The sequence below is a fragment of the Misgurnus anguillicaudatus genome, chromosome 9 (genome assembly GCF_027580225.2).
Source record: "Misgurnus anguillicaudatus chromosome 9, ASM2758022v2, whole genome shotgun sequence".
Taxonomy (NCBI): domain Eukaryota; kingdom Metazoa; phylum Chordata; class Actinopteri; order Cypriniformes; family Cobitidae; genus Misgurnus; species Misgurnus anguillicaudatus.
Genome location: NC_073345.2, coordinates 11,201,811 through 11,253,826, shown reverse-complemented (window position 1 = coordinate 11,253,826; position 52,016 = coordinate 11,201,811). Strand labels below are relative to the sequence as shown.

Below are 52,016 nucleotides of genomic sequence, written 5' to 3'. Positions count from 1 at the left end.
TTGTAGTTTAGAATAACTATCATTTTGTATACAAGGGTCATTTTAAGCATTTAAACATAAACTTTAAGATTAAAATAATTTTTAATCAAGTTTTCTTTGTTCCTAACCTACATAACCAACATCGAACACTGAATAGAACAAGCAATGCTTTTTCTTGTCGACAGCCACAGCAGTATTATTTCCAGTGGTGTTTCCCTCATGTACTGTAAAATGAATTAGCCCAGTTTTTTCCAGGTACTGTTTCCATTCATAAAAACCAGAGAGAAGGAGGAGGGTTCACTCTTTTCATTGATAAGATCTATTTACTCGAAGGGGGAGGTGTCTGGTGCCTTTCCATTCACAGAGAGAGAGAGAGAGAGAGAGAGAGAGAGAGAGAGATTCTGCCCCTCCAATGAGGCACCATGATGTATAAACAATCCACTTCCACATACTACCAGCATGAAAAACACAGACTCAAACATCACCCGCTGTCATGTCACAAGCTTTTCCTTATGCATTCATATCTGTATGTATACACATAACAATTGGTTTAGCTATCCAGTGAATTGCTCATATTCATGGCAGAGATAATCGATTAAAGTTGTCTTTGACTTTGGCAGTTGTAGTTTCATACTTTGCACCCTCCAATATTAGGACAGAGAGCTCTGGGTCTGATGGATGAGTGCTGGTCTTTGGCAGACCCATCCAAGTTTTTTTTTTATTTCTAAACATGCCCTTGTGTATTGAATGACCACATGGACGCTTGTTTGAACTGAGTGATGTTTGCTGAACCTCTTTCAGGGATGTGTATTCGTTTATTTGTTGGTTGAAGCTTCGTAACCTGCACGTAACACCCGTCAAGCAAACTGTCCATCAGTTCAAATGCTCAGATGTGCAACAATCTCCTTTCTATTTATTTTATTCAGATGGCAAATAATGTTTGGTTTCTTCAACGCATGATTATCAGGGTATTTTTACTGCTTTATATACATTGCAATCCGATACATTATTTGACTTTTAAACACATACGTCATAATATTTCCTGTAGGCTCAGTGGTGGAGCATTGTGTTCAATGTAATTTACTACATTACAAAATAATAGCATTAAAATAGATTAGGGTTAAGTTTACCTTTATAGATGTGTTTATGGGGACCAGAGCAGTGTGTTATTAATGATAATGATGTTTATAATGAATTAATAATTGATGTTATGGCTGTTTGTGTCGCCTATAGGCTTTTGCTTGTAAAGAGCCAGGAAACGGGGGTTAGTGATTGTTCAATGCACCATCTTTTGACTACACATTAGTGAAGAGAGAAAGTTTTGTGTGTGGCAGGAGGCTGCCCTCTCGTTTGTCCCCGTGACATTTTCTGAGGGTTATTGTCTAGGATAGAGACATCCGGAGGTCAATGTCTGTGTGAGGCCGAGAACAAAACAGCCCTGTATAAGAACAGAGCAAATGGGAATCACAGGTGGCAGGAATGAGCTGCATCTATATGGAAATGAGCTCAGCTAATTCGGTTGATGCACTGATGGGCTCTTGTTCTCAGATGGGAGGTGAATTTTACAGAAACATCTCCAAGATCAAATCTGAAGAAAAACATATGAGGAGCTCAGATGCAAAAGCCACTAAACGTCACCTCTGTGAAGTAAGGGCTATTGTGTAGTTAGCTGGTTGTTATTGCAGAAATAAACATTGACAGTGTGATCAGGACCGGACGTGTATCATACTAAATTGGTCTTATTTTACGATAACAATCGGCTGCCTATACATTATAATGTATACTTATAAGTAAGCTAAGGAACATTAAATATTAATTTGAAATATTTGCTCATTTTTAAGACCTCCTGTGAAGAAACACGTTTACTTTTGGTTTTAAGATAAGACGAGACATTCAAATGTCACAAACATATGCATAAAACAAAATAACATGATAACATAATAATAAACATGTTTTGACAAAAGTGTTAAAAATGGAGTTAACTCGTTTTGCAACGAAACTCTTCATATTATTTGGTTTAATCATTTATAAATATAAATGTTATTAAAAGACATTTATATTAAATTTTTCTGTTATAGACGGTTTCAGCAGTAACAACATAAACAAGCGGCTTTCGTGGTCAACACATAACTTCTGGTAAACTCCGCTAAGAATAAATAACTACAAGGTCCTTTTAAAGTAGTTTATTTATATAACAAGCAAAATAAACAACACGTAGATTACATGGGACACAAAAACATTAGTTATTTTCGACGAGGTATTTGTTCAAGAGTTCAGTTTAGCAACTAGTCAAACCATTAAAAAAACTAAAACCGGAAGTAAAGTTCCGACCAGACACTTAACCATGACAATGCACCTGTGTCCGATGAAACCATCTATATTTAAACTATACCTGTCAAAATGATTTGCAGCATCCTATACCGTGTGTTATTTGTTTTGAGCGGTTGTTATCTGTCCATAACAAACCTACAAATGTCGCAACTGGCCAATCAGACTCAAGCAATCCAACGCAGTGTAATGAAAATAAGATAATGATATTAACCGAATGCTCTCTGCACCTGTATTATAGGTCTACGTTCATCAAATACTTTCACTTCAAATCCGCTTAATCCCGGCTATAGGCCATTTAAGAAATACCAGTTAGTTGGCAAAATCCATTAAGTTTGATTAAAAATGCTCATTTACAAGAAAACATGTCAGTTGGAGGGTTTTGCATATTTTGTCCATTTAAAGGGACAATAAGTAGGATTTACCCCCATCTAGTGGTGAAATTGTATTTTGCATTCAAACGAATAGGGCTCTCTAGTGCCTCGCTTTTCCAAATGCGTGTTGCAGCTATGGTAGCCGTTATGTAATCACTGATCTCCTTGTCCGTTTCAGCTGGTTCACGTGTTCTAAATGAAAACGCATTGTGGAAATGCGTTGGTAGGCTAGTGCTTTTTGTCCCTCTCTGCTATTATAGTTTATCAGTATGGCGGAACGACATAGAAGCCTCCTTGGACTTACCCGTTCAATGTAAGCTTACAAAGAAAAGTCAGATCACTGGCAGAGGCCATTTGACACCAACGAGGACATATTTATGAATAAAAACATTGATTTTGATTAATAAAACACTTAAAATCCTACTTACAGTCCCTTTAAAGATACAATTTGTAGAATCCGCTGCTAGGGGGCGCAATATCAAAACAATAACAATGATGTAGATTACTGACGCTCTATAGCAGCGTAGAATTATGGGATTTATTGTCTTTAACTCAATCGCTGATGGCCATCAATCAGATGGGAACGAGAAATCATGTTGACAGAGGAGGTAATCCAGTTTTATACATTTTGCGTTTGATGACATCATTTTATTTCATTTTGTAAGGTTTTATGTAATGTTCAAAACGAAATTGTTAGTCATAGATGTTACCGTATTAGTTCAATACGATGGTGTGTTAACAAAGCACAGAATTAAGTTTTCAGATCAACAAACTTATAAACGTTAAACAAGCGAGTAGCCCGACAGACGCTAATACTAACGCATTTGTACACGACAATGTGGTTTCAGTGAATGCGGTAACAAAGGGTAAAGTGGATATTATCGTTATTGACAGGCGACCGCACTACCCCGTGTCACTGTTTAGAATGGCAATTTTCTCATAATTTGCAAGTAGTTAAAAAAACATTAGAGATATTGTATGTAATCAGCTGGACAAAATATATAACACTGGCCTGGTGGTTTTTGGATATTTTACTGCAAATATCTTACAAATTGTACCTTTAAACCATGGTGGATGTAATTAGATTCACCACCTTTTCCAAATTCTCATTATCATAAGGCGTCCAATCCATATCATAATGAGTTATACAATATAGTACAATGATAATTTACATAAGAATAAATCATAAAGGGTGGTGCGATAAATACATGCAACTAAAAATGCTGGGTTATTTTAACCCAGAAATGGTTATATCCAGACCAAAAATGGGTAAAAACAATCCAGTATTCTGGGTGAAAATACAACCAAACGTTCTGGGCTAGTCCCTTTTTTGTTGAAAATAACCCAGCATTTTTTATTGTGTACATGATATCAAAAATCTTGTTTTCTTTATATTAAAACAAGAATGAGGGTTTCATTTTGCTAAAACATTTAATAGTTCTAGAAAATAATAATTCTCCTATTGCAAAATATGTTGGACAGTTTTCATTTTCCTATTGCAAAATATTATTTTTTTATATTTTTTTCTCTTTTTTGGGGAGGCTGCATGACTTCAGCATGTTGGACAGATTCATGTTTTTAGTTGTCTGAGTTATACGTTTTCTATATGTGAACCGGGACCACAAAGCAGTTATAAGTGTAAAGTTTTTGAAATTGAGATTTATACATTGTCTGAAAGCTGAAGAAATACACGTTACATTGACATATGGTTTGTTAGGATATGACAATATTTGGCTGAGATACAACTTTTTGAAATGATAGAATCTGAGGGCACAAAATATAAATATTGAGAAAGTTTAAAAGTTGTCCAAATGAAGTCCTCCTTAGCAACACAAATTCTAATGATAAATACATTTTGATATAATTATGGTAGGAAATTTGCTAAATATCTTCATTGAACATGATCTTTAGTTATAGGAATAGTCTACTCATTTTCAATATTAAAATATGTTATTACCTTAACTAAGAATTGTTGATACATCCCTCTATCATCTGTGTGCGTGCACGTAAGCGCTGGAGCGCGCTGCGACACTTCGATAGCATTTAGCTTAGCCCCATTCATTCAATGGTACCATTTAGAGATAAAGTTAGAAGTGACCAAACACATCCACGTTTTTCCTATTTAAGACGAGTAGTTATACGAGCAAGTTTGGTGGTACAAAATAAAACGTAGCGCTTTTCTAAGCGGATTTAAAAGAGGAACTATTTATGGCGTAATAGCACTTTTGGGAGTACTTTGACTCGCCTGAAAAGTCCGCTCCCCTTCTCATGCTGGATCCCAAACCGCCTACTTCCATACTATATAGTACGTAAAAAGCGCTACTTTACGTACTATATAGTATGGAAGTAGGCGGTTTGGGATCCAGCATCACTCTCATAATGGGAGAGGGAGGGTGTTACTGCGCTGAGTCGAAGTACTCCCAAAAGTGCTATTACGCCATACAATATAGTTCCTCTTTTAAATCCGCTTAGAAAAGCGCTACGTTTTATTTTGTACCACCAAACTTGCTCGCATAACTACTCATCTTAAATAGGAAAAACGTTGATGTGTTTGGTTACTTCTAACTTTATCTCTAAATGGTACCATTGAATGAATGGGGCTAAGCTAAATGCTATTGAAGCGTCGCAGCACGGTCCAGCGCTTACGTGCACGCACACAGATGATAGAGGGATGTATCAACAATTCTTAGTTAAGGTAATAACATATTTTAATATTGAAAATGAGTAGACTATTCCTTTAATATCCAAATGTTTTTGGAATAAAAAAAATATTATTTTGACCCATACAGTGTATTGTTGACTATTGCTACAAATATTTATGTATTACTTAAGACTGGTCATGTGGTTCAGGGTCACAAATGATCTTTAATTATAGGCAAGGGGAATTTTTATTTTCACAAGCATGTAATAAAACTATTTTAAAAACATAGATACATTAACATATACTGGAGAAATGTATATTATTCATGCAACCATTAATAACATCTACTGTAGCCTAAGTTTGAATAGACTTTACATTTTTTGTCTTTTTATCAGAAAAAAAGTCCTAGCTTTCTAAAATGACCCTCTTTCAAAGCCACATTAGAAACACAACCAGCACAGCTGTTGGCCCACATTTCTCACTCTGGACAAGCAAAAACCTGGTTTCAAGGGGTGACCTTTTCTCCTGAGGTTTTGTAACAATGTCCAAGTGTTTATCCTCCAGAAACAAACACCGCACATGTTATACGTGTTTAATTTCAGCTTTATATGTTGACAAAAACTCATAGTTTCCCTAGAGACGTTTCCAGGAATTACCACCACCAGACGTTCATGGGCAGTTACATAAAAGCCGTTTCGTAACGTCAGATCGGATGTTTGGCTGACGTGATCCAAAAAACATGAGAGAATGTTGTACTATTGATAAGAGGGGGGTCAAATGTTTGTTTACCTGATGACTGATTTAGTAACGGGGACAAACTTAGGAGTGTTTCCTTTACATTTAAATTAATGCATTTCTTTTCACATCAACATACTGTGGATTCGAACCAGTGACCTAAAGGCCTGGTGAGGGTTAATGGGGATGGTATGGTAGTAGTCATATATCATTTTGCCTGAGATCGATAGCCCTTTAACCTCTTAAGACCTGGATGTTCACATATGTATGTGGACATGACATTTTTTTGATGTTTGCACCATAATACTTAATTTTGTGTAACTAGAAACTGTTGTACACAAACATGGACAAAGTGTGAGTGTATCAGATATGAAAAGCACACACAATTTTAAAATTCAGAAGTTAAGGACCAATATATTATAACATAGTTATTATTGTGCATGTTCGTGCTGTTACGGTTGTATATCAGAACATTTTGTGCTGTTGACAGAAAAAAATGGACAAGAAATGGTCCCAAGCTATCACACCTCATTTGCAACCAAATGTATATATTTGGTAAATATTGTGACCTTTTTAATTCCCAAGTCACAGTTAGGGAGCGCATTTGTTGATAATAGAAGTAGAAGTATACAGTGGCAAGAAAACAGTATGTGAACCCGTAGAAATAAACTGGTTTTCTACTGTTATGTGCTATAAAATGTGATCTGATCCTCATCTAGGTCACAACAATAGACAAACACAATGTGCATAAGCAGATGTGTCTTTTTTTTGAAAACACACATTAAACATGATTCCTAGGGGTTCACATACTTTTTCTTGCTAGTGTATATCAGCGTTTACTTTCGCAAGTAGGATTAGTTGTTCTTGAGAGCAGTAAGAAAGGCCCATTTACTCCATTTCCTGGGCTCTGAGACAAGTGCAGGTGGCTGAGGGGTTCGGATTACACCCCAATGAAAGTTTACCCTACCCCTCTGGTTCCTCCTTCTCCCACAGCCCGGGCGAAATCTTTCGGTGATCTGAGAATTCCTGCGGACTGCTTCTAATTCTTCTGACAGATGGACACACTTAATCTGCACTGGTCAGGCTGGATGTAAGTGCTACAACCTGTGAACAGGCAGCCAGGACAGCCACCTGTCAGGACCCCGTCACATGATAGGCACCGCATGGCACAACTAATCCACTGTAGCCTGTTGTTTGTGAATTAACTTTTGCGTTTTTACATACTTTTCATTAGAGTTCAAAGTCATGCAGGTTGAGTGTGTTTATACAATATTGGCCAAAAGTGATATCTCTTTATTTAAATATTTATAAAAGATGCACTAATAAATTTGAATGCATGTTGCATTGGTGTGTTTGCAGTTTAAAATGGACATATCATGTGCTATAATTGGGTCCCCAGTGCTTCTATCAACCTAGAAAATGTAAAAAAAAAGATGAACCCAGTAACTTAGTTTTGGTAAACCATTCTATGCAAGCATGTAAAAAATAGGTCATTGAAATCTGGCTCCCCTTGTGATGTCAGAAGGGGATAATACCGCCCCTTAATCTGAACTCTCCAACCACGGCACTGCCGCTTAGTGCAGAGATCAGCTAATTTGTATTTTAATGCCTGCGTTTACACCAGTGGTTCTCAACTCCAGACTGCTCACGGACAATATCAAGCTTTCCTTCATGTTGAATGAGTGACTCCGGGCGGGGCTGCCCGTCAAACACAAAATGCACAAAAAGCACCAATTGCACGTATCGCGCGAGGCGGTCAATTTGTGCGAACTAGACTTGTGAATAGGGCGGAAACGGGTCTTCGGCGCCGCGCCAAACGCCTCATCCGCGCCGCGAGACCTCCAGACGCGCGTCAACGCAACTTCACATTGACTTAACATTGAAATCACTCGCGCTTCACACCTCTACTGCGGTTGGTGTAAACGCAGCATTAAGGACAAAACAGCTAATTTTTGCTCACACCTACAATTTGTGTGGCACTTTTAACATGCTATAATAAATTATCTGTCGGGTATTTTGAGTTAAATCTTCACATACATACTCTGGGGACACTAAAGATTTATTTGACATCTTAATAAAGTCTTGTGAAATGTCCCCTTTAAACTGAAGCTCAGCTTTGAGAAGAATTTAAGGAGGCGTGGCAAAAAATGGCACACAATAAAGTTTATAAAGACAGCCCAGCACAATGACTCCAAAATATTACCACAAAAGAGAATCAACAACTATTAGTAACAGATAAAATAATAGTCAACATATGGCTTATTACCTATGACCTATTCGTTTTTTAATGGATTTTTTTGTACATTTGAATAAAACCTAGGTTTGCTTTGGTCAAATTATTTAGTTCAATAAATACATAAAAGTTATTTGTTTGTCTATTTCGTACTATACACTTCATATTGATGGTTTAATTTAACCTGAAGGGGCAATTAAAGCAAATATTGTACCAGTTTTCACACCTGGATGTTACTTTTGGCCATTTCTGTTTGTATAAAACCCTCTATATTCGATATTGTTCATCTTTCCCCAGCTACAACAACAAAAAAGTACAAAAGTTGTAACTGGGTTGGTACCATTTAATAAGGTGTTAATATGTACCATTTAGGTACAGATATGTAGCAGTAGAGGAACAGTATGTACCTTTAAGGTACCAATGAGGTACCAATATGCACCTTTTAGGTACAAAGTGTACTTTTTAAAAAGTAACCTCCCCAGTGACAACTTTTGTACCTATGTACTTATTACTCTGAGAGTGTAACTTTGGAAAATAGACTTATTTTTGCCTTTTTAAACAAAATGTTACATGCTGTCTCATTTGTAAGTCTCTTTGGATAACGCATCTGCTCAACCTGATCTCACAAAATACGTGAAATAGTCACGCATTATTTTGCTCAGTTTTGCGTGACATTGTCACGTATTTCCACCATTTTACGTGCCGCTGCCACAACTTTCTTTTACGTGACAGTTTCACGTATTGGTTACTCAACTGTTTTTCCTATTTTTAAACAATTGTAGCTTCGGTTTGGGGATTTAATGTTTGCGTTATGATGTCCCTTAACGTATTGGTTTATACTATTTTTTCGTATGCTTTTTAAACCATTGTCTCCTGACGTTAGGATTAGAGTTGGATTTGGGTAAGGATGTCATTTTATGTAACAGAAAGTTGTTCTAACCCCAAATCGAAGCAACAATTGTAAGAAAATAGGAAAAACACCTGAGCAACCAATACGCGAAACTGTCACGGAAAAGAAAGTCGTGTCAGGGGCATGTAAAATGGTGGAAATATGTTACAATGTCACGCAAAACTGAGCAAAATAATGCGTGACTATTTCACATATTTTGTGAGATCAGGCTGCATCTGCTAAATGAATAAATGTAAAGGAAACTTTGTAATGCAAACTTATTAGGCTTTAGCAGTATGAAGACATTCTCAGGTCCAGTTCAAGTGTACTCAAACCAACAAATGTGTCGAAACCGATAGGTTTTCCAATATGGAATTTACCACATCATCTATCAAGGAAAGCCAGTACATCTTTGATGTGGATATCTGGATTCATTTACAGCTCATGCAAGATGATGTATCTCCAACTCAAGGTGGTGTTTCCAACAGCATGCCAACAGATGAATATCGTTTTGATAGTTTAAGTGTCCGAAAAAGGGAGTGCTGCCTAAGAATCCATCCAGACCAGACAACAGGTGAGCGGTTACGGTCGGCCAGCAAATCCCACTGATATTCTAACCTATTGAACTTTCCCAGAGAAAGTTCCCCTGTAAAGGGACGTTACTGCATCGCAGGAGCCACTTCTGACGCTTTGATCCGGTCAATGCGAAGCAGATCTGTGGCTACGGCCTTAGCGGTGAGATAATGAAAGCAGGCTGGCTGAAAGTGCCGCCGGGAAAGATGTGGCCAAGCACAATGCATCTCTTTCAGGCCGCTGGCACAACCCGGCGGATGCTTGTAATACAGCTTGAACATGACTTTCTAGCTTCGGCACCTTTACCTGGCAAAGAGGATCCGGAAATGTACTTTGTGGAAATTATCCCTCCCTTTCCCATATGAGTCGAATCATTTGAGGCAGTGGTTCTTAAATTTATCAAAAAATAAATAAATAAATAAGGCTACTATCCAACAGAACTGCATTGTATAATTTAATATGTTTTGTTTGATTCAAGTTAATTTTAAGTTTTGGGATGTTTTATACATTTTCTTTAGGGGGGCCATGGATGCACCGTACCGTACACGGGAGGGCACACGCCGATAAAGTTTGAGAACCACTGATATTGTTCTTTAATAAGATTAAACTTGAAACAATTCATTTTATAATTTTTAAAAGTTTCGTAACTAGCAATTATACGATTACCCACTTGTTACTCATGAGCCCAAGCTGAGCTTTTGTTTTGGGAGATGAGGTGAAACAATAATCTCTGTTTTGGCTTTTGGGGATTTATCCTTCCGCTGGATTTATGAAGGAAGGATCTTTCACCCGTTATAAGTGACTTCTCCTGTTGCACACACACAATGGCCGCTCTGTTGGGCCTTTTTGAAGGCGTCGAGCCTGCACGGTTCATGCGGCCCTCCCCACCGTTTGCTTAGCCACCCAAATGCCAGGCGCAAGGCAAACAGAGCCGCCCTCAACCTGCCTCTAAGAAGCTTATGTCCTCACCCAGGGGTGATAGGAAGCACGGGATGAATGGTCGAAAGAGGGAGGGGCAGGAAGGATGAAGGTATCGGCCAATCAACGGTCACCGCTGAGATCAGAGGATCTGAAGAGTCGAAAGTCGAACGGTACGACTCCAAATCTTGGGTTGATATTATACATTTTTTCCCCAAGATGAATCTGAAGACAAGAAAATGGTCAAGTGTGGTTTGGCACAGCCGAACCGTCCACAATTATTCGCTAATCTTGGAGGAAGTGCTGTTTGCATGAGATGATTAAGACAGAGGCAAAGGATCTATTAAATAAGACCCCATACAGTGAATGAATGCGAATGGAGGAATGAATGGTTCCTTACACAGATGAATACAAGGGTATTGCTTTTCACAATGGCCAACCGCAGGGACCTTTCTTTGAAATGGCGAGTTAATCTGGAAAATGCCTGGTAGCAAACCTCCAATGTGCAAATGCCTGGACAAAACTGCATGGCAGACTGGCACAATACCAGCTAATGCCCATTAACAAACCTTTTATAATCCGCGTGCAAGTTCAATGCCGTAGTGCACAATAGAAATGCCAAGGGTGTGGGTAAAGAAGGCATGTACTGGTTAAATATATATAGATATGCAATGTAAGATGCATTATGCCAATGTAAATGCCAATTCTGATTAAGAGCTATAATGACATGTTCTAGCTCAACTGGTAGAGCATTGCATTAATAGTGGAAAGTCCCAAAGAACACACATGCTGATATGCACTTTGGATAAAAGTGTGAGCTGTAAACCCGTACGTTGACCACATCTATGGCACAACTATGATTTGCACTATGTTGTGCAATGACGAATAACTCTTTTTTTATGCTGTAAGCCAGGAAATCATAGGTTGGTGTGCCGGTTTGGTTACAAAGCCATTGTCTAACTCCAGCTTTAGAGAGTCCATTAAAGTTCTCCATCCAGCTGTAAAATTGGGTAGAGAAGGGACCCCTTCTAAAAACAAGATATCGCCCCACTCGACCGGGTTAGAGCGAGCTGAATGTGTAAGCTTAGGGGGAAAACATGCCGCGCTCGCTTCCTTCCCTGGATTTCGGTTTCCTGCCCGGAGCTATTACGTTTCATGGTGCATTTCCCCGAGCCGGCCGCATGCATTCTGCAACATTAAGGAAGGCCGGATTAGCATAACAGTCCCTCCAGGAGTGCTGTTAGCAGTCAAGACATTTCCTCAGGAAGTGATTTGCTTCATAATCTTTACTGCCAAAGAGCAAAAAACGGCACTGGGAATATGTAATTGTCAGTGTGAGTGAGCGCAGCTTGTGTGAATGAACACGGCCAGGATAACGGCAGTGACCGACAATGAAATCTTGGGTTTGGAATGGAAGAGTATGTCGAAGAAAACATTCAGAGAATTCAAAAGCCACTGCCAATTGGTTTTTGTGGATAAACAAAGCATGCCTAAACTAAGATCGAAGCAGATTTGATCTATTTCCAAATATTTTCTGGGAATTTTATTGACCCTTTAAAAGGCATTAAATTTTTTTTAAAGCATATTGATTTCTTTGTTTTTTGGTAAAGCAATCTTTGTTAGCACGAATGATGTTAATTTGCATTATTGTAACAGAGGAATTTTTGCTTTAAAGTATTATTACAATCATTTTAATTATTTTTCAGATCATTTGGCAGAGGTGAGATGAAGTGCTTCATTAACACAGTTGCCTATTTACACTGGCTGTACAAATGCCCCTGCAAAAAAGACATTCATATAAAACAATGCATTTTTGTAGACTTTTCATGGTTTCATTTAAAGGAACATGCCCATATTTTTGGAATTTAGCTTACTTACCAAATCACCCAGAGTTAGATAAGTCCATACATACCTTTCTCATCTCCGTGTGTGCTGTAACTCTGTCTGACGCAGCCCCGCTAGCTTAGCTTAGCACAAAGACTGGAAGTAAATGGCTCCAGCTGGCATGCTGCTCCCAATGGGTGACAAAATGGCCCGAACATTTTCCTATTGATGTGTTGTGATTTGTGTGGTCACACCGTGTACAAATAACAAGGTGATATGAGACACAGCCATCTTTTAACAGTATACATACTGGGAACTATATTCTCAGAAGGCGAAGCACTGCTACTTGGACGGAGTGATTTGCACAACTCTGACCGAACTCTCTGCTCCTCACCAGAGGCTTCTCGGGTGCTGCGAGGAAATCACTCCGCCCAGTAGCAGTGCTTCGTCTTCAGAGAATATAGTTCACAGTATGTATACTGTTAAAAGATGGCTGTGTCTCATATAACCTTGTTGTTTGTGCACAGTGTGACTGTGCAAATCACAACACATAAATAGGAAAATGTTTGCATTGTTTTGTCATTTATTGGGAGCGGTGTGCTAGCTGGAGCCATTCACTTCCGGTCTTTGTGCTAAGCTGGGCTAGTGGAGCTGCGTTGGATAGAGTTGCAGCGCGCACGGAGATGGGAGGGGTATGTGTGGACTTGTCTAGCTCTGGGGGATACGATGAATAAGCTAAATTCCCAAAATGTGGGCATTTTCCTTTAAAATAGATTTAATAATACATTTCCTCAACACAGTTGACGGAACCCAATAACTTCCATAGTAGGGAAAAAACAATATGGAAGTCAACAGGTGCCGTCAACTGTGTGCTTACCATCATTATGTATCAAAATATCTTCTGAATAAACTCATACAGGTTAGGTTTGTGAAGAGCTTTTTAATAGTTGGCCAAGCCTGCCGTCGCCGTCTTGGTCGTGCGTCACCGTGCACCACTCGCGAATAATCGAAAATGGGTAAAGAGGAGGGGCCTGGGTGAAGATGAGGTGACTGGTTAATGAAACCACGCCTACCTAGCTAGACTAACAGCAGTGGCTGTTCAACCGTCACCTTAAGTGGCTACGTCCTTAATTATGCTGAACTTTAAGGCTTAAAATAATTCAAACGGATGAGTTACAAAAATATTTACCCCCTTACAGTTGTCATGAAGGGCAAAATTAGCTATACAGACCAAAAACACTTTTTGTACCAGGCAGTAAACACAATATTTTCTGCTGTAAAGTTGGGCATTTTAACATGGGGGTCTATGGGAATTGACTCCCTTTTAAAGCCTCTAGTGGCCCGTAAAAGAATTGCAGTTTAAGTCACTTCCGTATTGGTTTCATCAGAAATATCAGAAGGTTGCCCCTCGATATGCACATAGACATCAACGCATGCGCATTGCGCCAAAATGCAATACCTCTCCTGTCCTACATACTTCTGTACGGGTATGTGCAACATACGTTTACAAAGCACGCAACATCCCACATTACTACCTCGGGGTGGGCATTATTTTTGAATTCATTTTATTTCGTCAATTATTCCTTACATATTACTTGGGTGATTCATTGTCTATAAGGTATTCAAACTCAAGGGCCAATGTAAATTCATTTTGGATTTCATTTAAACAATTTTGGTCATACAATCAGATAATTTTTTCTCCGCCTGTGACATTGTAGCTTCCTCATTTGGTCCAAGGGTAGGCTAATCGTTTGTCCAGAGGAAGACTCAAGAGTGAATGTGGACTGCGTGCTTGCCCTCATTTGGCCCAATAGTGGAACCACATCTATTAAGGCTACAGTGCCGGTGTCTGAGTGTTGACCTGTAACCCTGAGATAAACCTCAAAAACAACAGCTGTGATGGAGGAGGGGTGAGACTTGGGCCTGTGGCCATGGTCACGCATGGAGGCCTGCTGTTCTCAAACGGAGATGGCCAGATCTCTCCGTTTACAATAACAGAGGACATGCAGCCCCATGAGTAGTGTCGGGTCGGAGAGAAGACCAAATGGCCTTCAGTTGAGCATTTTCTTTTTGTGCACCTATGGGTGTGAATTTTTGGGTCGACACCAAATTCACCAAATTTCAAAAGCTGTCACTTTATAAAAGGTCCTGATATGTACCACATAGATACAGATTTGGTACCAATATGTATCTTTGAGGTACTAATATGCAATCTTTAGGTACAAACTTGTACCTTTTGAAAGGGTACCGCCCCAGTGACAGCTTTTGAGAGTGTAGATTTGATTACATGAACTTATATGTAACATGGGTGGGTACACTACACTCTTACTGTGCGTTCACACGAGACGTGAATGAAGCGAATAAGTTGCCGTACAGTATATAGCTCAAATTGAGTAAATAATGTTTTTTTACGACTTATCAAATTGCCCGACCTCCTCACTCACGTTCTCCCAAGCAAGATCCTTTTTATTTCTGTTTCTATAAAAGTACAAAGATGTGTTATACAGCTCCGGGCAGGTGTCCACATACAGCGACAATGATTTTGTCCTCCATTGTTGTTTTGCATTTCTGCCTCAGCTCGCTAAGTCATAATAATGTCACTACTAGAGCAAGCTTCTGATTGGGTAATGCATATCCTCCCAAAGTTAAAATTTTTCAACTTGCACGATTCGCGCAAATCGCCATGAAAAATGTAATTCGCGCCACCTCATGTGCATGAATCGCATCGCAGGATGTCTTTCGTGCATTTGCATTGACTTATGCTACGTACACACCAAACGCGGGTCATCTCGTTACTAGCTCTAGATTACTCTCGCGTGATTTAACTTCGTGTCATGCGACTTTTTCGCTCGAGTTGAATATTTTAACATGGGCGAAGATGCGTTTGAGGCGAATAGCGCATGTTTTCGCTGCAAACGCGCCGCCCATATAGTGTCATTTGCATCGCCCCGCGTGAGGGCGTGTCTGATCGCGTCTTTGCATTGACTTTGTATGTAATCTACTTGCGCAAATTGTTGAACTCGCGTCTGGTGAACCCACAGTTATGCTATGTACACAGCAAACACGGGGAATCGCGTTACTCGCTCTAGATTACTTTGCGTGATTTAACTGCATGCCATGCAAATTTTTAACTCCAGTTGAATATTTTCAACTTGGGCGAAGACTCTTTTGAGGAGAATAGCGTGTGTTTTTGCGGCAAATGCGCCGCCCATATCGCATCATTCGCATCGCCCCGCGCGAGGATGCTTCTGATCGCGTCTTTGCATTGACTTTGTATGTAATCTACTTGCGGAAATTGTTGAACTCGCGTCTGGTGAACCCACAGTTATGCTATGTACACAGCAAACACGGGGAATCGCGTTACTCGCTCTAGATTACTTGCGTGATTTAACTTCGTGTCATGCGAATTTTTAACTTGAGTTGAATATTTTTAACTCGAGTTCAATATTTTCAACTCGTGCGAAGATGCTTTTGAGGAGAATAGCGGGCCCATATCGCATAATTCGCATCGCCCCGCACGAGGATGCTTCTGATGGTCATAATATGTTCTATTTAGGTACACATATGTACCTGTACGGTACCAATTTGTGCCTTTGAGGTACCAATATGCATGCCTTAAGTACAAACTTGTACTTTTTGAAAAGGTACCGCCCCACCCTGCTGGCAAAACCAGCATACCCGCAAAGACCAGCATGTGTTGTGTTTTGGTGCTGGTTTGCTGGTGACCATTCCCATGCTGGTCCATACTGGTTTGGTGCTGGTTTAGCTGGTAGGCATCAGCATACCAGCACTGGCACCAGCATGGTTACCACCAGCTCAACCAGCACCAAACCAGCATGGGAATGATCCTGGTCTATGCTGTTTTTTTTTCAGCAGAGCAGTGACAGCTTTTGTACCCTATTCTGTTAGTATAGAGATGAGGGGGATACTAAAATTTAATTACAATTAAATGTATTACTTGTATTACAAGTGTATGATTTATTATTTACTTTTAAAATTGCCATAACATTAAAAAAAGTTTTTCGTCACTCAAAATGCTCCTCGTTTGTATCTCCACCACACCGCCCCAGTCGAAGCTAAAAGATGTTTTCAGCTGTCATTGCCGGCAATATAAGTGCTTCTTTGTTCCCCGAGTGCTGTGAAAGGGCCGGTTTTAGCCATTGCCGGGCTTTCGGCATCTCCCCTCCACCCCACAGTTCAGTGACGTGAGGTCACCGCTATGCCCTACCTGAATCCAGAGTCTTTGTCAAGCCCACGGTAACACAGAGGGAGACCTGCAATTGGATCTCAAAGTTCCTCTGGCTTCCATTCGACTGTTTTCTCTGTCAACAGAACACTTGAGGGGCAAAGTACTTCTGGTCTTGTGGTGATATGAGAGCGCGAGGACAATTTAATCCTCTACGGCCTCTTGCCCTGAAACCTTTATGACCGGTCTGTTCCTTTGAGCGCTTAAATGAACGTTCAGACGCACAGCTGTGCGAGAACTTGAATGAAGTTCGGGTTGGTTTTACAGTCGGCCCTCGAGTACGTTTTATCTTTTATCTGAGCAATGTAAATATAATTATAAATATTTTTTGGTTTGTTTTCCGCGAAACGTATTTGACAAACGAGCACATAAAATGATTTGCTCAATGGTATTTTTTAATGGACTTTGGCTCTGGATTTTATTGCAAAATATCAACGCATTCGTTTTTTCTTTAATTAAAGTCGCAAATCATGGATAAGTGCTTGCGGTGTATCATGAAGACCATCTCCTAAAAACATTACACAATGCTGTTTTTCCATCTCAAGGTCAAGATCGAACTATAAACAAAAATTGCGTTTCGTGACCGAATTACCGTACTTATCAGCTTTCAGACCTTGGCTCGGTTCGACTGTACAATCTTGATACCAATGAGATGTTTTTGGTCTCGGATGACACTTTTATTATGTTCGCAAATTTAACGCTTTTGATATCTAAGATTTATTTGACATTTATTGTTGTCAATTGTCTGAGGTGGATTAGGGCCACAATTAAAGCTCAACACAACCAAACAACTTTGAATGCAACGGGACGTTGTGCAACAGAGAGAAACCTTGCAGAGTATTTACGACTCTTGGGAAAAGCCCGACACAAGTGTACCAGTGAATCAACAGGGACACTTTTAGTGCCAACATAAAAACAAACTCCTTACGCCAGTGTTGAGAATGAAGTAAAACACTGATTTATTACTGACAGGAAGATCCCTATAAGGACATGCAATAACATGGAAGAGTTTTAAAGGTTTGTGCTGACTTCTAACATCTTTATTTCTTGCCTACTTTCATTTTATTTATATATTAAATATATTTATTTATGTGTGCATGCTAAGATTTAAACTTTGTGAGCATAACTGCCTTCTAAAAACTATAGGTGCATGACAGCCCTGTCCCACTTGCGTTCTCTCTCTAAATACTATATGACAATGAAAGTTGGAGAAAGCGAGAAGCAGAGAGACACAAGAAAGTGCCCCGGGGACCGGCTGCTGGTAATGGCTTTTGACGCTCACTTCTTCCGTAATTTGCCGATTAATGGGTGACAGATGCGCGTAATGCTTCTGTGCGTGGAGCGGGAGTGCTCATGGGATGAGATAATGCCTATGAGAGGAAAGAGAGTCACCCTCGCTCTCTCTCTCTCTGTGATTTTTAGCAGATGTTCATCATACCCCTCAGCACAGGCACACACTGGCCAAGGAGGTGAGCATTCTGTCAAATCTCTGTTTCAGGCCTTAGGTCAAACTTACACTGTGGGAAGAGAGATAGAGATGGTGCATGACAACCCGACTTCACCTGTTTGATGGCTGAAGGACTGGAATAGGTTTCTTAAAGCTAAAAACAACAGAATGGTTCGAAATGGACCCTACAATAATAATTTAACATGTTAAAACATTCAACATGGTCAATCGTTGGCGAATGATCATACAAATGTAGATTCGATAAAATATATTCCTGTGTGACCTCTGTGAAAAGACAATATTCCCATTTTAAACCAGGAGGAGTTAAGACAACACACCCATATGTTACGCACACATCACACATTGACCATGGACCAATGGTACATCCAAGGTGTTTAACACCCCGGCAAAACTTTTCCTAAACGTTTGCACTGTTCAGCTTTATTAGAACTTGCAAAGTGAAGTTTGGTTTGGTCTGATTTTGTTTGAAATGACATCACAGTTTGTTCTTCTACTTCCTCTACTGAAAAGACCAGCTGGGAGACCAGCTGACCCACCAGCTTGACCAGGCTGAAAGACAAGCTTGACCAGCTTTGCCATGCTGGGAGGACCATTTTAAACCAGCTACTTTTATCTTAATCCAGCTAAGACCAGCCAACCAGTTTAGCGTATAGCTGGCCAAGTTTCCAGCATAGTCAAGCTAGCTGGTCACCCAGCTAAAAAGTGGCCAAAACCCCCTTAACACCAGCCAGCTTCACCAGCTAAAACCAGACTTTTCAGAAGGGTCGTCTAAAACAGTGTTTCCCAACCCTGGTCCTCGGGCACCCCCTCCCAGAAAGTTTCAGACGTCTCCCCACTCGAAACACCCGATTCCACTCATCAGCCTCCTTCCAAAATGGTAAAGACGTGTCCCTAACAAGCTGATGAGTTAAATCAGGTGTGTTCAATAAGGAGACATCCAAAACTTTCTGGGAGGGGGTGCCCGAGGACCAGGGTTGGGAAACACTGGTCTAAAGCAGTGGTTCTCAAACTGGGGTCCGGGGCCCTCAGGGGGGCTGCGAGATGGTGCCAAGGGGGCCCCAGTTTTATGACATTTTATAAAATACGTTCATTTATCATAAATTCTGTGTAATTAAACCTAACAAAAATAAGTCTACTAACCAACAGCACTACTTTGTATAACTTAATATGTTTAGTTTAATTAAAATGTTACATTTTAGAGCAGTTTTTTGTCATGCATTTTCTTTGGGGGGGCCCCGAAAGGAATGCACCGTACACAAGGGGGGCCGCACGCGGAAAAAGTTTGAGAACCACTGGTCTAAAGTATATAAGGGCCTTAAAGGGATAATTCACCCAAAAATGAAAATTCTGTCATCATTTTCTCACTCTCATAAATTTCTTTGTTCTGATGAACACGAAGGAAGATATTTTTAGAAATGTTTGTAACCAAACCGTTCGTGGACACCATTTACTTTCATAGTATTCTTTTTTCCAACTATGGAGGGGAACGGGGTCCACGAACGGTTTGGTTACAAACATTTCTCCAAATATCTAACTTATCTGTCTTACAGACCTGTTAAGGAATACTAAATCCTCTCATATTTTACTTACCCTCATGCCATCCCAGATGTATTTGACTTCATTTCTTCAGTGTGTGTCTTGTGACTAGTTGTCATATGTGTGTCTTGTCCATAGACTGTAAAAAAGATGGATGACATGTCTCTGTATAATTATATTAAAAAAATGGAGCCAAAATATCTAAAAAATGCCATAGACATCTTGTGCTGATGACATAATTTAAAGTCAGTTACTGCGCAGTAGGGATTGTTAGGTTGAGCCGCAATAAGGCACCGCCCAGTTTCAGAAATCTCTTTGTCACACCCCTTTTAAATACCATCTGATAACTCATTTAAACCCAACTCAAAAGTACATCGATATGATAGGAAATAACTAAAAATAACAAACCAGTGTTGTGAAAAATGTATTTGAAGTGAAATTTGATTTTTAAGATTGGCTCATGATGACCCATTCGTTTACATAGGCCCTGTCCCAAATGGCGCACTTCATGTGTACTTTCGGTCTCTTGGCCTTAAATTGCGCATTCTGCAAGTCTGTAGGGTGTCCCATCTGTCATTTTCTTAAATGTGCTCCTCAGCGCCCCCTTTGCATCCTTGATGCGGTCTTCGAAGAAGCCCACATGCAGCAAGCTTCACGCACTTTACCAACACATAAGTCCTTGCGAAAAAGCAAACAAACCAATCACACACTGATGGGCAACTTCCTGTCCCAAAATATGACTCCAGTGGGCACTCGTGGACTCCCGTCAAGGGTCCCTAAGGTCTCACTGCATGATGTCCTCAAAGCGTGGGTTTCTGAGGAAGTCCATAAGTCCGGAGTGTGACATTTGGAACAGGGCCATAGACAGTCCTTCCAGAAAAACAATTTTTTTGTGATTGTTGCGGGCAAAAATCCTCGATTTTGCGGCAAGTTTTCTTTAAAAAATTCGATGGAATATGTGGGATATTTATGCGATTTATGCGATGGAATTGCGAAAATTTGCGAAAATTGCGGAACTTGAAAAAACTGCGGAAACTTGCAAAAGCTGCAATGATGTTCACGTCACATAATCACGTCACTTCATAACGTTCCCATGACAACAGAGGACACGGCTGTGCTTGTGTGAAGTAAATGCAACATTTTTCAACTTTCTGCTAATATATATGTGACTTTTTGCTACAAAAATGCGGGAATTATGAAATCATGCAAGCCCGCATATTTTGTGCGCGGAAATCTGTAATTAATGTGGCGAAAGTGCGGCGTATTTGGAAAAAATGCCGCCCCGCATAAATACGCGGACTTTGGCTGATTATGCAATAAATCGTGCGATCGCACAATTGCGTTTTTCTGGAGGGACTGCATAGAGAGGGCGGGGTTTATTATGCATACTGCAATCAGTCCTCAGGGGGCGATCGAAATGTTTTTGCTTTATTTTTCAGGACGAAAAGTGGTTTGTCCCCCTTGATTTGTCACGAGATGTTTTCGAGAACCAGTGAGATTCAAAGTTATGGACTTATGGGCTGCAATGTTTGAATGTATTGCTTAGATATCTTTGTTTATTTGATTTGATCTAAAGAAGCGCAAAATATTGCACAATGCATTAATTATACTGTATATTAACCCACTGGAGTCATTTGGATTACTTTAATGATGAATGTATGTGCTTCATGAACCTTCATGTTGAGTCCTAGTTGAGTCCCATATATTAAATATAAATTATTTGCTTGTGTTTAACTGAAGAAATTAAGTCATGGTCATCTGGTTTGGTATGAGTAAGGAATAATTGACGACGGGCCGTTGAATTATTAGAAAAATAATGCACACCCGAGGTGGTAATGCGGACACGACGCGTGTGCATTTTTTTCAATAATTCAACAACCCGTCATCAATTATTCCGCTTATACTACGGTTACCACACCTTAAGACATTGATCACATGATATATTTAAAGGGATTTGTCTGGGTTTTGTACTTAAATCGCTATTGTGAGTACGACTATTTCTTCCGCGTCTCATCCAACGCCTCTTTTGCTTGTTCCAAAATGTCATTTTAAAGCTGGCAATGGAGGCTTGAGCCATTAATTGCATTCTACTGCATTTATTAATGAAGTTAATAGAAGGAGAGAGAGAGAGAGAGAGAGAGAGAGAGAGAGCGAGCGAGCAAGAGAGAGAGATTGTGTGAACGAGGCTACCTCTGTGCGTCTCTAAACAGCGCTGTTATTGTGTCGGAAAATTGCCTGTCATGTTGTTTTTGTTAGTCCGTTATTACAGATATGGAACTGTAATGCGGTCAAGAGAGCTGCCTGGAACTACGTTCGCCATGCGTTTCCCAGAAAATAATTTCCGTTTCAAACATTCATCAGATTCAAGCATTCAACGGACCCGTAGTATAAGGGAGTATAAGGGTGATTCTCACGAAAACTTGGTTTTAAAAATGTCAAGCATGAAAATGTAAAAATTGCTTAAATTTACTTTTTTCCCACCAGACATTGAAAAACAAAGTCTGGAGTAAATGGGAACATTAATTTAAAAACTTTTACTTATCATTTAACACTTTTTGTAACATAATTAAAAAAATTTGTCCTAAAAAATCTCATTACCGCAACAGTCAGAAAACATCAACACTGACATATTTTCAAAATGACATGACAAACCTGAAAGAACATAATTTGGAGATTCTGCACATGCATTTAAAATCAAAGTATTATGCTTCTATGAATTAAATTAACATTTAATAAGCATCTGTTGCGGTAATGATAATCAAGATGTCGTGTAAGCATTCTGACAAGACAATATTTCAAATTAACTGTAAAAAAATGATCTTACCTGGTAGCCATCTTGAAGTAACTGGTCCATGTGCTTGGTCACTCAAAATCAAACTTTATTAAAATTCTGTATGTGTGCTTAAACTGTTCTCAAAAAGTGTTGCAGAGGATGAGAACATCAGGCATGGACACATCATTTTCCTAATTTTTCTTCATTATTATTATACATGAATATTCAGTAAATATTTTTTCTGTCATCTAAAGTAGTCTAGCAAAACATCCATTTATTTTTTTTCTTAATATTTTTGTGTTAATTTGATTAAATTACAACATAACGCATGTTCAAACACAGCCGGACACATTGCGGTAATGAGAATTTCAGCAGAAAATTAGATAAAATTTACAATTACAAATTCTTATGTTGAAATCACACATTGTGCAAGGTAGAACACAGTATTGTGTTAATTCTGATGCTTTTAATGTTACTATATTACACATTTTAAAGCTAAAATCATTAGTGCCGTGGTGTTTCAATGGTTTCGTGAGAATCACCCATAAACTGAGCCAATTTATCAGGTGAACTATTTCTTTGCTTTTGCAAAAGTCTAAGCCAGGGGTCTTTAACCTTTTGTGAGCAAGGGCTACCACAATAGAAAAAAATATCTGGAGGGCTACGTTTTTTAAATAGTCTACTCAAAAAAAATTTGTTTAACTTGTTGATTTCATGTGATTTTACTTGTTGATATGTTTTATCATTGTTTAAAGGGACACAAGGCACTATTTTTATGTTAATAAATCATCTTCGTAATATGATTTATGGTTATATGACTCATTACCGGACGAATGAAGTCTCTCTCGCCCGCCCCTACCGTCTATAGGAAGAATACCCCACTTGCAACTTCTCTGTATCCGACCCGGTGTCCTTCAGTCTCGCAAAGGCTCAGATATCGCGAGAAGCAGTAACTGGATTGGAAATAAGCTGATAAACTTGGTTCCGAGGGGGGAGGCACAACAGTTCGTTTTTACGACAGTGTGTTTGAAAGCATTTACTTTTAGACACTAGGGGGAGCTCGTAGAGAAATATTACGCAGACTTGCCTGGTTTCCTTTTAAAATGTTAACATAAAGAAGCCAAGCTAATATAACAAAATATACAATAAATAAATATTAAAATTGAGGCTATTAGTAGAATGTGCTTTGGTGGGCAACTCACAGACTAACAATCTAAGAAAAATGAACTATAGGTGAGATCTGTAAGAAGCAAAATTGAAGTCAAAGAACAAATTGGCAACCCTAAGCCAAATACAGCAGCAGTGGCTCAGTCAATAGCATGAGTTTGTTCGGTTGACCTCTGGCAGACCTGGGACTGTTTGAAGACAATTATTATTTTTGCGATTCCATATTACCTCAAAAATGACCCCCTTTAAATGATAATGTTTAGTATTGCTGGCTACACTCATGTAAGACACAAATCCCAGTTTTAACGTGTTGGGAAACAAACAATGGCTCCACACCTCACATTTGTCCTTACTTGTTTCAAATGTATACGTGCACTCTTTAGCACCTCCTGCATGTCAACTGATACTGTTAGAAGTTGTGCTGATGTACAAAGTCATTTATTTGCCATGTCTAAAAACTCCTGAGCCAGCATCTGTAAAGTTTCCAATTCAATCCACTACAAATAAATCAACCTTAATAAGATGAAATGAAATTAGGCATGGTCAAAATCTGGAATAATAAAAAAGATTCAAAGATTATTTGTGTGTGTGTGTGTGTGTGTGTGTGTGTGTTTGTGTGTGTTGAATGCCGAGTAGATTTCCTGCAGTGAGTCGCAGGACTCCGGATCTGAGCGCAGCGCGTCCCCACTAATCCCCCCTTCCTGTTTTGTGTAAATGCAGCACGCCAGAGGAAGAGCGGATTTATTTGGTAATTAGGCAGATAAAGCCTTACAGCCAATTACCTGATGGGTGTGTGAGAAGTGTGTTTGCGGGCGTGCAGGCTTTGTGAAAGTGGTGGCGATATCACACCACAACATTCAGTGTTCGTCTGATATATCAATATTGTGTCTGGAAGCGTACTAACGTGCAATTAAATGCTGTCAAGCAAACGGACGAGCGTTGGAATCTGGCTTTGCGATTTTACCCTTCACTCGCCCCTTTTGCACATAAATATGGCCACGGATCAAAATACCATCAGCGTGGAGATGCTTCTGTAATGTGGCTTAAAGGCTCCATGCAGGAACCCAAGCGTATTTTTAAGACGGAGGAACTGCGAGAATTGTTTTTTTTTTGTCAAATGATTTGATCGTGTTTTGCAACAAAAGCTGAAATGTAAAAGAATGCGCGCTAAGGGAAAACAAAGTTTTGCACTCTGCTAAACTGATCTGGGAAGGAAGTCCTGTGTTTATTTTCGGTCGTAAATGGGATCAGCTGTCAGCACGACATTTGCTTTGGCCTTCACACATTTGTTTATTGGTATCTATGGTCAAGGATGTCCTGCAAGCTCTTGAACGTACTGCCAGTGGGTTTTTTTATTACTTGGATGCATCACGATCATTAAAAAATTAATAGCAAATTCGATATCAAAGCAACCCCGTGTTGATATTCTATCAAGAATTTTGCTGCTTTCAAATTACAGATAATTCCTGATTTTACTCTTAACTGAAATCTTCACCATTAATTCCCACTAAATGTGTTAAACTGGAAACTCTGATCCACTTAAATGGCGACTGGATTCCAGACTGTATTCCTGGCACGCAAAGTCCTCTTTAGCCGACGTGTTCGCGTGGAAGATCATATCGTGTTAGCTTTTTAATACAAACATTTACACACCACTCCTGGCCATTAACAACTCACAGTTTGGGCCGGCTGAGGCGCCGTCACACACGTTGTTTTGGGAATGCTGATAAAGCGACTCGGTTTAAAGATTACGGCGGAGTGTGAAGGCAAGCGAGGCATCGAGGGGCCCAGATTCCTCGTTCCGATTGCAGGGACCCCTCCCACTCCTCCCATGCTTGAAATCCAAGCCAAATCAATTACACTCCCCCGGCACCTCCGAAATTACAGAGCAATAAATAACCCCCCAGAAAAATATGAAAGAGTTATGAGGGCCCACGGATGGTGGTGAGGCCCACGGCTCCTTCACGGTCCCCTTTCTCCCCTCCTCTCTGTATTTCTCGAACTCGTCCTCTCTTTGTGACTGTACATTAGGTCTTCTTGATTCCTCTGGCATCTCTGGTTTCAGAGTTTTGTGTTGTTCATGACCTTGAGTCCAGCCTGAGGATATGCGATCCAATGTGTAGCAGGCACCCTGCATCTCCTGTAGCAGACAAGGATTGTGGGACATTTATCTTCTTTTCTGAATTGGATCCTTGGCTCATGGGAGCCCTTAAAGGAAACGTTCAACTAAAAAGCAATGAAAGAAGTGATAACAGTACTTCTTATAAATTAACTCATAAAATCACTTTATTTGCTGGTTCCTACTGTTATTGCATTGATTCTGCATATTAATACTGCATATGAATCTAATTAAAAACTTTAGATGAGGCAGTTTTACATTATTTTTTAAAGGTGTACCTGGTGTTGTTTTGAGCCTGTATGGCTTATGTTTCATTTTGTAAAACATAAAAGAAAAAAATGTAATTGCTGTCCTGGTCCCATTTTTCCATTCAATTGAAGATTTCAAATGCAAAACCCTCTAAGTGCATGCAAAAATCCCCATCTTCTAAACAAAGTCTTTGTGCAGTTCACATTGCTTTAAAATAAAGATAAAAGGCTCAAAAATTCAGTCAATATCTTATAATATATTTGGTAAACCTCCAAAATTTGACATACACGTGTCACCATTCTCCAATTCTTCTTCCATGCACTAAGAAGACTTTGCTAAAAAATCATCATGACATTTAATGGATCCTGACGATATTCCTGAATGACCTCAAAGCGGATTTGTAGTGAAAGTATTTGATGAATGTATAATATGTGCTGAGGGCCTTTTTTGACGGAAGTGGCGTTTATTGTCTTTTGCATCTGAGCTCCTTAATTGTAATTCTAGAGATTTTTTAGTTTAACCCTTAAACCTTGGGTCTTTAGCGACCTGGGATTTTATCCACTACTTGTTCATTTTTTGAAGTTGGACTTTCATCTTTTCAGTATTACTGAATTTACTTAAATATAAAAACAAAAACAAGGAAAATTTTAAAATAATCTGTTTTTAATTTAATCTATTGGACCTTTATAAGGTTTCTGAGGTATGTAAATAAATTATATAAAATATAAAAAATATTTTTATTTTATTTTATTATGGCGACTGAAAATAATTTGTTGTAAATATTACGGAACTTGGACTATTTTTAAACGTTTTAATTGCGAGTGCATAATTTAATAATCCCTGTAAAGTCACCCTTGAAAATTGTTTCTAAACACATTATAAATGTTAGAAATGTAGGCTATTGCTGAAACATGCCACAAAGTCTGTTAACTGTGTAGTTCTGAATTGCAGATTGTTAAACCGTTTTTCATCCATTTCTGAGTTCAGGATTTTTAGGCGGGCCTAAAACGTTGGCTCAATGGCGCACTTATGCCACCATGCATAACCCCGACACAAACTCGATTGTGGTATTTGAAAGTTGAGAGAGACCATAAACATTATATACGTAGACTCCTCATGACGTGCTGAAACGTAATCCAGTGTCACCTCCATATTGGTTGGGTCACCTCACTCTACGTTAGCACTAGAGTCAATGGGAGTCAACGAAGAGTGAGCAACCATGTCCGTATTTTGTGCAGCTTACGGTTGCAATAACCGGTGGAGATTTGATTCCAGATCGCATGGGATCCTTTCACAAGTAAGATTGAACAATAATTTGGGTTATTTTATCATTTATAATATTATGTCATTGTAACTAACGTTACTTAAATGTGAAAATCCGGTAAAAATTTGGGGAGTTTGATTATTGTAGTTGGGGATACACCTTCCTCAGTAGAAGTTAATGCAGTGGGGGCGAATGGGGACCCATCCAAGATGGCGGCCGCGCTGATACCTCAGCTTCAATAAGCAGTCTATGAGGCGTCTACGTATATAATGTCTATTTTTCCAAGATTTTGATAACTTATTTTATATACTTTGCATTTTTTTCCATCATTCAAATTTGGTTGGGTGGTTAATAAACTAATTTTTCTGTGGTGTGACAATTTTAGAACACATTTAAAGAGCACCTAATGTCTGATTCACGTTTTTACATTTCCTTTGGTGTGTAAGTGTGTACTAGTACATGCTAACAATATGCAAAAGGTACAAACCCCAAAGTAAACGATGATGCGAGTTATCATCTTCAAAGTAAATCTCTTTTCTTAGACTTCAACAAACACACGTATTGTAAGCAACAGTTTACTTCCTGGGATTGGTGATGTAGACAAGACCGACATTATCATAATTCCTCCCACTTTGACTCACAGCCTGTAAGTTAACTCCTGTTAGCATTGCATTATGCGTGAATCTTTCAAACATGGTAAGGAGCGTGAAATTTCTGTCTGACGTCAGAGGTATTCAGGCCAATCGCAACGTACAAATTAGCTGGCCAATTAGGGACACAGCGCTTTTCAAATCCGTGTGTTTCAGGAAGAGAGTGAAATCTGGAGCTACAAAAATGTACAGTTTGTGAAACATAATGTGTTTTTAACCTTAAACCACGCGAACACATTGTATTATACCAAATACGCAAAATAACCTTGTTTTTTTTAGCAATGAAATAGGTGCACTTTAATATCTGACTTAAACCACAAATAAAATGTTAATATACAATAAAATATATGCTTATGGTATTATTTTTAATTGATAATAAATTATCAGGACAGTTTTATAATAATGTTCTAAATATACATTCCAGATGGCCTACACTGTAAAATGTAATAAGTTGAGTTTACTTAAAAAAGTGAGGAAACTGATTGCCTCATAATTTTAAGTAAGTTAGTGTATTGCTTTTAAGTTGGCAAAACTTTATATTATTTGTAGCCTGAACTTATTCATCAAGTAAGGTAGAGTATTGATTTTAAGTTGTCAAAACTTAACAGTACAAGTAGACTAAACTTATTAATCAAGTAAAGTTAAGTACTCTTTACTTAAAATCATTAGTTGAGATAACTTCTTTTTATTGTTCACTTTACTCGTAAATATAAGGAAACTGATTGCCTTATATTTGTAAGTAAGCTGAACTAACAAAAATGAGTAAAGCCCAAAAGCAACAAAATGAGGTTAAAACGTTTATTTTAAACATGTTAACAGTGTACAAAGTAAAACATTTTTGTCACACGCACGCGCACACACACACACACACACACACACACACAAGAAAGGGGTTTGTGTTCAGTCACCCATCAATCTGGATACCCAAAATGCAACAATAGACCTAAGACAGTCTTGTTTCTGTTATTACAAACACAATGAACACACCTTGACAAACAAATTCAAAACTAGTTTTTTTTAGTGACTGCAGTTTTGGTTTTGTATCCAGGTTGTCATGTGACTGATAAAAAATCACAAATTGCATCAACAGACCTACAGTAACAATCTTGTTTCTGCCATCAGAAACACGCAAAATACAGCTTAACTAAAACATCAAAGTTTTGCAGCAATTAAAGTTGAGTTTTTCTGGAACTTGTATCCAGGTTGACGAAAAATAAAAACCCCAAAATGCAACAGATCTACAGTAACAGACTTGTTTCACACAAAACACACTACTTCACATTAGTATGTTTTGTAGTGATGGCAGTTTTGACTTTAGTGATTTGTGCCCCAGGGAAAGAAAAACCCTGTGAATCAACTCAAAATAAGCTGTGAAGAGGTACTCCATATTTAAAACAACGATCAGTCCAAAAACTAAACACATGGCATGTGATACTTTCTCAAGTCCATCCATGGCTGTGACACCCTACCAAATAATTGCTGTAAACCATGTGGAGAAATGTGTCTGTCCTCCGGCACCAGACTGAGAATTCCTATTGATAGTTGAGGTGGGTCACCATCACACTCCTAATAAGATAGAAACGCAATATTAATATACATTCTCATAATACAAATGCAAAGTGGATGTGTCATTTAAAAATTTAAACTGTTCAAGGTGATGTTACTAGTTTTTGAAGCGACACTTAAATTTGTAACAGTGCTTCGGTTGGAATTGCCAATAATAATTTGGACCTTTCAGCAGAAGCTTCTTTCCTGGTGGTGCAAAAACATCCTTGGAACATATTTAATTAATAATATCTTGTTAGAAAACTCTTCTATAAGTAAGGTATATATAATAATCCCCAACAGTGTGATCAGGACTCTGTGTCAAGCAGAGGGTCTTGTATCAAACTGAAGGGGCTTATTTCATGATAACAACCTGCTGTCTGTGCATTATCCAACTTATTATGTGGCTATTTTACTCATAAGGTAAGCAACATTAAATATTTATTTGAACTATTTTATTAGCTTATTTTTAACAAATACAGGAAAACCTGTTTATTTTCAGTTTTAAGACAAGACGTTTAAATGTCACAAACACACTATTTGGTTTAATCATTTGTAACTATAACATCATATGTTATTAAAAGACATTTGATTTAATTTTGTGTATTATTAAACTGTACCTGTCAAATTTATTTCCAGCATACGGGTTACAGCGTGTTTAAGCGGTTCTAATCTGTTTTGAATACATCTGAATGTAGTCGAAAGTGGACAGCTCAAAACGGTTTGCACACTGTTAAAGGAATAGTCTACTCATTTTCAGTATTAAAATATGTTATTACCTTAACTAAGAATGGTTAATACATCCCTCTATCATCTGTGTGCGTGCACGTAAGTGCTGGAGCGCGCTGCGACGCTTCGATAGCATTTAGCTTAGCCCCATTCATTCAATGCTACCATTTAGAGATAAAGTTAGAAGTGACCAAACACATCAACGTTTTTCCTATTTAAGACGAGTAGTTATACGAGCAAGTTTGGTGGTACAAAATAAAACGTAGCGCTTTTCTTAGCGGATTTAAAAGAGGAACTATATTGTATGGCGTAATAGCACTTTTGTGAGTACTTCGACTCGGCGCAGTAACACCTCCCTCTCCCATTATGAGAGTGAGAAGGGGAGCGGACTTTTCAGGCGAGTCAAAGTACTCCCAAAAGTGCTATTACGCCATAAAATATAGTTCCTCTTTTAAATCCGCTTAGAAAAGCGCTACGTTTTATTTTGTACCACCAAACTTGCTCGTATAACTACTCGTCTTAAATAGGAAAAACGTTGATGTGTTTGGTCACTTCTAACTTTATCTCTAAATGGTAGCATTGAATGAATGGGGCCAAGCCAAATGCCATCGAAGCGTCGCAGCGCGCCCCAGCGCCCACGTGCACGCAAACAGACGACAGAGGGATGCATCAACAACTCCCAGCCAAGGCAACAACATATTTCAATATTGAAAATGAGTAGACCATTCCTTTAACACCTGTATTAAGCTTTGTTCACTCATAATGCGATAAACTAAAACCCATAGTGTCATGTTGATGTATTTCGCTACTGTCAGGTATACATCTCAGACTGATCTTTGAATATTTGATGTTTTGCTTTCTTTATAATTTTTGAATTGGTTATGTAATTGGCATAAAACCTTTACCTGGCAAATAAATTATGTTTTCATTTATTCACAGCATTTATCAGAAGTTATTGATTCTCTTAATTGACGGAATAACTCAATGGCGGGGAAAGAGTTCAAAACTACAATACAAATTTCTCGCTAGAAATGCAACCAAAAGTGAAAATATTACATTATTTACACTAAATGTGTGCTCAGTTGCTTTCTTGGCCACCATTTTATTTTATCGAACTCAACCAGGCTCGACCAATCCTGAGCATGCTCACGCATAGAATTGTGGGACAAAAGGATGTGCCTTGGTGCCTTTAATTATCTTCTATTTACACATTATTTCTTTAATAATGCTAATTAAATGCTAACACAAAAATTAGGACATCTCATATTGATTAAACGAGAAGAATACTAACCATGTTTGTTTTCAGGAAGTCTGTAGTGTCTTCCGCAAGAAGGATAGCAAGACCACGGAGAACTACATGTACCGTCCACCGAGCAGTGACATCAGTGATGTTCTGACGAATAATACATAAAACATTGAGATCAACAGTGAGAACTTAAAAGTTAGCAAATGGACTTAAACTATTTAAAACAAACAAACAAAAATACTTACTATTAGATACTCAAGAGAGCTTTTAAACTTTTCTTTCATTCAAAATCTTCAAAAACAATGTTTAGCAAGGGATGAGAACAATTCTTGCTTGAGGTTTTTGCTTGCGACTTGGTTGTACTCCACAGTAACGTTACTATATGAAAGAAGGATAACAAAAGAACAACATATCAAGATTTAAAAAGTTTTGACATGCTCTAAATAAAATGTGTGTTAATTACCTGACTTTCCATGAAGGGTATGCGCTCTCTTCAAAGAAACAAGCTCCTGCTAAATAATAATAATATACAATTAACATAGTATATTGATTGATAGATACTAAAAAGCAATTGTAAAAACAACATTTTACGCATTCACTCTATAAACTTAAAACTTTTTATACAGCACATCTCTTATTTAACATAACTTGGCATTTTAAGGTATGAAATTATTAATGTTTTTTCTCCAGAGGTGGGTAGAAACATGCTTACTGCATTACATTGACTTGAGTAACAATTTTGAAAGCACCTACTTCAAAGGTGCTATTTTACCTTTTATAAGCAGTTCTAAGCATTTTCATGTAGTTTATTATTATAAACCACACCAACACGAATTATAAACTCACTACTTAAGCAGTTTTTCCATTGCATACTTTTACTCAAGCAGTTATTACTATAAGGCTTAACTTTAACTAACTTTTTATATAATTACATTTTTACTCAATCTACCTCTGCATATTAGTTACTTATGTCTGTTGAACGAAAATGTTTATCTTTAAACATACATGATTAGCAGTTGTTGTGTTGCTAATTGTGATCAAATAGCATGCATCAGTTTTATTATTAATGCAAAATATTACTGTTTACAAACTGTGATTGTAATATTGCGATAAAAACGTAGCAATTAAAAAATAAAAATGATATACAAGCACAAACTTACCTCCTCATGCTCTCATCTGACCATGTGCTGTTGTCGTCTTCTTCAGTTAACCACTCAGTTAAGCCACCACTTACTCCTTGGGAGCATTACTGCCACCTACTGTGCAGTCATCCTTTTTGAAAATACTTGAAATTTTAAGTTGAGCTAAATTAATCTGTTAAGTTTAATCAAGTTGACTTGAGTTTGCATAGAAAAAAGTTGGGATTACTTAGTTAAACTAAGTAAGGTTAACAAACTTAATTAAATAAGTTAAGTTTACTTAATCTTTTTAGTAAGCTCAGCTATTACATTTTACAGTGTAATCCCTGAATATGTAAGGAATAATTGACGACGGGCCATTGAATTATAAGAAAATAATGCACACCAAGGTGGTAATGCGGCACGACGCGAAGCGGAGGTGTGCATTATTTTCAAATAATTCAAAGGACCGGAGTCAATTATTCCGCTTATACCACGGTTACCACAAACATTGCTCTGGTGCCTATTTTTAAGACATTTGAAAAATTAGGTGTGCGGTTTACAGAAAAATAATCAACACCCATAGAACATTTCTCAGCCAATCAGAATGCAGCATTCAACAGACCCGTGGTATAAGTAATAATAATTGGTAAGACAATGCATTTAAGGATTCATTTATTTTATCTATACACTATCAGAATGAAAGGTACAAAAGCTTCAACTGGGGTGGTACCTTTCCACAAATACACCTTTGTAACTAAAGGGTGCAAATTAGTGCATTAGATGTGCCAAATTATGCATATCTATTACTAAATGGTTCATTTTTTAAAGTGTACTGCTCAAGTGGGTTGTTGTGAAAATGCATTAAAGTTTTGACAAAGTTTTGCCTTTTAGATCCCAAACATAAAAACCATACTGTATGTAACTATGTCTCAACACAACCAAAAAGTTAACCGTCAAGATTCGGTTCCTAAAGTGCTCAAGGAAAAACTCGTAAACCTGACAAGTAAAGTTTGACTGGGTGGAATGTCAAACTTCACGAAACAATCTGACAGCGTTATATGTTCGCCATAAACTCTGACATTTTCCAGGTCAAATCTGACAGTCTGTCCCAGTGAAGAGGTCCAAACCTGTGCGTGAGCGTAAAGAGCCGAAATAAAATGGCGCCATTTACTGGGGGATGTTTACCCTTCGCACTTCCTGGCCTCACACACTCTCGGCTCTCTGTGTATAGACAAGAGTTCAAATACTTCCCGTGATCAGCAGATAGAGGGAAAGAGAAAACACACACACACAGATAAGCTATTGTGCTCGCGTCCGGAGCGCTGAACTGAAGGCTAAACCGTTGAACATTAACTGTCAACTGTATACTGCTGAACGCTTGACATGACTTGAATACAGTTAACAAAAAATACAGCGCTGTATTTGTAAAAACAACGAGTCAGTCATAAAAAAACAAGTCAGGGAATGCTAAACTTTGATTTTGTGACATTATTTGGAAAAGGACTAATGGTTGATGTAATAGTTTCAAGTACTCTAGCTGGTCTCAGCTACTGCATGACACACTGCTTTCTGTAGATAAATATGACATTGATGTAGTGTCCAAGAAGTCGCTTTCTGATAAGCTTGCATTTGGCAGACACTTTTATCCAAAGCGACTTGCAGAGCTTTGCTTTAGCAATGCAAAGGTCATGGGTTTGAGCCCCAGGGAACATATACACTGATAAAATGTATAGCTTGAAAGTGTCATTTCGGACAAAAACATCTGTCAAATGCGTGAATGAATGTAATGTGTGTTCCCTAGGATTTGAACCATCGCACTGCTAACACAGTAGAGCTACACACAGACTTCTACTGGGGCACGTTGACACAAAAGCTTACCATGTGTTAATGTTTTTTCTCCTGGGCAAGAGAAAAAAAGTTTTTAAGTAGACAATAAATTGACTTTCACTGTGATACAGCAGGTAAAATAAATATTGAACACATCACCATTTTGTAATAAAAAATACATATTTCTAAAGGTGCTACTGACACGACATTTTTCATCAGATGTTGTAACAACCACACATGCAAAGAAATCAAATCATAAATGTCCATAAACTAAGCTATGTGTAATTAAGTAAGACAACACAGGCAAAAGAATTGGACCCCTAAAGAAAAGAATGTGCAAAAAGGCGTGAAAAGCCAAGACAGTCAGTAAAAAAAGCAAAAACCCTTGTCAATGCAAATAATAACTTGGTTCAGTCCCAAACGATGGCCAGGGCCAGACGGAAACCACAGACTGTTTTGTTTTTTCTGTGAAACCCACATGGAAAGAACCTATATATATGTGCATATATGAAACCTATATGCAGCTTATATGCACATATATGCTTCATATATACAGCATATATGCACATATATAAAAATATATATGCCCATATATGAAACAGATATGCAGCTAATATGCACATATATGCAGCACATATACAGCATATATGCACATATATAAAATATATGTGCGCATATATGAAACATATATGCAGCTAATATGCACATATATGCAGCACATATACAGCATATATGCACATATATAATAATATATATGCACATATATGAAACCTATATGCAGCTAATATGCACATATATGCAGCTAATATGCACATATATGCTGCACATATACAGCATATATGCCCATATATGATAATATATATGCTGCATATATGCAAAATTGAGGTGCATATATGTGCATATACAGGCCATATAGGTCTCCTGTATTGCTTCTTTATATCCACATATGAGCCCTATAAGTTATGTCTCCTATAAAGCAGGATCTGGTGATTTTAGCTCATATCTCACTTTGGCAAATGTCATACATGCCCAGCTCATATTTTCTATTATCAAGGCAATAACTAAGAACTAACAAAAAAAATGCAAGAACTTATGTATGTGCAAACACATGAAATTTGTGTCACATGTAATTGGCATTTTATGGAATTTAACTACACTCTATGAAAGGATGTGTTAATCCTATTTAACACACTATGTGTCATTCCATCTTGATTTTGAGTTTGAATAAAGAAAAGGGACAAGATGTGTTAAAACAACACAAAGTGTGTTGTCACAAAAATAACACAAAGTTGTGTTAAGTTAAGGACAACACATTAGATGTGTTATTTTAATACATTCGTTTTAAGAGTGTATGGCAATTACAGGAAAGTTATGATGTCTGCACGTTTAAAACATTTACAAGGTCTGTCTAGGACATGTATAACAAAATCGTTTACAATTTAACAGCTACTGTTTCAAGTTCTTTAACAGCGACAGTAGTGCAGATGGTAGAGCGCGTTGTCTAATGAAGGTTGGGTGTTCGAATCCCAGCAGTGGCGGTTGGGATTGCATTTTTTTTTGTGATCGGAAGGTTGGATGTTTGAATCCTGGCTCCTGCAGGTGCAGACTGTCATTGGTTGGACCTTTATTTATGTTGAATTTATTAGCAGCTACAGATTTTAATAATTTTACCAATATATACGTTAACATATATGTGCATATATGTACATATATGTACATATAATATAGGAAACCAGCCAATTTTATATATGTCACATATATGTAAAACCTATATCAAAACCTATATTGAAACATATATGTTTATATATGTTTTTTCCATGTGGGAAGTTTCGTGGAAAAATCTGCGGATTGATTTTAAATGTTTTAAAGGTGCAGTGTGTACATTTTAGCGGTATCTAGTGGTGAGGTTTCGAATTGCAACCAACAGCTTAGTCCACTGCTCACCTCTCGCTTTTAAAACACATAGAGAAGGACAAACATGTCATCGTCGGAGACAACTTAGGAAAAAAATTGTCCTTTAAGGGCTTCTGTAGAAAAATTGCAGCACAAAATGGCGTCTTCCATGTAAGGAGACCCTCGGTGTATGTAGATAAAAAGGTCTCGTTCTAAGGTAATAAACACATAACGGTTCATTATGAAAGGTCTTTATACACCCCTGATAATATAGTTTGTCAAAAGATCCTTCTAAAAAATTATACACTGCACCTTTAAAAAGATTTTAAATAATTAAGGCTGTAAATTTCACAAAATTGCATGTAAATAATGACTTTTTTGAGGTTTACAATGAAAATAACTACACCAAACCAATATGACCTCTGAATTAAACTGGACCAACATGAACCAGATAATGTGCATGTCAAGATATAATTATATTTTGTATATAAAATGAGATTTATTATTGTTTATAGTGTTTAGGGCTGTGCACAAATATTAATACAGTTAACTATTGTGATCATTTTGTCTACGGTAGTGTATCGATATTTCAATCTCTACTGTCGATATTTTTAAAAACATCAAATCCCTCTGTGTGCATCAAACGACTTCCTCCACCGCTGCTGTAGTTGTCTGTGACCATTTGTTTGTCATATACGGCCATTTGGCCAATGTCTCAGAAGTTAGTGGTAATGAGAAAATGGCAGAAAAATTAAAAACGCCGGCAGCTTTATTATTATTAAAAAAAGATTTAAAAAATTCAGCTCTATTTTTTACATTTTTGATTAAAAAAAGGAAAAAGTATCGCAATGTATCGCAACACGGAATGCATTGTATCATACCGTGATACACTGTATCATGGGCCATGTATCATGATATGTATCGTGAGCCCCTTGCCAAAACCCAGCCCTAATAATGTTATATATTCAGTGGCGGACGGTGACTCCTCTTCACAGGGGTGCGAATTCAAAATATGTTGCTCGTCATGTCAAAATATGTGTTTGTTGCGTCATGTGAAACAAATTGTAAAATAAGACGCTCATGTTCACAAAATACTCGAAAAACAATCACTTAACATGATTACACATGAGATTAAGCGAGTATGTGGCAAAGCGGGCGTCTTTTTTTATCATAAACCCTTTAGACATAACACCTCATGCACATAAATTTACATGATGATCTGAACAAATATTTTGAAATGACGAGCCACACATATGACAGGCTACATACATGTTGTGACGAGCTTCGCATCGTGCGCCCTGGAAAAAGAAGTCACCGGCCGCCACTGTATATATTTTAGCAGAATAAAAAAGCTTGTGTTTATACGTTCTCATAAAAAATCATAATTTTTACAAAGCAATGTAAATATAACTTTATATTAAACACAACAAGAGCATATGTCTTTACAACGTATTTGAAATAATCATGTGCTGAGTGCTAACTATCGCATCATATAGACGACAGAGTCAAGTGGGATCTCCTTAACTCCACGGTAAGAAAATATGCAAATTTTCCAGCTCCCCTAGAGTTAAATTAAACTTTTAATTTTTACAGTTTTGGAATCCATTCAGCTGATCTCCGGGTATAGCGCTACCCCTTTTAGCATAGCTTAGCATAAACCATTGAATCTGATTAGACCATTAGCATCGTGCTAAAAAAATAACCAAAGAGTTTTGATATTTTTTCCTATTTAAAACTTGACTCTTCTGTAGTTACATCGTGTACTAAGACCGATGGAAAATTTAAAGTTGCGATTTTCTAGTCTGTTATTGCTAGGAACTATACTCTCATTCTGGCGTAATAATCAAGGACTTTGCTGACGTACCATGATTGCAGGAGGCGCAATGATATTACGCACTCCCCATGGCTTTAAATAGCAGGGGACTATTTTCAGGTTCAAATGGTTCATGCTCTCCATCATCAAACTCGTGGAATATGTGTGCATGTCAATGCCTTAAAATCTGTGGAATTCCGTAGAGTTTTCCGCAGAAATGTGAGTGCGTGGATTCCGTTTAGGCCTGCTGATGGCCTATGAAATGCTGTCTTATTACCAAGGTGTCATGCAAAAAACATGCCATGATGGGTAAACCCAAACGCACAGCCAGGGAAACTCTCAATTGGTTTCAGAGAAAGAAAATAAAGCTGCTAGGATGGCCCACCCTACTGAAAAATCCAGCTAAGACCAGCATAAGGTGGTGAGCTGGTTTTAGCTGGTCCCCAGCTTGGTTTTAGCTGGTTTTGCTGGTGTAGGAAACTGGTTTTGCTGGTGTAGCAAGCTGGTCTAGCTGTGTTTTGGTCACATTTTAAGCTGGTCTAGCTGGACTTAGCTGGTCATGCTAGAATACCAGCTGGCCCACCAGCATGACCAGCTTTGTCAGGCTTGGAGGACCAGCGTAAACTACCTTAAACCAGCTAAAACCAGCTACCAGCTTATGCTGGTTTTAGCTGGATTTTTCAGTAAGGCAGCCAATCACCTGACTTGAATCCAATTGAAAATCTATGGAAAGAACTAAAGATCACAGTTGATAGAAGAGGTCCACAGAACCTTCAAGATTTGAAGACTGTTTGTGTGCGAGAATGGCTCAAAATAACACCTGAGCAATGCTACTAGCTTATTCATACAGGAAGCTTTCATTACCAAGAAAGGCTTTCATAAAAAGTATGAAATGTGTCATTTTACATTATTACAAATAACTTAATTTATAGATTATAGATTTCTATTAATGTGTGGATTGAATGGGTTGATACCAACATCTGGTAAAACTTTCATGTCAATAGCACTCTTAACATTTGTCAATATGTTAAAGGAATAGTCTACTCATTTTCAATATTAAAATATGTTATTACCCTGTCTAAGAATTGTTGATAAATCCCTCTATCATCTGTGTGCGTGCACGTAAGCGCTGGAGCGCGCTGCGACGCTTCGATAGCATTTAGCTTAGCCCCATTCATTCAAGGTACCATTTAGAGATAAAGTTATAAGTGACCAAACACATCAACGTTTTTCCTATTTAAGACGAGTAGTTATACGAGCAAGTTTGGTGGTACAAAATAAAACGTAGCGCTTTTCTAAACGGATTTAATAGAGGAACTATATTTTATGGCGTAATAGCACTTTTGGGAGTACTTCGACTCGCCTGAAAAGTCCGCTCCCCTTCTTACTCTCATAATGGGAGAGGGAGGGTGTTACTACTCGTCTTAAATAGGAAAAACGTTGATGTGTTTGGTCACTTCTAACTTTATCTCTAAATGGTACCATTGAATGAATGGATGAATGGGGCTAAGCTAAATGCTATCGAAGCGTCGCAGCGCGCTCCAGCGCTTACGTGCACGCACACAGATGATAGAGGGATGTATCAACAATTTTTAGTTAAGGTAATAACATATTTTAATATTGAAAATGAGTAGACTATTCCTTTAACTAAGAAAAATGTTGACGTGTTCAATACTTATTTTACCTGCTGTATATAACGGGGACTGAATGTTCATTATATGCATGGACCAAAGTCATATTAAAATTCAACAGCAGGAGAAACGCACTCATTGTCTGGCCATGGTGAAATGTGTAAAAATCAATGTGCAAACAAGCAAGTTTTTGCTCAGTGACAGGCAGAACATTAATGGAATACATTATGGTTTGTCAGATATTGATCAAATAGCATTGATTTTGAACACAGATAGAGAAATCATGTTATGTTGGACTGAGCCGGGTCAGAAAGAAAACTGCATTATGTAATAACAGCTTAAATGATTCAGCCTGGGGCTTCAAAATGCCATTCGAAAGCCTTGCACGGACCTTTGCCCTTTGGCCAAACATGCAGGTCATGCAGAGATGGACAAACTCTTATCTATCCGAGACCAGCTGCCTGAGACGGTCTCCACGGAGAGACAGACACATTTTACACTGAAATAATTGTCGTGTTTGTCTCCTGATAATGATTTGTTACACATGACAGATAAATCAGAGATGCGGTAGATATACGTCTAGACAGGTATTATGGGTTGTGGGTGACACTGAAGTGTGAGGTGTCTGTTATAAACCAAATACAAACAAATTCAGTCACTTGGTGTGAACGTTTTTGATTAGAGAAGAGCTGTGGGTGAATAGAGAAAAAGTGCATCTCAAGTCAGTATTTTAAATTATACTTTATTTAATATAAAACAAACCATAAACAAATAAATTAGATATTTCTAAAATAATTCTCTCGAGGGGAAATTTATAATAACATCATTTGATTTGTTACAATGGAGAATACACAAATGGAATGTCTGTTGTTTATATATATATATATATATTCATTTTCGCTTGTACGCAAACAATGTGCTTTAGACTTCTGAAGGGCTCACGCAATGCCTACAAGAGTTTAAGGTCAAACATGAATCCGTATATATGTCTCATTTAACAATTTCTTGCTCTCAACAAAGAAATCGGCCCTTTCGAATGCGCAGCAATTGTCCCCGGAGGGATTTCTAGGAGCGTCCCTGACTAAGAATGCAAACTATCGGCTAAATTAACTTGAAAAAAGCTATTGGCTTCTTATCAGCTTCGCATTCCCTGAAGGACATGGATGAATTTGTTTAGAAAGGCCAGCATTAGCATTTGTATATTAAAAGATAGTGGCGGATAAAGATGAGCAGCTGGAGCCATTAGCATAATAAGGGGCTTTCTCATTTGCACACAGCCCCCCGATCACCCCAGCCAGCAGTCAAACACATCACAGCTGCTTGAGACCATTGTCCACCTTAGCCTGCGCCCGGACCCCGCAAACACACCGGGATGGTTAAAAGGTTACAGTCGAACAATGGAGGATTCAGCGTTCGAAATCAATCAATATCGAGGCGTTTCGCATTCACTCCAGTCCTTTTCTTGTGTGTACAGTACTGACAATGGAAGCGCTGCTGGTCCCTGCGATGTCTCAGTTTTTCAATGGGGTGAAGGGTTCGGGAGAATGACGGGAGGCCGGAATAGCTGGGAGGTTTTGGCCTTGACGGCGTGCGATGGTACGAGCAGCGAACAATAGTTATTGTAAATGAAGAATGGGAGCTCCTTTAAAAGAGATTTACATAATTTCTGTAACACCTTCACTTTATATCATTTAGAATAATTTATAAAATGTAATTGTTTTCTGTAATGATATGTACATTAAAATACTTTAAGTCAATATTCACAGGAAATCCAAAAAATCAGGCACTTTGCCGCACCGCTGCAGCAATTTTTAACATGCAAATCCTGAGATTTAAGACAGCTCTTTAAATAAAAAAAAAGTAGAATAATCTTATATAGAGAGAGATTTATATTTATCAATGCTATTCACTTTTTTATATCAAAATAAATGTTCTCTTTAAAAAAAAAAAAATCAGGAAAATGCTCCTATATGCCGCTCTTATGTAACTTCATACATACAGCAGCGCCCGCTGAATAGAAACAGCTTAAAGACCAGACTCAGTCTGATGATATGAGAGCGAAGTTCATTATCGCAAACTTTCATAGTGCCAAGCATTCGTATAATGTTCTTAGGCAGAGCAACACAGGCGAAAATCCTTGTACCGCTTTTATCGTGTCCATAAGTTGTCGAAAAAGACTATCGAATCACCGTCTTCGTGTCTATCCGAGAGCGCACGTCGTGGTAACCGAGTAGGCATGGGTCGGTTGACAAAGCATCGTGGGTAAACACTGAATCGTTGTCTGAGGAGCAAGAGCTGGAGGTGTCTTCACAAGATGGCGAGTACTGTTCAAATGGTGTTGAGAGGTCTAGGTACTGCGAATGCAAAAATACAAATGGTTTAATACATAATCTAATACATAAATAAAAACGAAAATGCATAAGATGTTACCTCATCTGAAATGGACACCAGTACTCTATCGAGTTCCTCTACGAGCTGTTTGAACGTCGGTCTTTGTGTCGGTACCGCATGCCAGCATTCTCTCATCTTCATGTAGCTATAAAAACAATTCAGACATAGTGTAAGTCACTAAATATTTTTAATGCATTAGCTTTGAAAGTCTGGGTAAAGGCCGATGCTTACAGTTCATGAGTGCAGTTGGAAGGTTTGTCCATTCGATGGCCTTCCTTAAGCAGCTTAAAGAGTTCCTCGACCGGTATCCCAGGGTACGGCGATCCGCCCAATGTGAAAATCTCCCACATTAACACTCCAAAAGACCAACTGCAAAGAACATTAAAGATAATCAGTTAGCATCCACCGACATCAGGATTATATAGTCCTAAATCTTGGTTGAATTTTTGGCATAGCTGCAATGATTAGCCAGACTTACACATCGCTCTGGTGTGTGTAGACTCGGTCAAACAAAGCTTCTGGTGCCATCCATTTTACAGGCAAACGTCCCTGAAATAAAAAAACAAGAGGAGAGTTAGGATTAAGAATTGTACTTGCTTTAAATCCTCAAATATTCGGTCGCCAACAGTTTGGCTAACCCCACCCTCCTTTCCCCAATTATCTTCTATTAAACCGTCTGCCAATCAAACACATAAAACAGCTGTTTCTTTAACATTAAAGCTTCAAACAGAGGCATACATGTTGGCTTTTATAAACGAGATGTCTTCGAGCATTGATACTCACATTGGTGGTCTTTTTGTAGTAGTCAATCTGATGGACTCCTCTTGCCAGACCAAAATCTGCAATTTTCATGACGTTGTCATCCGTCACAAGAACGTTTCTGGCTGCTAGATCTCTGTGAATGCACTGTGGGACAAATATATATGTTTATTTAGCTGACCTTGCATTAATAACATCGACTCTTATTAGATATACGCACCCACAAAGCATATGTGACTTCAACAAAAATGGCAAATGGTTTTCTATAGCCATGAGCGATTTTTGCAGATGTTTCGAACTTTAAATAGCACTTGGATTTCATAGAAAAACAACATGGGGCTAAATTCTAAATGCATGTCATTAAGTTTATTTTGGTTTTCATTTGAAATAGATGTGGTATTTGAGGATCGAAAAATAGGACAAAAACGGCCCCTGGTTTGTGGCCCTAATGGACGGGTTTCAGACGACTACATTCTTAGCAGCCCACAAAAAGCCAGTAATATGATCCTAAACACAGGCGGGTCTGAACGCCTGCTTGCTAACAGATTTATGGCAGTGCTAGAAAGGACAAAGACCATGGAGGCAGGATGGCCACGGCGGTAAACACAACACACCGCCACTCCACTGAGGAATGCTCGGCATCGCGTATCAGACAAAGGGACGTGTTGATAAGATGGGGGGTTGGTTTGAACAGAAGCTAAGTGAGCAACTTACTCTTTTGGAGGCCAGGTACTCCATCCCTCTTGCCACTTGGTAGGCACAGGACACTAGGTCTTTGAAGGTGAGCTGCTCCTCTGGAACCTTGGTTACGTCGAAGGTGTAGTCCATGCCGGGAGGTCGACGTGCCCGAAGGTATTCACGTAGGCTACCCTTAGATGCGTATTCGACCAGCACGTAGAGTGGACCTGAATTAGAAATATTGTACGTTAAAATACATTTTAAGGGGGGGGTCAAAAAGTAGCTCTGCGGGTTATCTTACCATCTTGTGTGCAAACGCCAAGAAGGTTTATAATGTTCTTGTGTTTGTCCATCACCTTCATTAACTCCATCTCGGAGATGAGGTCAGCCAGGTCTTTGTCGGTTGCGTCATCTGTTTAAAAAAAGACCAACACATACTTCTTAGTTTGCGTTTATGATTATAAATATAATATGACGTCCGAACGATCAAACTAACCTTTAAGCATTTTAACAGCTACAGTTGTCGCTTGATCCGAATTCTCTTTGTTTATCCCGTAAGCGTCTGCTCTCACCACCTGACCGAAGCAGCCTTCCCCAAGTGGTTTCCCTAACGTCAAACTGTCAGGAATTAAAGTAAACAGTCAGTTTAGGACAATAAGAAACATATTTTAAGACTTTGGAAGTATTGAAGGTACGACGTACTTTTCTCTTGGAAACTCCCAGTCAGGATCATAAGGCAGTTCAAACTCCATAACTCCAGCCAGCATTGGGGAACAACTAGAGGAAAGACGAGCTACCCTCATCAGCGAGGCACTTGACTTTCCAGACGAATTGGACTCCACTGAATACTGCAACAGCGTCCAAGACGTACAGGATTAGAATCAGGAATGCTCCACTGAATGTTATGTTTCCAGGAAATTGCCAACAGGCAATGTCTTACCTGTCTGCGTAGAGGAAATTTGGAGAGTTTCTGCACGGGAAGCGTATCAAAAGGCTCCCGGTTAGGATGAAGTTGCATGCGGCAGAGAATCACGATAACGATGGCCATCACCAGGGCCAGGAACCCAGAGGCATAGATGATGATGTCAGTGTACTTGGCTTCCATAAGGTCCACCTCTTTGACCACTTCTTCCTCTGTGGAAATGACAAATTTGTAAGTTTCAAGCAAACCAGAGAATTGATTTTGGTTTGATTTGTGTCCAAACAAACCTACCTGACAGGACAGTAAGCCAAGCAGACTGATGGGAGTAACCAATAGAGTTTCCAGCCAAGCATGTGTATTCGCCAGCATCTTCCATTGTGATGTTAGTAAGATATAAGACTTCGACTTCAGACATGTTCAGACTTCCGGTCTGAGAGGGTAAAAAGAAATCTCTTTATTATTTTATGTACAGAACATCTTACAGTATAGGGGTAATGAATTACGTTAATAAAATACCTTCACAATCCTGACATAAGGAATGCCATCTGGTCCATACCGGCTGCCGTTTATCTCTACGTGCTTCAGCCATTGAATGTGAGGTTGGGCATCACTGTAGACTTTACAAAGAAACTGGGCATCACCACCCACTACCGCAGTAACGTTTTTTGGTAGACCGGCTTGCAGAATGGGCCTGTGTGGGGAACGTTCTGAAAAAGGATGGGACATGGGAAAGTATTATATGTTAGTACGCTAATAACAACAAATTGTCATCCAGTGGCTTTTACAGCCCTAAAATAATGTAATTGATGAACGTTTACATCAGTGGAAAGTGATAGCTGCATTGGCAAATGGGGATACCAAAGCGGCACTTTCAAAAGCTGACCTATCCTCACTAATTGGTTTCATTAGGAGATATTTTAAGCCAGGCCCGTGTGCCGGGACGCTTTGAACTTGATGTGTGCCTGTGCTTGTCCACCCCCCCATCTGCTAGGACTCAGCGGTTGACCCCACGCCGGACTCTTAACAAACAGGTCTGTCAGGTCAGGTAGAAAATTGGTCTGGACGCCTCAACCCACAGAGCTCCCAGGCACGTACCATGCAGGCCGATGCCAGCCCCCACCCTGCCCACCCCGCTGTGATGATATTTATTGCCCTATTACAGTTTGGATCTTACATATCTCTGTAGACAACTAGGGACTCAAGTGAACCCTGGGTGCCTGGGGTGCATCCATGAGCCCCTGGCCGTCCCTGAGGTGCATTTGGTGCCTATGTGACGCCACTGATCTGCTGTTACAGGATCTCGCCGGTTTGATGCTTATTGCCTCTGACACATGCTGAGTATAGTAGGCTTGAGATGGCTCCTCGTGGAGCCAGGCGGCTGTCTAGAGCATGCGAGTAAACGTCCTCTTACCCAATACGTCCAGGAGGTAGGTGTGAGCGATGGACCCATGTTTGTTCTCCACCACGCAGCTGTAGTTCCCACGATCTGAAGGAACCACGCTCTCCATGACCAGGCTCCAGTGCTGATGTCGCAACTATGATCGCAAAATTGCACAGTGTGAGTTCAATTGAGATATTTCAGTCCAAGTCAAGTCATTGGACATAGATGAAGCTTGTAGGCATAGAAATAAATGACACCTCTCACCTTAATGCCTCCGATCCGGTGCTCTCCTCTGAATTCTCTGCCGTTCTTTAGCCAGCGAATGGTCGGAAGAGGGTTCCCTGTGGCCGGGCACCGAAATTTGACGGTGTTTCCTGCCGGGACAGCGTACAGCTTCTTCTCCATCCGTTGAGTGTGAGTCCAGTATGGTGCTAAAAGAGAGGAAGCAATTAAGCCAATGGTACTTCATGCTAGACCTTAATGGAAGTTGCCAGCCTGAATACATTGTTAATACCAACCTCTGGAGATGTAAACCTGGTCATTTTCTGTCTCAGGATCAGCATCATCAAGACCATTGTCATCATCATCATCTCCAGATCCAACAGAATCCGCAAACAATAATATACAGTAAGTAACCACATACAGTATAACATCAAGTTGTTCGTGAAGAAACATGCCGATATTTACCCGCCACTGTGATGGTGAAGTTGCGAAGAGCTTCTTTGGTGCCGCGAATAACACACATATACACTCCTGAATCTTCATAGGTTACATCTGTTATCTCCATGACTGCTGCCCTTATTTGGATACGGGCGCTGTGTTGCACCCGTGTGCCACCCTTGAACCACTGTACCGCTCCAGGACGACTTGTGTCACAGCGGAGTTTCAGTACATCTCCAACCTCCAGACGTAGATGCTCAGATGTCTCTTCAGTCAGCTCCTCAGAAACTTCTAGAGCGGGACATTTAAAGCAATTTAGGTATTTTAACAAATGCTTTTTTCTAAAGGAATTGCAATTCATCACAGGAAAGCAAAAATATGAGAAAGTTTTAACATTCTTTACTGACACCATCACACTAAACTGAAGCCCACTTATATTGTCCGTCTAAACATAAGTTGTCATAGCACTTTAGCCAGTGGCAAAGTAATGCAAAACGTCTTATTTTTAACAACGCAAAGTACAAATAACAGATATATTGAGTTTTCACTCACTACCTGGTAAGACCTCCACCCAGGCAGAACGAGAAGTTTGTCCGACCGAGTTTTCCACCTTGCATACATACTCTCCCGCATCTTTCAAGGAAACGTTCACTAGAGGAAGTATGTTGACTTTGGAGGTGTTTTCTAGAAGAGGCGTAGGGGAAACAGATCAAAGATTACTCTTTCTCTTCCGACGGCAGAAATATCCATAACAGCAAATCTTTAAATCCTTTTCTCACCGTAAGCGCTGTGAAACTCGGTAATCCATCAGGCCCCAGGCGATTGCTGTCCTTCTTGAACCACTGGAGACGTGTTGAGGCCGGCTGGTGGAGTTTACACACCAGTTTCACGTGTCCTCCAACCATTACACTGGCGTTCTCAGGAAAGCCGGGCAGGAGAGTCGGTCGAGAGACTCTGATATCTGACCAAACGGAAAAAATGGGGTCTTGTGAATATTGCAGTACAGCAATGAGTCTGTTTAATAGACACTATAAACTTCTCACTAATTGCAAACTATAGCCTTTCTCTGAACCGATCATCACAATGAACACAATTCTCGACCGAGAATGACCTTAATTTGACTTTACAGCAGTGTTGCTGGTGGCCCAGAGGTGAATGTGATAAGCATTTGAGTGATGCACCCCCTTCCACCCCCCAACCGAGCAATGTCACCTCCAGCACTGGAGCATAACATTCTTCCACCAATACACTAATGAACTTCGCTGAATAAAACTAGGGCCTGGCCGCTATCTGACCCTGGCAAGGGTGTGAACGGTCAGCATGAAAATAATGAACAGCTAAACAAAACACACAAACACATGCGCTCGCTAAAAATAGGCTGAATGGTTGAACTTGCAAACTTTTGGTGAAGAAAAGGCTTGTTACTGTATCTTGTGGCTTGTGCATTTCAGCCTGATGATCACACCAGAACATGTACATATTTTCTTAGGAAAACATTAATGAAACCCCAACCCTAACCTCAACCCTAAACCTAACGTCACTGGGGCGAAAGCAGATCATGCAAAAACGTACAAATTTGATCTTTAGTAAGTGAGTAAAATACATACGAATACGAATCAAGTTTTTCACCAGCATCACATTTTCCTGGGTGGCTCTGACCATTAAAGTATCACTGTGATTTTAATTTCCCCTGGCAGGAACTTAGTGGGACATTGTTTGGCTGCACGGCAGGGTTTTTCAACCTTTATCACCTTCCCCTAGCTGCTCGTAGCTCATAAGGGTTTACAGAAAGATGCTTTTAACCAAGACTTTCAAGACCCGGTCCAAAATGCAGTGCCACATTAAGCGTATCACTAATACTACCAAGTACATGACATGTAAAAGGGCCTTCCATACTAACGTCTGTGAAAGTCTAAATAGCGCTTATCGGTTGCCTTCCTGGCAGGTACACAATCTAGACACCCCAGTGTTTGTGTAATATCAGAAGGAGCAATAGGAGCCCATCGTTCCCACCACCCCCAGCATCCCACAATCCCTTGTTACTGGCATTGGGCCAAACAGATTTACACTTCCGAGCCTCGGGGCTTTGGCAGGATCAGGTAGCACTGTTTACGGCTCAAGAAAATACAGGGAATCTTTCACTCGCTAAGCGATGACATCCTCTCCAACTTCCCCACCACTTATATTTCGCTCCACTTATGCTCCATATATACTTATAATCCAAATCATTACAGTGTTGCGAATAATGCATATGTATGGGATGTAACCAGACCAGGATTTAAATCCATACCTTTTGCTCGTACGTCCCCCGTTTTTAACGTTCTTGATAACACCAACTCCGTGAAGCAGATGGTAATGAAAATCTTGAAGATGCTCAACATCTTGCTGAACTAATGTGTGTGCGTGCGCAGAAGACAGCTGGTCAGCTTCAAATGCTGACTCCAGGCATTGGCAGCTCCAGGGTAGTCACAAACCTGAGAAGATAAACATTTAGGCTACAGTTCATTGTGAAAGATGCACGTTTACATAAATGCATAATGCATTGTACACCCCAATCTTCCACACGCACCCGCATTTAAAACTGAATGGCATTTGTACACCTACATCATTGTTGGACATTGTCCACCTCCCCCGTCTACATGAATATCTCGGATGTCTGAATGCGCAGTAGTTAAGGACAGTTGTTTATGAATGGAGCCTGTACAACGTCTTTTAATGGCTCGTTTCTATATAAACACATGAATTGAGTCCGGAACACAGACTAATTGTCCAAGTTATTACATAAGTATGGACAGTTTTTATTTTTTAGCTATAAAGTTTTGATGTGGGTTTATTTTTTATTTTTTTAATATAAGGGTGGATTTTATATTCAGACGCTATTCCTGTACGATAAAAAAAATCTGTTTACATATTTACTCACTCCAGATGTGCTTGAAAAACACGTATTTTGGTCAGCATGAAAAGTAAATACGAGCAAACGTCACGCTCCGGGTACGAGGAGCCACAAGCGCATTAAAAACACGAGAATTTCACACCGAAGTGAGAGTTTGGTTTAGCTAAATAAATCCATTTACAAGTGTGAAACCACTTGGTTGCCTTAATGAAACTCATTTAGTCATTTTAAACCTGAGGTAACAAAAACAATATGTAGACTACTATATGCAAAAAATCGGATTTTAATTCAATAAGTAAGCAATTCAATCACTAAGTGTGCGAAGTCGTGCTTTACTTTGTAAATGACTAGAAACGGTTACCATGTTAGGTTTATAAAAGAAACATTAATTTATATTAAACCTGCGCTGTTCCCTCCTTTAATAAAATTAGATATTAAAAAAATAATTTTCGATTCTTAGACCTGAAACAACTCCAAAAATGCGCAAATATTTTATTTTAAGCCTTTTGTTTAAATAATGTGAATAAATATTTACCTGTTTTGGTGTCCTTTGCCCTGTAATCGGTCAGTAGGTTTGATAAGGCACCGCTAATGTTTAGTTCCCTTGAATCGCGGTGGCTCGTGAGACACTCATGTGTCCTTTATCCCCTTTTTATTAACCTCCAAATGTTTATCCTTGAAAATCCAATGGCAACTTAAGGAAAAGTCTGAGTTACTCCAGTGTCATTTTTAGTCTACAAGTCGTACAAATACAAGTCGTCTTCTCGATTCAAAGTCCAGCGCTGCTTTCCTTTGATGAGGTCTCGCGCTGTGCTCGTGAGCGCTCCCGAGTCCAAAACCGCTATATATCCACTGAAAATTAAAACACGTGAAGGTCTTCCTGCAATGTTAAATATCTCCAGCCGTGGAAATCATCCGATACGAGACACACAGAAAAAGTCTCCTCAGTCTTTGATTCACACGTATAATGTGAATGCAGTGACAGTGGAGCAGATGGGGTTTGTCAATGGGCTCCGCTCTAACCCGTGGGTTCATCCAGAATGAGTCGCTCCACGCAGCTGAGGTAAGTTTAAAACTGAACAACCCCTCTCTCCTCTCTCTCTCTTTCTCTACACTGTGGGCTTGAGCAAAAGACTCACTGGCAGTGAGAGACAACAGCACACTGAGGGGAAGCTTCACATAACAATGGGCTTAAACCAGAGGGGAGGGGGTGACTGGGGGGTCGTTGAAACCCCCACCCAAATAAAAAAAACAAATCCCCGAAGGCAAACCCCAGCTATAGATAGATAGATAGATAGATAGATAGATAGATAGATAGATAGATAGATAGATAGATAGATAGATAGATAAGCACTAGGGGTGTACAATATATCGAATCATATAAATATCGCAATAGTGCAATCTGCATATAGCAATAATTGAATTATTTTAATACTTCAGCTTAATCATTAATCAGAAAGAATGCAAATTATGCATGTTTGTATATAATTTTAGTTTTTAAATAGATTTCAGTAGTTTAAATTTTAATTTATAAACGTAAAGCACTATTGTATATTGCATTATTTAGCAAGTCGTTTTATATTGCACCCCCCTCTCCAATATTGTGCAGTCCTAATTTGCACTGTATTGTTTTTGCAATATTTGTATCCTGCAATACATTACAAATTTACAGTTTCTGTCATGCCAAAAAGTTGAAATAGACAGGCAGACAGACAGGTTATGAACTGTAATTGCTGTTAATTTATCTATAGTTGTCTAATAAGGATTTTTTTAATTAATAAACTAATTTAGGATAAATCTGTATACTGAGTTTGACTTCACGGATAATATAGTCATAGGCTCTGCAATGTGAAAAATAAACACAATTAATTAATCCTATACGCTAATATGGTAAATAGACTGACTAAATAAGTCTAAATAATACCAAAGGGTTTATTGCATTGTAAATAAGCAAGAAAAACAAATTAGGGCTGGAATGTCTTTGAAAAGATCACATCTTCTGTATTCACTCACTGTATATGACACCTTCTCCTAATTACATCATTGTCCTATCTTTCCCTCTAATCCCTTCAGCGTGGACGTCACAATGCAGGGGTAATTGATTTATTAGTCGTTGATGTCAAAAAGGATGTTTTATGTCTTTGAGGAAAACTACTTGCGTTTATTTGGAAAAGCACATTATTAAGATGGGAACTGACAATTTGTTTCTTGAAAAGTAGGCCAAGACGCTGGAAAAATTGATGGACATGTTGCCATGACCGCCACGCAGGTGTTGTAATGAATTGAAGCCCGAAGGGAGAGAGTGAAGCTTAAGCACTTGCGAGAGGATCTGAGGGGAAGACTTTGTTTGAAATGATCCCGGCTTCTCTCATTCATCACCGGTCCATGGCATAAAGAGCCCCGAGGTCAAGTCTAGCACTGGAGAACATTGCATTTGACACACATCCAATGTTGATTCTAATATGACTGACTGATAAGATCAAAAGTATCTTGTTAATTAGCAAGAAAGGCAATTTTTAATACAACATAAATAAACATAATACAATAAATACACACGGTAA

The 52,016-nt window shown here is 38.9% G+C and overlaps 1 protein-coding gene and 1 long non-coding RNA gene across 3 annotated transcripts; both read right to left on the bottom strand.

Annotated features, from left to right (window-relative positions):
- Positions 1-28,417: 28,417 nt before the first annotated feature.
- LOC141366076 (uncharacterized) lies at positions 28,418-32,948 on the bottom strand. Its single transcript, XR_012371056.1, has 5 exons — positions 32,647-32,948; positions 31,950-31,998; positions 31,732-31,864; positions 31,532-31,633; positions 28,418-29,532 (listed from the first exon to the last, which is right to left on the bottom strand). It is a non-coding gene; the product is annotated as an uncharacterized lncRNA (long non-coding RNA).
- Positions 32,949-40,493: 7,545 nt separating this feature from the next.
- Positions 40,494-50,601, bottom strand: fgfr4 (fibroblast growth factor receptor 4). Of its 2 annotated transcripts, none has more exons than XM_073871128.1 (20): positions 49,991-50,601; positions 48,853-49,036; positions 47,346-47,523; positions 47,115-47,260; positions 46,594-46,853; positions 46,421-46,514; positions 46,167-46,333; positions 45,933-46,056; positions 45,038-45,228; positions 44,813-44,951; positions 44,540-44,733; positions 44,302-44,447; positions 44,096-44,217; positions 43,901-44,011; positions 43,636-43,826; positions 42,946-43,068; positions 42,641-42,711; positions 42,394-42,531; positions 42,202-42,307; positions 40,494-42,125 (listed from the first exon to the last, which is right to left on the bottom strand). In XM_073871128.1, the coding sequence occupies exons 2-20, from the start codon at positions 48,941-48,943 to the stop codon at positions 41,949-41,951; spliced, it is 2,769 nt and encodes a 922-aa protein (XP_073727229.1). In that variant the 5' UTR covers positions 48,944-49,036; positions 49,991-50,601; the 3' UTR covers positions 40,494-41,948. The 2 variants fall into 2 exon arrangements, with proteins under 2 accessions (XP_073727229.1, XP_073727230.1); XM_073871129.1 differs by having other exon boundaries at positions 47,118-47,260; positions 49,991-50,600.
- Between the last annotated feature and the right edge of the window lie 1,415 nt (positions 50,602-52,016).

Excerpts from the sequence above, each read along its gene's own strand:
- fgfr4 (XM_073871128.1), bottom strand. The coding sequence starts at position 48,943 with ATGTTGAGCATCTTCAAGATTTTCATTACCATCTGCTTCACGGAGTTG. Across the intron at positions 46,334-46,420 it reads CCAGGTTTACATCTCCAGAG|CACCATACTGGACTCACACT; the intron begins GTTGGTATTAAC and ends CCTCTCTTTTAG. Across the intron at positions 43,069-43,635 it reads AGTACCTGGCCTCCAAAAGA|TGCATTCACAGAGATCTAGC; the intron begins GTAAGTTGCTCA and ends TTTGTCCCACAG.